The 70,785-nt window shown below is 34.3% G+C and overlaps 3 protein-coding genes and 2 non-coding genes across 5 annotated transcripts; 2 read left to right on the top strand and 3 right to left on the bottom strand.

Moving 5' to 3' along the window:
- Positions 1-9,072: 9,072 nt before the first annotated feature.
- Positions 9,073-9,952, bottom strand: LOC107639284 (Ca2+-binding protein 1). Its single transcript, XM_088502091.1, has one exon. The coding sequence runs from the start codon at positions 9,791-9,793 to the stop codon at positions 9,299-9,301; it is 495 nt and encodes a 164-aa protein (XP_088358217.1). The 5' UTR covers positions 9,794-9,952; the 3' UTR covers positions 9,073-9,298.
- Positions 9,953-14,472: 4,520 nt separating this feature from the next.
- LOC148578779 (small nucleolar RNA R66) lies at positions 14,473-14,546 on the top strand. Its single transcript, XR_015904373.1, has one exon. It is a non-coding gene; the product is annotated as a small nucleolar RNA R66 (small nucleolar RNA).
- Positions 14,547-14,653: 107 nt separating this feature from the next.
- On the top strand, positions 14,654-14,743 carry LOC148578778 (small nucleolar RNA snoR118). Its single transcript, XR_015904384.1, has one exon. It is a non-coding gene; the product is annotated as a small nucleolar RNA snoR118 (small nucleolar RNA).
- Positions 14,744-18,206: 3,463 nt separating this feature from the next.
- On the bottom strand, positions 18,207-24,144 carry LOC107639273 (uncharacterized). The gene is made up of 15 exons (XM_016342759.3): positions 23,696-24,144; positions 23,395-23,589; positions 23,237-23,311; positions 22,956-23,123; positions 22,560-22,723; positions 22,158-22,373; positions 21,627-21,753; positions 21,289-21,477; positions 20,738-20,979; positions 20,204-20,323; positions 19,496-19,721; positions 19,357-19,416; positions 19,075-19,248; positions 18,881-18,990; positions 18,207-18,750 (listed from the first exon to the last, which is right to left on the bottom strand). The coding sequence occupies exons 1-15, from the start codon at positions 23,876-23,878 to the stop codon at positions 18,585-18,587; spliced, it is 2,415 nt and encodes an 804-aa protein (XP_016198245.1). The 5' UTR covers positions 23,879-24,144; the 3' UTR covers positions 18,207-18,584.
- A 5,017-nt stretch (positions 24,145-29,161) lies between these two features.
- Positions 29,162-33,360, bottom strand: LOC107639264 (putative protein phosphatase 2C 42). The gene is made up of 4 exons (XM_088502090.1): positions 32,600-33,360; positions 31,480-31,850; positions 29,896-30,132; positions 29,162-29,609 (listed from the first exon to the last, which is right to left on the bottom strand). The coding sequence occupies exons 1-4, from the start codon at positions 32,952-32,954 to the stop codon at positions 29,397-29,399; spliced, it is 1,176 nt and encodes a 391-aa protein (XP_088358216.1). The 5' UTR covers positions 32,955-33,360; the 3' UTR covers positions 29,162-29,396.
- Between the last annotated feature and the right edge of the window lie 37,425 nt (positions 33,361-70,785).

The following is a 70,785-nucleotide window of genomic DNA, read 5'->3' as shown; positions in this document are numbered from 1 at the left end:
GTTCTATTTTCTCTAACGATAGTAATAACAATAATGAAACAATAAGAATAATAACAATACCAACAGGAATAATTGTACTAACAATAACGATAATAATAATACTAACAGCTCCCAATAATAATAATAATAATAATAATAATAATAATAATAATAATAATAATAATAATAGCAACTCAGAATAATAATAAAAACAGAAGTAATAATAATAATAATAATAATAATAATAATAATAATAATAATAATAATAATAATAATAATAATAATAATAATAATAATAATAATAATAATAATAATAATAATAATAATAATAATAATAATAATAATAACAACAAACCTCTTGGTCGATGTATCCAGCCACATGCGCAACGCCATTTAGCCGGTACATGCGAGCTTCGTCCTCCATGGCTCCACCACCCAAATGAAACCCTAAACCTTCAAACCTCTCTCTCAACCACCAAGCTAATACAATTTTGGTTTGGCACAAATGATATCCGTGAAGACTATCCACGGATTATGTATTTATAGTTCACTCAACGTAAACCGTGGTAGTCAGGAGGGGTTTATGTTCAGAGCTATTTCTTCATAAACCGTGGTGACCAAGCACGGTTTATGGCTAGCTGTTTTCTCTCATAATCCGTGGTGAGCAGCCACGGTTTATGCTCAACCTTTTCCAACTGAAATCCGTTGAAGCCTCCCACGGTTTATGAAGAAATGAGAAACCGTGGCTAGCTCCCACGGTTTACATAGTAATCAAAACAACACACTCACGTAAGGACTTTCCAAATGTTGTATATAGATAAAGGTTTCTCTCATTTTATTTATTTAAGTACATTGCCCTATTATCTTTTGGACTTTAGATACTATTTTATTTGGGCTTTAGAGTTTAATGGGTGCCATGCTCAAATATAAATAGGCATTCAAGGTTTCGGTCCCCAATATACCAAAATCGCCTTTGTTGCTATTTCTCCATCAAAAGAGTTGCAATTCAACTGCCTAGAAATACAGAAGGCTTTGGTTGAGAAAGATCGAAAGAACCACAAGATCCAAATCCTTCTATCAATTTCTAATTTTTATGAGTAAAGATACGCTTTCGTATTATGATATATTTTTTATGATTCAATATGAATGATCTGAGCTATTGAAATTAATTTATTTCAAAGAGCTATCCATTATTTAATCATAAAAAATATCAGATTTTTTTATTGTTATTTTGGATCGACATATATGTATATGTGCACATCATATATAATTGATATTGATGTACGAGCACAAGAATTAATTTTTTTTATGCCAATGGCCTGGATAATTGATTTACGTGGTATTGATGTACGAGCACATCATATATGTGTATGTGCACATCATATATAATCGCTTGTGCGTTTATAACAAGCATGTTATGGTTACTTTTTTTTATGATATGATGTTCATAATATTTATGTTCGTTGTGACTGCAAATGGACTTGGCACTTGGTTCTGAAATATATAGGTTGCTATATCTATTTTTTTTTATAATGATAATTAATTTATTCTAAAATAAAGTATAGAGTATTAATATGATTGTTTCATATTTAATTATATGTGCTATTAATTTAGTATACAATTGATAAATAATCCCTTTTGAGAGATAAGGATTATTATATATATGTCATTTATGCGAATATTGATCTACACAAAGGAAGATCTATATTTGGCAAAGTTATGTATATATATTAATAATATTTGAATAATAAAAATATTATTTAATTGTTACATAAGGACACTAGTAACAATTTGGATTATTATACCTACCTATTTTATAAAGATTTAGTTTTAGAATAAATTGATTGAACATTATGCTGTCAAAGCAACCTCTTTTGTGAAAATTGATTTATTTAAAACATTAGGAATATGTAATTCATGCGAATATTGGTCAGCCCAAAGGAAGGCCTATATTTGGCCGAATTGCATACACATATTGATGGTAAATAAATATTTGGGTAATTGATTAAGAATAAAGTAATACTTATTATTTATGCGAATAATAATCGGCTCAAAAGAAGTTTATTGTTTGGCCAAATAATAAGCATTGCACACTTTTGTTTATTTTCTATTAATTATGCGGTCAATAATCGGTCCAAAGGAAGGTTATTGTTTGGCCAATTAATAGAAAATATATGCGGTAATAAATAGGTTACGAAGTTTAAACTTCCATGTGCGCATTAAGTCGGTCCAAAGAAAGGCTTAATGTGTGACAAAAATTTTGACAATATTTGATTACTGCAATGAGAGTATCACTTACAGTTAATTTTTCTATCCAAAGATTAAAAATTAATGTTGTTCTAGATATCTCAATATGGATTTTTCCCATTATTTAACTAATGTTTACTGCATGTTCTATTTATTCTAATCCAGAAACTATGGCTTTAGCTACCAATGTTTCTGCACAAATTAGCAGTATTCCTATGCTGAATGGTTCAAACTTTAAAGTTTGGAAGGATACCGTGGAGATTGTCCTCGGTTGTATGGATCTAGATATAGTTCTTCGAGAGGAGAAACCCACTTCCACTCCGTAAAACCTCAATGAGGTTAAAATAGAAAAGTGGGAGAGATCCAATCGAATGAGCATTATTATAATGAAACGCTTAATTCTTGAGGTGTTTCGGGGGTTAATTATTGAGGATAAATATGCCAAACAGTTCCTAAAGGATGTTGAAAAATTCTTTACTAAGAATGAAAAGGCGGAGGCAAGTAGTCTTTTGAGCAAACTTGTCTCCATGAGGTATAAAGGTAAAGGGAACATTAGGGAGTACATTATGGAAATGTCTCATCTTGCTTCAAAATTGAAAGCACTAAAATTAGAGTTGTCTGAAGATTTACTCGTGCATTTCATTTTGATTTCCCTTCCTGTACACTTTGGACAATTCAAATTGAGTTATAACACTTTGAAGGATACTTGGTCCTTAAATGAGGTTATATCTCACTGTGTGCAAGAAGAAGAGAGGCTACAGTAAGATAAAACTGAAAGTGCTCACATGGCTTCATCTTATCAGTATAAAAGAAAGCGTGATACTATTGCGGATGTGCCTTCTCAGTAGAAAAAGGCTAAGAAACAGGATCAAATTTCAACTTGTTTCTTCTATAAGAAGGTGGGACACATGAAGAAGAATTGTACTAAATATGCCACCTGGCGTGTAAAGAATGGTATAATTCTTACTTTCGTTTTTTTTTTAGGCTAGTTTAAGTTATGCACCTATTGATACTTGGTGGGTAGATTCTGCTGCTACTACTCATGTAAGTGTTACTATGAAGGGTTGCCTGTGGAGCCGACCGTCAAGTGATGCTGAAAGATACATCTATGTGGCAGACGGCAATATAGTTGCAGTCGAAACTATAGGAACCTTTAGATTATGTTCCACGAGTGGATTTTACTTGGATTTATTAAAGACATTTTATGTACCGTCATTTAGACGGAATTTGGTTTCTGTTTCTCGTTTGGACAAATCAGGTTATTTTTTATCGTTCGGAGACAATAAAGTCAGTCTCTTCTATAATTCGAATAATATTTGCTCTGGTCATTTGGTGGATAATCTATATAGGCTTGACTTAAATTCCTATAATAATGAAATACTGCAAACGGGTACAAAAAAAAACTAAATGAGAATTCGCTATCATTATGGCACAAACGCCTAGGTCACATCTCTAAATAGAGAATTCAGAGGCTCGTGTTGGATGGAATTCTTGGACCCCTAAATTTGGCGGACTTTGAAGTCTGCATTGAGTGCATAAAGAGGAAAAGGACAAACGAAAGGAAATTAGGTTCCGAGAGAGCTAAAGATGTCTTAGAACTGATACATACCGATATATGTGGCCCATTCCCTACTGTCTCTTGGAATGGACAACGGTACTTTATTACGTTCATAGATGATTACTCTCGTTACGGATATCTATATTTAATTCATGAAAAGTCCCAAGCGTTGGATGTTTTCAAGTCTTTCAAAGCTGAAGTTGAACTTCAACTTGGAAAGAAAATTAAAATTGTCAAATCTGATCGTGGTGGTGAATACTATGAAAGATATGACGATTTAGGTGAGCAATGTCCCAGGCCTTTTGCTCTTTTCCTAGAGGAGTGTGGTATTGTTCCGCAATACACTATGCCAGGCAAACCTAGCATGAATGGTGTTGCAAAGCGAAGGAACCGAACTCTTAAAGACACGGTGAGAAGTATGATTAGTTATTCTTCTTTGCCTGAATCACTTTGGGGAGAAGCCTTAAAGACCGCAGTATACATCCTTAATAGGGTGCCAAGTAAAGCAGTTAACAAAACCTCATATGAAATTTAGATTGGGAAAAAGTCCAGTATAAATCATTTGCATATTTGGGGATGTCCAGCTGAGGCGCGACCTTATAGGCCGCATGGAAAAAAAATTGGACTCAAGAACAATTAGTTGCTACTTTGTTGGTTACGCTGAGCATTCACGAGGTACAAGTTTTAAAATCCTACATCAAGGTCTATTTTGAAACGGGAAATGCAAGATTTCTTGAGGATGTTGAGTTTGGGGGAAAGAAAATATTAGAAATGTAGCTTTTGATGAGGATTCTATAACTGACAATGATCAGGTCTTTGTACCTATTATTGTTCAAGATACAGTTATAGTACAAGAGCACAATGAGAATTCTACTGTAGATCCAGTTGTAGTACAAGAGAACAATGAGAATATTGTTGTTGTTCAAGATACTGCTACAGAAAAATAATAAGAATCTTTCTTAATCCCAACCCATACAGCAAGCTCAACAACCTCAAGAAGTACCATTAATGAGATCCAACAAAAAAAGAAAAAATCCATCTATGATCTCAAACAAGCTTCCCTTTAATGGTATCACAAGTTTCATCAAGTTATTACCTCATATGGTTTTGAGGTAAATATTATAGAGAAATGTGTATACCGCAAGTTCAGTGGGAGTAAATACTTTTTTTGGTCTTATATGTTGATGACATTCTACTTACCAGTAGTGATATAGGCTTGTTGCATGAAACTAAGAAATTTCTATCGAACAAATTCAAAATGAAAGATCTTGGTGATGCCTCTTTTGTATTAGAAATCGAGATACTAAGAGATCGCTCTCAAGGTATTCTTAGATTATCACAAAAGGACTATATCGAAAAGATTTTAAGTAGATATGGCATGGAAAGTTATAAACCAATAGACACACCCGTAACTAAAGGAGACAAGTTCAGTCTCAAGCTATACCCAAAAAAATGATCTTGAGAGGACATCGATGCATGATAAACCTTATGCATCAGCATTAGGGAGCTTAATGTATGCTCAAGTCTACATACGTCCCGATATATCATTTATAGTGGGAGTGTTGGGTAAATACTTGAGCAATCCGAGCATGAATCATTGGATAGCTACTAAACGTGTAATGCGTTATCTAAAGAGAACAAAGGATTACATGCTTACTTATCGGAGATCAGAAAATTTGGAGATCATTGGATACTCTGATTCCGATCTTATAGCATATGATTGCGAAACTTTGTCACTGAGCTCCGTATAGTAGATGACATTTGTCATTAAAGATATTTTGTGATAATAAGTCAGCAGTACTATACTTCAATAACAATAAGAGCTTGACAAAATCGAAGCATACAGACATCAAACTCTTAGTTGTCAAGGAGAAAGTTTAAGAAAAATAGATTTCCATAGGACATATAGGAACATAGTATATACTAGCAGACTCAATAACCAAGGAATTGATCCCTAAAGTCTTTCATGAGCACACTGCTTGGATGGGTGTCAATATTTGTGATGCCTTGGTTTAGTGGGAGTTTATTTTATACTATATGTCCTATGACAGATGTTGAGTTATTTTTCTGCAGAATTAAGTTGATGGTTTATTTCATGTTATGTGAAATGTTCATTTTGCAATATTTGTATTGTGTTTGATCTCAATAAAGTTTTAAAGTTGGACCAGCTGGAAATAGACATGCATGAGATCACTTGGTATGTAATTTTCATATTACTCATCCAAATTTGATCTATGTCGTTAAGTATATTAGGATGGTGATTGTCATGGTTTAGTCACGATATTAATGTGATAAAAGCTGTGGTAGTTCTATATTAATGTATGAGACGGACCAGATTATTAAAGTAATGAGAGAAATAGCATTCAGATGCACGCATAAAGTTTATAAGATGTGATTATGTCAAGAAATAATATATGTATAGCCCAAGTGGGAGATTGTTAGGAAACTATTTTTATTTCCTAATTTGTTTGTGGGCAATACATATATTAATTATAATCACAAATTATGCTATTTCAAATTAAATGACTTATATAATGGTGATCTTATTTATTGTTTTAAATGATAAATTGAATAAGTCATTATTACTTTTGATTTGGAATTAAATGAGAATAAAACCGGATATTATCTTTTGTTTTTTATATAATTATCTTTTGGATTTTAGATATATTATCTTTTGGACTTTAGATACTATTTTATTTGGGTTTTAAGGTTTAATAGATGCTATGCTCAAATATAAATAGGCCTTCAGGGTTTCGGTCCCCAATATACCAAAGCCCCTTTGTTGCTCTTTCCCCATCAAAAGAGTTGCAATTTAGCCACCTAGGAATATAAAAGGTTTTGGTTGAGGAAGGTCGAAAGAACCACAAGATCCAAATCCTTCTATCAATTTCTGATTTTTATGAGTAAAGGTATGCTTCCGTATTATGATCTATTTTTTTATAATTCAATATGGATGATTTAGGTTATTAAAATTAATTTATTTCAACAAGTGGTATCAGATCCATCCATAATTTAGTCATAAAAAATATGAATTTTTTTTATTGTTATTTTGGATCGACATATTTGTGCATGTGCACATCATATATAATTGGTATTGATGTACGAGCACAAGAATTAATTTTTTTGAGAAACTATAATTTATATTTTTTAAAAAAAATTTTGTTTTTTAAAAAAAGATATTTTTTATATAATAAATAAATAAAAAATATTTTTATATTATTATACTCAAACATAATTAATAAATAAAAAATATTTTTATATGAGAAATTTAAATATAAAATTATTTTTATTTTTATTTTTAAATTTTTAAAAAATAATTAAAAAAAAAGATTTTTTTTTTTTTTTGGGATAGAAGCTCACCAAGTCCTTTATAATGTTTAAATCACGAAGCATTCATATAAGTGAACGGAAATCAATTCATTTCAGGTTTAATTTTAGTTGTTTCGAGGACTGGAAGTGAACCGAGTTGAGTCGAGCTAAACCAAGCTCAAGTTCGGCTTATAAAAATTGAGCTTGACTCACGACTCAACTCATTAACAATCGAGTCTATTTCTTAAGCTCAAGCTCGACTTACGAACTACCTCGAGCTCACGAGCTTGCTCAAATAATAGGAACATAATCGATCATTTTATATCAATAAATTATAACTTATATATTTTAAAAAATATTTAAAAAGATCAATTTTATATATTATTTATCTATCAATTAATTATAAATTTTTTATTTATATCCTACATCAAAATTATATATAAAAAATAAATATAAAATTTTAAATAACTAAGATCATATATATATATATATATATATAATATTAAAAGTATTGATTAAATGCATATAGGATATGTGTATTAATATATATAATCGAGCTAGTTTATGAGCTAATGAGTTGAGTTTATCCAAGCTCAAGCTCGGCTCATTTAATTTATGAGCTCAATTCCAGGCTCAAACGTCGCTCACTAGCTTACAAGTTTAGCTTATCGAACTATTAACGAGTCGAGTTCAAGCTGGCTCATGGCTCCACACACTTCCCGTCCTAATTGTTTCACACATTTTAGAGAGAGGCCTGCTACACATACAAGTCTTTTTGGCTTACAAGTCTTACAAGTTGGCACAAGTCCAACAAAACACACGCATTACACTCCCACATTCAAGAGTAAATAAACGTACGTTATTCAACCACTTCCTGTTTCCAAAGCGCGCTACTCACCATGCATTATGAACGACTCTTCTTCTTCTTCCTCCATGAAAACGAGCTTCTTGCCAAATTTGAAGATAATGGAACTTCAGAAATACACCCAAAGGATTACAGAAATACACCCAAACGATTATAGAAATACACCCAAAGGATTACAAAACTACACCCAAAGGATTTAAGAAATACACCCAAAAATCGTTGAAGTACACCTTATGCATAATTCAGAACTCTTTCTCTTTCTCCTCCTCATCTTCTGCTGCTCCTTCTTCTTCAAAAACGATTTCAGAGTTTGATGTCAAAAAACAATGGAAATCGAGAATAATGAAAAAAGAAAATAGAGAGAAAAGCACGTAAATGAAGAAGGAGAAAGAGAAGGCAAGAAACGAAAGAAAAGAAGAAAAAGAAGAGAAAAAGGAAGAAGAATATGCAACAAAAAGAAGAAGAAGGTGCAATGAAAATATGCAGTAACGATTCGATGCGCGTTAATATAAATGACTTATAAAGACTTGTATAAAAAAATGTCTGTACGTGGAGAATTATTCTTTTAGAGAATCACATGGTAAAGCTTAAATGGATGTTTTAAAAGCTCGTGAAAAAAGTTGATGAACTTCTAGTTATAGGTGATGTTATATACTTTACTTATATATATCCAATTCGGACAATAGGTTTTCTTATAGCAAAATAATATCCTAAATAAATATGTCCTATTATAGTAAAATAATATTCTAAATAAATATGTCCAGATTATGACGCTAGTTTTTAGTGTACAAAATCTCTTAGCTTCTGGCACTGAAATAGTATGTTCTGCTCTTGATTTCATTATTGGAAGAAGCAAAATGTGTTATATGAATAATAGTTGAAATAAGATATTTATTATCATTATACGAAATTCAACAAGTTCAAAAACTTGTGTCTAAGAATCAAAAAATGCTTTCTGGATTCAGACGATGAGTTAATCAAAACAATAGAACGTGATATCATATCTGCAACTGCATTCTGCTGCAGACCCCAGTGTCTCATTACATCAAAACCACAACTTTAACGAATATGCTTCTTTCATTGTCGTATGCTAAAAGCCAAAAACGCTTGTCCATTTTCCATAGTTACGGAAACAATATTTTGCAAATTAATAATGAAAAATACAAACACCAAGACAGAAACTTAAGTTTAATTCGTCACGTTCCCACGATTATAACAACTCGTAGCTTTGTACGTATTCACGTATTGTATCTTCGATTTTTCATCATCATCTCAATTCTCAAAAAAAAAAAAAAAAAAAAAAAAAACGTGTTCATTCAAACTCGAACAATAACTACTGACTAATTATGCGGAGCACAATCAAGAGCTAATATACGAAGCAAGCCATCGAAGGTTACGCCGCCGTTCTGGTCTCCACCGCCGAACTGTATCATGGCGGCGATATCGTCGTCGGTGGCGGAGAATCCGGCGGATTCCATGTATACCTTGAGGTCACGGTGGCTGAGCTTGCCGTCGCCGTCTCTGTCCATGACCCTGAACACATCCTCGATGGCTCCACACCCCACCGGTCTCGAGGTGCCGCACCTCTCGGTGTTTCCCACGGCAGAGAGAACGCGCTCGAACTCCTCGTACTCCACAAAGCCGTCCTTGTTGGTGTCGGCAACCGTCATCATTGCACCGATGACGTCATCTTCTCCGCGGCCGTAGACGGAGGAGTAGAAGGCGCGGAGGTCCTCGCGGCTGATCTTTCCGTCGTGGTCAGCGTCGAGGATGTCGAAGGCTGGTCGGAAACCGGAGGAGGCAGTTGTGCGGAGGCTCCTGCCAGAAGGACACATTCTGTTTTTGTTTTTTGGTTTAAAAAAAGAGAGAGAAAAAGAAAGAGAGTTTATATGAGAATTAGGAATTGGTTTGTGTGGGTTTTGAGGGCGTATTTATAGAGCTATGAAAATTAGATGTTATAATAAGTTTGATTTCATTTGTGAATTGTCAAATACGCTTCATTCTTCAATTCGAGAGAGAGTGTGTGGCTCCGAAATTGTTGGTGGGTCCACAAAAATTGGGTATGACTGGCATCAGATTCTTTGGTCAGCCACAGCCACGCTTGGGCAACAAGGTTTAGGCCCTTTTTGTTTGGATACCCATTGCATTACGTATGTCGTGACTTCATTCCTTTTGTTTCTATTGGACACTCACGCTTCCCTAACTCACTCTCTCTTTCCCCACTAGTTCTCATAATCAAATCATTAATCCAACCGATTAAAGATTATTAAGTTATTAATTTAATTAATAAATTACAGATTGAACTAATTAATTTAGTTATAATTAAATAATTATTTATAATTTTATTTTTTATTTTTAAAATAAATATCTTTTTTTAGTTTTATTTAATATTAAATTAATTATTATTTTGATTTTAATAACTCATCAATTAATTTATATTTATTATATTCTTTAAATATTTATAATTTTTTATTTATTATACTCATTAAATATTTATAAAATAATAATTATAGAAATAGAAAATATACTATAATTAATAAAATATAATTTTTTACTTTAAATTTATAAATATAATTTAATTTTATTTATGTAATACAATTAATAAAAATATTATGTATAAAAAATAATATATTTTTTTAGTTTAACCGAGTTTTATTAGATTCGACCAAATTAATTTTAACCGATTTTGATTGGGTTTGATAAGTTTTTATCGAGTTTGACTAAATTTTATCAAGTTAATTATTTGACCAGTTTAAATAATAACCAAATTATCAGTCCGACTGACCAAATTTGACTCGAATTAATAACCAAAATCCAAATGACTATATTTTTAATTCATCCAATCGAATCGGATCGAATTTGACAACCATAGTTCTTGGTAACATCCTAAATTCCTAATCATAAGCCACAACTCACTATTCTTTTATTTTATATTAGTCTGAAATTAATAGTTAAACATCATTAAATAATTTGATATGATTTTTTATTTAAAAATTTTGTATTTAAAAAGTTAAAAATTATTAAATAAATTAATATTTATTTTTTTAAATTAGTGTATTTATATAGAATAATTATTTAAATATATTATTTTAATAAATTAAAAAAAACAATAATGAATTATGTTTGTGTTTTTCTTTGATATTTTGACAAATTAGGTATGACACTAAAGATTGGTATGCTACTAAACAAATAATAAAAATATTATTTTACTTATTATTAAATTAAAAACAACAAAATTCATACATCATATAAATTATAAAATTAATAATAATTATATTTTAACTTTTTAATTTATTAAATTTCTCACTTTGAAAAATGTATTTTTTCAAAAAATATAGGATTGAGATGGAGTGAATGCATCTATCATCCGTGACGTTAGTTGTTGTCAATGTTTGTTGACTTAACGGCGTGGACGCGGTCTCTATTGTATCACGCCGTAGTAGTTTCTCACCTTTTTCTGAATGGACTGACTCATTAATTCTCAATTTCCCACACGCATGGAAATCTCTTAACTCATTAATAACATATTTTTCTCTCTCTTTTTTTGTAACATGCACTATACAAAATTTCTTTTACTAGTAATCTCACTGCTATATTGATTCTCAGGAAGAGTCTAATACTCTAATACCATATGTTAAAAGTATCTAATGGTCTTTAAAGGACCAAAATATTTAAAGAAATTTAAAATAAATTTGGAGTGAAATTGTAAATATATTAATATAAATTTTTTGCATAGAATACTTACAAATTTGTCATATGTTCTTTTCGTTTTCCATTTTTACTGAATTTAAATTTTTCTATTTTAGACATTTTTTAAATAAATAATTTATTTATTGATATATATTTTTAAAAATATTTATTTTTTTATTATTTATATCAATATCATTGTTAATGAGATAAATAATAAAAAATAAAAAATATTATACGATCAAATTATTTTTATAACCAAATTCAATTAAGTATTTTTATTTTCTTTTTTTATGTCTTTTCTTTCTTCTTTATTAGACCAATTAATTTTATTTAAAATAATAAAATTTATATTACATCAATTTAAATTTATTTTTCCATCCATTCCAATTCAAATTATTGTAATAAATAAATAAATAAATAATTTATTGATATATAATTCTTAAAATATTTTAAATTTTTAAAAAATGTGTATTAATAAAAGAAAATATAAATATTTCAAAAAATATCTAAACAAATAATTACTTTAATTAATTTATTTAAAAAAATTCTTATTAACAAAAATTTGTCGACCTATATTTATCAAACTATATTAAACAATTGCAATTTCTTTTTTTTTTAAATAAACTTTTTTTGGAGTTTAAATATTTTAAAATAAACATCAAATTTTAATTTGTAATGTAATTAAATAATTTTAAAAATAAAATAGTATTTTTGTTTTTTAATACTAATACCGAAAATATTATTTTTCATAATATTAAGAAAAATCTTTAATCCTTCCAAAAAAATTAATTGAAAAGATGTAACATGTAAGTAGTCTTTAACTAATATTGCTTAAATTATCAAATTTTTACATAATTCAACAGACCATTTTATAATTAGCACAAACTTAAAGAATTAAAGTCAAACTTTGTAAATTTACAATTTTATATACAATACCAACAAAAAATACTAAATTAAAATATGCTCACTTGGTTCATTAGAGCACCTCCAATGGTGAGTTTCTCTTTGACTTTTTTCTGACGTATAGGAACTCTAACCATTGGAGGAAAGAAGGAGTGAGTTCCCGCACAAGAATCAAAGTAAGAGAGTCCCTCTAAACAGGGACTCAAATTAACCAATAATAACTTGTGATTTGGCAAGTTATTATAAAAAAATAATAATATAAAATCTGAAATAATTAAATAATTAAATAATAATTAAATTAGTAATAATTATAATAAAAATTATATTAAATAATTATATTTTTATTTAATTAATAATTTATATTAATTATTTAAATAATAATTAATTAAATAATTAATTAAATTAAATAATTAAGTTTTTATTTAATTAATAATTTATATTAATTATTTATATTATAATTAATATTGAATATTATTTATATTATTATATTAAATTATAATTAATTAAATTTACTTACATTAAAAAATAAATTTAATTTTTATACCTTATAAAATAATTTTTAGTTGAGTTGGTTATTTTTATTTTTAAAATTTAAAATGCTAATGATATTATTAAAATTAGCAGTTGTAAACACAAAACTATAAATTAGTATAATCTCGAATTATATATTGTGTATTATTATTATATATGAATTTATTTAATATTAATATCTTTTAATAATGAATTATTTTTAAATTTATAAATTTAAATAATATTATTGAAAAAAATTAATTATATTAATTTTAAGTATTTTAATTAATTAATTAAGTGGGACCACAATAGGGACTAAAGTTAGTTCCTCCTAATCGAGAAGAGATAGATGCTTTGAGTTCCTATTTATTGTTTATGATGCAAAAGCTGATGTGGAGTTACTTTTTATGACAGGTGGGCCATAAACAGAAACTGGGATGAGTTCCCTACTGGAGATGGTCTTAAGAACCAATTTCAAGTTTCCCTACCATAGACGATTCCTGATTCTCATTAAAAGCTACGTAACCAAAAAATTTGGTAAGAATAAGCACTTTCATTTATCCCTTAGATAAGTGAGTCTTGTTACTTTATGTCATAAATCATCTCCATCATTTTATTTATTATTATTTTGTCAGCCATGTAGCATTTTTTAAAATTTAAATACATGAAAGAAAATTCCCAAGAAGACAATGAATTACCAAGTAAATACTTTTTTTAGAAGTGAATATTATTATTCTCAAATTAATGATGTCATTTTTTATTAGACGTTATTTTTAAACTATTCTTAATGAAGAGTTTATCTTATCACCAAAAAAAGTGATTAAACAGATATATACAAGGCAGGCCTTAAATAAATGGGTTAGAGGTTAGTTACGGACTGAAACCCAATGGGCCTGTCAGTTTTGAAGGTAAGGGGCAAATGCGTAATAAGAGAACAAAAGTGTGGTTCCTTTTGTCTTTTTACAACGCAGAGCAAAAAACCCTAATTCATATTATTCCCATTATATAAATCAGAGCATGCCTTCACTTCACAGCGAATTGGAGAACAGTAGAGCACTCTTCGTTTGTTTACGCTGCTTTCGTCTTTGAAGTTCGAATCCCTTGAATCGTTTTCTTATCTTTGTTTCAAAATTTCTCTATATTTATTGGTATCATTTGCCTCTTGAGATGCCTATTATTCAAGGGCCATGGATTATGGGTTATTTCCTCATCAATGATAGAAAAGAGGCATAGATCTACCGCAGCGAAGTTGAGTCGCTTCGCCTTTGTTTTGGCCCCAGGCGCAGTGAATTATACAGCTGCAAAATCATTACACCTCAAAATTTCCTTTTTTCTTTTGTTTTTAAAATGATTTTCCTTTTCTGTTGCTTGGATTAATTGCTTGGGTTTTTTTTATTAAGAATTGTTCGGATCCTATGATGGCATGGAATCTTTGAGACCTGATTTTAAAATTTGATGACAGCTATAAGCATATTCGCTGAGGATCAAGTTCAACCCTTACTAGGGTTTTTTCCCCTTCCCATTTAATTTATTTTGTTCTTTCTTTCTTTTTGGTCAAATGTATTTTGCCGAAGAGAATAATACGAATGTATTTAAATGATGAAATAAGCACTGGGCTCTGAGCAGTAAATATACTGCTTAATTTGATGCACATTGCTAGCCTAGAAAGCTATGTCTGATTTCTTCATTCATTTTCCTAATTCCTACAATTGTTTTTATATCTTCATTAATTCACGAAGTTAAAGTCTTTGGATAGTGTTTGTTTGATTGTTGACCAAAAACAGAAATATGCAATTTAAGCTTTACATTCAAGCCTTCTAATTATAAAAATAATAGAACTTGAAATTGGACAGATTGAGAAATGAAAAGAGATTGGACATTTTTTTTTTCTTTTCACCAGAATTAATTCATAATAAACCTTCATGTACAAAATAAATGACACAAATTATGAAATTAAAAGAATCTAAAGAATTAATCATAACTAATTCAATCTTATTTTAAGTGTTAAGCCTCGTAAGAGTTTAAACTTATCAAAGGGTAATGTCTAACCAGAAAAGAGGAAGGAGATAAAAGTACTTTTAACCATATTAAGTGTATATTTTAAAGATTTATCGTCTGTATAGAATATATAATTATATGTTATAAATAATATATATTAAAATTGAGTTAAATAATATATGTATTTATATATAAATTTATAATAAGTAATTTAGTGATTGAATTTTTATGTGCATATAATAAGTTTATGTAAGTGTTGTTAAATTGTTAATAAAAGATTTTGTCAGTATAAAAAGATATGAGTTATACTAGGGAGCTAATAGAATATTTGTACAATGTGTATAATAAGTTATTGAGTTAAAAAATGAACATCATCTATACTATCCAATCTCAAAAGCATAAGCTGATTTTGGGATTCACCAAAGATCAAACTCTTGACCTTTCTTATACACATTGTACAAATATTCTATTGGCTCCTATACTTTCTCAAAAAATATTTTCTAAATTGTATTTAGTAAAATTTTAATAATAAAAATAAAAACATTAAAAAATTTTTTTGTAGGAGTTATAATTTATATATTTTTTAAATTTTTTGATATAAAAAAATATTTTTAATATAATAAATATAAAAAATATTTTTATATTATTATATTTAAATATAATTGTTAAATAAAAAAATATTTTTATATAAATATTTAAAAATTAAATTACTTTTATTAAGAAAAAATATTTTAGAAACAAGTTAGATTTAAAAGACTTAACTATTAAGGGTGTGTTTGGCAAACACGTTACAAGAGAAGAAGCATGTTTAACCTTTTTGAAAGTTTCAATTTTTGGTTTGGCAAATTTTTTATTCATGAAGGCAGAAGTGATTTTGCTTTCAAAACCATGGTTTTCAAGAAGTTACAATTTTAAGCTTTTGCGTTTCATCAACGGTCTTCTAGCCATCAATACTCCATCTTTATTTACTTTTTACCAACTTTATCCTTTATGCATGTTATTATATTATTTATGGAATTCTTATTATTTTTGTTTACATGAACTCTCTTTTTTTATTATTTATTATTTTTATTTTTTATTAATTATTTATTTGATATTATACACTTTTATAATTGTAATATTTTGTATTGTTTGTATTATTTTTTTATAATATGATTTATTGATTCTATTAGGTAAAGCAAATTAAACAAAAAATTAATTGTAAATAATAATAATAATAATAATAATAAATTATAACATACTAAAAAAGAGTACTAAGAGTACTAAAAATATACTATATAAAAAATATCATAAAATTTTTTTTGATTTATTTCAATTACTACCAAGATAAATATTTAATTTTTTTAATTATTCTTAGTACTCTCTAAAATTTATATTTTATTAGTTTTAATTAAAAATATATTTTGCCAATTTTTATATATTATTTTTATTTTAGTGCATAAATATTAATTTTATTATAGAATTAATTAATAAGATCTATCCAATTATCTAAATTAAAATGATAAGATAATATACAAAAATTATTTAAGTTGGTGTCTATTTTAGTAATTTTTTATCTAAAAGTGATTTTGAGTAGTATAATCCAAACAACATTTATTTTACTATAATTCATTTTGATGCAAAGATTGCCAAACATAAATCACTTTAACACAAACTTACTTTTCATCAAAATCAAGTTTGCAAAATCAATTTTATTCAAACTCTCGTTTGTAAACTATAATCCAAACACACACTAAGTGTATAATAGATTAATAGGGATGACAAATCTCCTGAGACGTGGGGATCCCTAGGGACTGTCTCGAATGGGATCTGACTGTGGAGAATTTTTTCGCAAAGATGGAATGGGAACAAAATTCTCCTGAGGCAGGCGCGGAGACCCGAGCGGGGATCTCTACTCCGTTTCCGCTGATCCCTGAAATTCATAAATTTACTGAATTGTTTTTAATAGTTTATTTCTCATATATGTTTTTTAGTCATTTCACACACACATATATATATATATATATATATAGAAGGTAAATGATATGGTGCCTATTACTTTGTACTTTAAGTTACTAAAAAAGATAAATAAATAATATTTAATAAATTGTACATGATTTACTTTTATTTTAAACATTTTTTTCACAAAAAAATATTTTATTTTTTACTTTAAAAGGGAAGTTAGGCAATTTAGGCACTACAGAACTCACCTATATAGAAACCTAAAACTCTTAATCCTCATTTGCATAATCCTTCTTCAATTCAGAGATCCCTAACGCTGTCCATACTCCATCCAACCTCTCTGCAGCATCATCACACCTCACGGTGCCATCACCTTCATCGCGTCGTGACCTAAAACTCCTGGTCCCCGTTTGCATAATCCTTCTTCAATTCAGAGATTCCTAACGCTGTCCATACTCCATCCAACCTCTCTGCAGCCACTCTGTGGTCACTCTCCCTTCTCACTGCATCGTCACACCTTACGGTGCAATCACCTTCATCCCGTCGTGCTCTCTATTTGCGGCGTCCCTTTCCGTAACTCTGTTGTCGTGCCCATTTTTCTCTCTGTTGCCGCGTCTCCCACCTCGTCCACTGCTCTCTCTTTTGGCTCGCTGTTGCGTCCCCTTACTGCATCATTTCGAAAGAAGTTACTATCTTGTTATTTAGACATTTTGTATAAAATCTTGCTGTTTTTATATAGGATGAATACTTGCAGTTTTATTCACATGAAAAATTAATAATTAGTTAGAATTATAAGATAGATGGAGAAAGTGGTCCTCACAAGGAATGGGGCCTTGTGGAGAATGGAAATGAAGAGCAATATTTCCCTACAATGAAAAACGGGGCGGAAACGAGGATGGGAAAATTCGGACGATGAATACATCCTAGCCTACTGTATTTTAAGGTTTTGCCGTTTACCAATCTCCTTTTCGTATAGTACAAGTTAGATATTAAGCTTTGGCTATGTTGTGTGCTTAAAAATTTCCCTGTGCTGTGTAAATTTTTCTTAATACTTAAATATACTTTACTTGTACACCCAAAAAAGTTAAGAGTGAAAAATGAAATTTAAAAAAAAAATCGTTAATACTAATATTTTGTGAATAACTTTGAATTCTGTGAAATGCCTTAAACTCAAGTATGGTCCTGAAGCGTTTAAGACAATGCATGTTGCCAAGAAACAAGCGACTTCAACAAATATTCTTCTAGACACAACAAAATTGTTATGGCCAAAGTCAATTTCACCCATTGAATTTGCAATTGTTATCCATTTAATCGCATCTACTGAAAGCATTCATCCCCGCCCCAAGAGACTACAAAGTGTACATGAGATTTTCTTCAGTTAATTAAGCAAATAGAAAGCTGAAGACCCTCCTGGCAACTTTTATGCCAAATACATAAAATCTAGTCAACGTTGCTGTAATTTGTGCTGCACTGACGCATTCAAAATTGTTGCATATATTCGATTTGGTATGGCAACCATAAGCTCTACCAAAATGTGATAAGGCCTGGTTATCGGTTCTTGTTGGGGTCAAAATCTAACATATGTCACCGCACTGGAGATGAGAAGAAAATTACAACAAAGTACACAAAGAACCCAGCAATAAGTATTCCCCCATAGATGTAAGTTTGAGAAGAGTGCACGGGATACTTGTACTCAATTTTGCAACATCTCATATTATCCTTCTCAGAGGCCAGAACATGGTCAACATATCTGCAATCACAATTATAAGTATTTATTACAATAGCACCATTTTATTTATAAAAAGGTAAACACTACGAAATAAAATTAAGCATCATATATGTCTTTTTTCTCAGCATAAAAGAAATACAGGTTAACTTACTGTTGGGTGAACATGGTACTCTGCAGAATATCTGAACTGTTCAAGAAGGCATCTTGTAGTCGATGATCATATAACAATGAAGACATATCAACAAGCTGTTCCTCAAGGCCCTGGTAGATGCATATAAACAAAAAACAATGTTCATAAAAACGACCATAAGTCAGGTCAAGAACTGCAATCAAAGTTTAGCTTACATCGAGATATTTTTCCAAGCGATCAACTAATTCATGAGGAAAGGGTTCTGGCAAATTTGTTGTTTTCTTGTAGAACTTCTCCAACCATAGTTCAGTGGTTGATTTCTCCTTCTTTCCCTTCACTGGTTCACCAAGGGGAGTTTTCAGATACTCTGCTGCAAAAGCTTGGACAGTCTGTACGGAATTGACATGGATTTATATAAATCAAGCACTTGTATTTATATAATTTAAATGAAGCATGAATAAATTTTGATTGATAAAATCAAATGAAAGCATGAATACCTCTGATGTCTCCCGAATTCTACGGAGTACAGAATCCACACGAGCATATATTGAGTTCCTCTGTTAAAGAATAAAAATCCAATTAGAGAATAGTTCTTAGCAAATAAAACTCAATATGGCACATGAAGAGAGCATTTACTAAGGCAACATCATGGAGCATTTGACTGATGCGAGATGTATTTGAGAATGGTCCAAAGGGATGACAACCAGCAGCCCAAAGCCAATTCACAACAGGTCTTTCATGTACATGAGAGGCCTTCTCATATGGGGCACTTAAACCACCCACAACTGAGGCAAGGCCAGCAAGTATATGCCGTTGTGCCTGAGATGGAAGAGCATGCCTTTTCTGGGTCTCCGAAACATAACTGTCAAACAAGACAATGAAAAGTGATGTGAAGTTTCGCAAGACAACCAATAATTGGAAGACCAGGGTAAATAAAACTGGAGATTGAAGTAGATTTTATGACTCTTAAGAGCAGTGCATACGCTGTTCCATTCTCAGAAACTTATTCAGTTAGATATTGTTTTAAAAATTAAATCACAATGGATGAGCAATATATCTTCGCAGAAGATAAACTTAAACATTAAATAACAAAGTTAAAATTGACAATTTATTTTAAGACAGCAGAAACCATCTTACATTATCACTGGTATTTAAATTGACACAAGGAAACCCAAGGGAAAAAGGGTTAGAAGTTGTACATAGAAACATCAGATGGTTTCACAAGATTACAAATAATATATTAAGGTGACAATTTATCCCTTTCTCCTATCTTCTAAAATGTCCAGATAGTTAGTATATATCTCCAACTTCAAGTACAGAAATCCACATATCATATTCACTCACCTTAAAGGGATCTTATCATTTTGATGCTCAAGCACAATTACAACATCATTGCTTGTCCATACCATACTTTCATCATCCATCATAAGGTCTCGATCCACGTCTGCCAATGATAGCACAAAGCTAACCAAAAGAAAGAAAGAAAGAAAGAAGAAAAGGCAGTCAATATATAACAACTGTGACTCGGTTAAGCAAATAAATAATAGAGCTCCTGAAACCCCATCCTTGACTATTTCCCTTTTTACTAGGCCAGTCATTCTTGACATTTTCAGGATATTCATATATTCCATTCAATTTGCAAACCAAAATGAAGTCTAGGAAAGCCAACTTCATAAAACCTATAGTTAATAACTGGCTGCCAATTTACCAACATTGTCTTGTTCATGAAAAATCCCAAGGATCAAAGTTTAATTAGTAATAAGAGAGCAGTTGGAAATAGATAAAGGTGATAATTTAAACTTGTGTTGTGTCTGTAGACCTATTAATAAATATAGACAATAACATGCATTTATGCAAGAAAGAATGGTGTACACGCACACAGGAATTACTCGGGTTCCATAAGTTGGTTGCAGATCCCCGAGTTTCTTTACTTTCTTCTTCCTTTTCTTGCTATATTTTGAGTCATAGGAAGCCCAGAGAGGTTTATGCTTAAGAATAGAATCCGTAGACACTTCAGATTCATCCATCCAATTTTGGCGAAGGAAATATTTACTTGATAGAGATGGGTCAGCCACTTCAAGCAATCCAGCAGCAAGCACATCAGCAGAGCGTTCCATCTCCTGCACATCAGCAGAAAGTTTCATTTAGCATCTTTCAAGATGGATACATATTTAATTATTTGAATAATGAATCCTGCAAGTTCCTCAGAAGATCATTTAGGCTACAAAATAACTGAGCAATAGTGCATCTCCTAAGCACTCAATGTTCTCTATTTAGTCAAAGAAGGTGCAACGCGTATTCATTGTTCAAAACCTAAACATATGTAGAGACCTCTCAAGTAATTACCCCACAAAAGGAAGTGACCATGTTGCCGATAAGATAATGAGTAAATTAACAATGACAGATTAAAAAAACTATTCAGGACCCACTTCTTTTAAAAGTGCACCATCCAGGTAAGTCTTTGTATGAACATGGAAACGACCATCATTCTTAGTTTCCTGCAGGGAATGGCCGCGCATAGCTTTTGAAACAGCAATTGCAAGCTTCTCATGGCGATGTAGTGAATGTACACCTCCAATAACTACTGCTTCTTGACCATCATGGAGCATTTTCTTCACCTGAAACCAAGGAAAAGTATAAAATAATCACATGCTGATCCTGCCTAGCTGAACTAAATCTCAGTTCTAGAGAACAGCAGCAGGCACTTCTCCAAAATCCATGATAACCAAAATTAGTAGTCCACTTGGAAGAAAATGAAATAACAAACCTCTGCCTCAATTGCATCAATGTTAATACTGTAATTATGGCCCCTTTCCATAATGTTGTACCGATTATGATTTTGCAAGACAATTATTGGTATAAGCAATCTTGAAGTAAGATCAACAGTTTCAAACCTGAATATATCAATAAGAACATGATGAGATTGTAGAATAATATACATAAGTCAATTAAATATTCATTTCAAGTGCTCTTAAAAGTATTCTGAAGGTAGTCAAAGAAAAGCTGAAACTGGTAACAATGTATCCCTAGGAGAAATGAAGGGAAAACTGAAATTACAGGTTTGGTCAAGTAACAAGACTTGGCTCAGGAAAATGTTAGTCAAATGGAAGATACTGCAATTAAAAGTAGTAGAGGAAAACATAAGAAAATTTTTAGATCATATAATTCTAGAAGGTCTTATTCTAAAGGGCTTTGCTGAAATTGGTTTGCTATAGGGTCCAATGGATGGCAGTAGCCAACTTGACTTATTAGGTGATTTCTTACTTCTTGTTATATGCTTACATGATACCACAAATACCTTACATCAGGTGCTATAACATGCTCCACTGTGGTTGATATCAAAGAAGCAAGCTGCCCGAGAAAGATATCATTGCTGGATTGATAAACTGTGGTCATACCACCTGGTCGAATCACATTTCGTAATCTTGGCAGAGTTCTAGAACTGACACTTCCCTCTTCAGCTTCAATCTTACCGTAAGTGCATGGGCCTGCTGAAAGGTCGATCACTACAAATCTGAACACACAAACACACACAAAAAAGGGTCATTCTAGCATACATACATCAGTTACCATGATTACTTTTAGGATATAAACATGCACTGCAACCAGTTTATGCCGGTAAAAACCTCCATGGCTAATAAAAACACACTTTGGGAGGGGAACCTGAAGTTCAACAGTAAACAAGGTTACTTGTACATACCTTCCAGACCCCAACCAAACTTGAGTTGCTCCCCCACCATCATAGCGATAACGATAAATATAATCACCTTCTTGTTTTTTCATATCTTCATCATTAAGCTCCGGAAGTTTGCCATACATTAAACTATCAAGATCCATTTCTTTATTCCTAGGATCCATTCTCACCTTCAATATATTTTAAATTAGCAATTGAATAAAATTAAATTTAACTTCCACAATGTAGTGGAACATAAATACTGAACAAGAAGGAAATATGAAGAACTTAAGCATTCATTTGTTCATAATTAGATCATTGGTAGTTAGCTAGGGAAAAATAAACTTTTCTATTACTTCACATGTTACAACCTACAAAGCTTGCATTCTTCTTTTTGCAAAAGGTAGTGAATATTGATTATACCTTATCAAAGTTCACAACAAATATGGCATTTGGCACCGGTCTGTCCATATCTATGACCGAAGATCCCCCACTATCCATGTCAAATATATAGGAGTACAGCTTTTGAAATATTGGCTCCACGGATGTTGCTTCAACTTCAAATAGAGGTACCTCCCTTCCAAATTCACTCTGGAAGTAGAAACAAATTTTAGAACCATCTCTATTGAAAAATAAATAGTACAGATAAAAATTTCATAAAACCATGCGAAACGGCAGAAAGTGGCAAGTAAAGGATCAGTTACCTCTCTAGCTTTTCCTGCAGGAATCATAGCCTCTTTCAGAGCTTTCTCAAGTGCTATCAATTCAGGCTGCCCAGCCTATAGTTAAAAGCTAGCATTAATAAGAGAGCACGCAAAAAAAAAAATAGTAAGAGTATGAGGCAGAGTGAAGGTTAGCTTACAGGAAATGCATTATAGACCAAATGATGCTCAATATCAAGAAGCTCCCCAGTCTCGAGACAAGAGGGTCTGTGAGAGGGGAAACTCGTTCTCAGAAATTGCTCCAAATTATGAATGTCGATAGTGTATCTATATCCTCCATCTCCACTCAAACCGATGAGAACCACATTCACTTCCAACGGAACCTGAAACGGAACCTACACGAACCACAACAACAGTATACAAACAAAATCAAACTTAGGTCTAGGAGTGGAAATCGAATTGGAATTGAAATTGGAAATGAGGAGAAGAGAAGGAGGTGACCTCGGCTCTGGAATGGAGCATGCGGCGAACATCGGATCGGACGGAATCGCGGACGTCGTGGAAGGCGCCGTGGTGCCACTGAGGGTGGCCGGTACCTCTCTTGAAGGCTTGTGGTGCCGAGTCGGACTGAGTCAGATGATGACTCAGCAGGGCGAATAGGAGGAGGATCCGAGGAAGCACCATGGGATAGTAAGCAAAGCTCAGATCAAATTATAATTCATACATGGAAATGGAAATTGGTGCTTACAGCAACAAACACTGGAGCTTGTTAAAGTTAGAGTGAGAGAACACAACAAAAAGAAGCTCACTCTGTGTGTGTGGTTTGGACGTTTGGTTAGGTCGTCGTTGAGACTTGAGGCAACAACTCAAGAAGCAAGTCCACCGCCGGTACCGTACAACATTCCCTCTCGGAGTCTTGAGTTCTATTTTTCTTTCTTTAGAATGACCCCATTCAACTATTATAATACCGATAATGTCCTAATGGTCTAGACCAAGCTAATGCGGCCCTTACCAAAGGTGACGAGAAGTCGAGAACCATGCGCATGGCCCATTGGATCATCAAAAGAAACATTTTTCTGTTTTTATTTTTGACTAACTTGCCAACCAAACAAATAATAAGGAAAGAAAACTGCATAAATTTAATTCAAGCAATGTGACGAATATATTACTGTATTTTAAGGGTAAATCACATCAACAAACCGAATAGTTTCAATTTTACATGAATATTCTAAATATAAATAAATTATATAAATATCTTGTTTGCATATTTATATAAATCGAATTTAATTGATACAATTTATACTCGTTCAATATAAATCAAATTAATTAGATTCAAATTAGTAGGTGCATGGTAAATCGAATTCAGTAGTTTCGATTTACTGTAAAAATCCGTTTTAGTGAAGTAGGCCATGGTAAATCGAATCAAGATGCTTCGATTTATAATCCATGATCATAGTTGTAAAAACCGGTGAACCGAACCCAATATCGGTCCGGTCCAAGTTGAAGACCGTTTAAGGTAAAGAACCGGAACGAACCGATTAAATCCGAAATAAACCGGTGAAAACCGGTCCGGTTCGAACTCAAACCGCTCGGGTCACAGTTGAGGGAAACCTATGACGCGTCGGCGCTCCTGCGTTCCACCGTGCTCCATATACTCCATGTCTTGCCAAGTGTCAAGGATTGGGAATTTTGGAAATTTTTCCAAAATGACAAACATAGGGTTCGAACCCCTGCGATTTTGAATATAACATGGAAGATTGTACCACTCAACTGCAGTGCTTTTTATTAAATTATACACAAATTATAATACATATAGCATTTTTTTATTTTATTTATATTCAATTTATTTTCATTATAAAATCACTTATTTTTAAATCAATTATATTTTATTTAACTATAAATTTTATTAAATATATACAAATTAAAAAGAAGATAAATAAATTTTTTTTATTAATCACTATTTATTTTTTCTTTTCATGATTATATGATATTTATTAATATCATTTTTTTAATAAATTATATAATAATAGGTAAAGACTCACATGCAGTTGTTTTCATATGAAGTTGATAGTTGAAAATCGTTAGATGATATTTAGTCAAACTTGTCAAATCATCTAACGATTCTTAAATATCAACTTCACATGAAAACAATTGTATGTGAGTTTTTACCTATAATAACATAATAATAAAATAAATATAAACTAATTAATAAAATATTAAAATTTAAAAACAAAATAAAAGTACTTATAAAGTTATAATAAAAAATAATTAAATTTTATATAATTATTTAATTATACCGGGTTGACCGGTTCGACCAGTGGCCCACCGGTTGAACCAGTAATCCAGTGACCCAGTAACCTGACCGGTTCGATCACCGGTTCGGTTCTGATAACTATGCCCATGATAAATCGAATTGAGTAGTTTCAATTTATAGAAAATGTGATGCTAAAGTAAATCGAATGTAATAGATTCGATTTACTAGTAGTTTCTCTATATATATAATTCGAATTCAATTATATTGAATTATATTTCACAACCTCCTCCACTCGCAAACCTTACCCAAGAGAGAAAAGTTACGCAACAAGTGAGTCCCATCAATGCTAACTAATGGCTTATAATACTTGAATGCCTTGATGCACGGTGGGAACGACAAAAAAGTCAATGTAAATACCCTGATGACTAGTTAACCTGGCCTCCAAGTCGCATAGGACGTTTTCAGTACTGCAATACTACCTGGCAGCATACTTAGTACCTATCTTGGCAACTTATTGTAGGCATCTTCCCAATTCCCATAAATCTGCGCAACGGCCTTTGCTTAGCCAACCAAACCCTCATGTAAGTCGATCTAAATCCAAAATGTGCCTTTGTCACATTCTGTAGTACCTTGATAGACACAGCCGCATCAGCTCTAATCATAGAAAGGATGAAAGCAGATATCACATGATAATCAAGCTTTCTGTGATCACTGGAGATCGACATGGCAAGATATGTATGAGGTCTGTTATACCGTCTGATCTTCTAAATACCCTTATGCTGGCAAAAAGTGATTCGAATCAACCGTCAGCAACTGTTTTCAAACTCCTTATACTTTATTTTCATAGTATTTGACATGTTCCGATTCTGGCACTTTGTACTCAATCTCATTGTGAATATAAATCTTCACACATAAAATGATTTTTGCTTTATTTTGAAACTACTGACCAAGTTAAAACTCAGCAAGATCTGCTGTATCCTATGAATTTCTGGCCCCAAATCTGAATTCTACATTCGGGAACCCCTGCAGTCTCATGGTCTCTAAGTCTAAAGTCGAAAAGTCTCATTCCGAGCTTGATGCTCTACCAGCTCCAACGGAAATACTCCTCCCTATATTATTATCGCTACCATCATCAATCATGGTGGGATCCACATCATCGTTAATCCACAGTACATCTTTCATGGCATCTAGTTCTCCAACTTCTCAGAAATCGAGATGACAACCTCTTCGGAAACTGGGATCATAATAAGAGTATTCATATTATCACCTATTTCTCCATTGTCATCGCGATTTAGATCAGTTGCAAAAGATGGAGATGCCACCAAAATTGTCGCAGATGCCATTACAGGCACAGATGAAGACACAACAACAGGGGTCAAACTAGAGGCTGCTGCCATTGCCACTAATTGATGATTCTGATTCGATTCTACTGAACTAGAGACCACATCTCCAAGGCCAATAGTTCATGGGTTCTCAATTCGAAAAATTGACGATGACAGTGAAATAAAATTTCTAAATCATCATCACTGTCTATTACAAAGGAGTTGTACTTCACCCATCTCAAACAACAGAAGTCGGAATTTTATAAAAAACTTTTCTACCTGTTTCATTCCATGCAGCCCTAATTTCTAGAGTATAGTATTTTAAAACTCAACAAAATTCGTAGAAGGTTTGATAAAGACACTCAACAAATTCTTATCAGTAAATTTTATTCTCTCGCATTTTTTTCAAAATCGTCTCTCTGTAGTGCAATAGAACTAAAAAACTATCTTCATTAGCCATTGTGAATTCCACTCTATTGAACACTCCACGTTCTGATCCTATTTATTTAGTACATACTCCCTAGTAAAGCGAATTAAATAAATTCAATTTAATCAAACTGCATGTCTGTACTAGTTTGATTCGATTTACTGTGGTCTATCAAATGTTGTAAATCGAAACAAGTTGTTTCGATTTAATATACGTAACGTTTTTCCTTAGTAAATCGAACTTAATGGATTCGATTTACATTGATTTGTTGTTACACTAGCTAATTCGAATCATATGGATTCGATTTATATGGAGTCAATGTAAATCGAATTAAATTGTTTCAATTTATATAATTTTATAGCCAAAACGAGACATGCATATAAGCTTATTGCATTTAGGATATTCATGTAAAATTGGAACCTATTCCGTTTGTTTATGTGATTTATCCATCTTTTATTGCTAGAAAGAGTTTAATTGTATATATTACTTAACATATACCAGAAGCTTATATTATAGGAAAATTTCAAGTGTATCGAAAATACCGGTATTTCAGTTGCTTTAATCGTTGATTTCAATTAATATATATTATATATATTTTTTATAATTCAGATCAACAGTTAAAACACTGGTGTTTTCGGTACACTTGAAACTCTTTCTATATTATATACGTATGTAAGTTAAAAAAATCTAATTAACATATATTTTAAGAGCACATGATAAAATTATCAATTAAAAATTATTTATAAAAAATATAAAATTTAAAATTTTAATACATTTATTGTATATTTATTAAAATAAGTTATTTAAAATTTTCTAATATTAGCAACCTTAACTTGCACTCATAGAATACATTATAGCTAAACCTAAGTTAAAATAATAAGGTGAATTAATTAAAATTTTCAAATCAAAATATCTAAGTGAGTGAATATTAAACTCTTCTTCATTTGTCTTTATTTCACATTTACATGGACATGCACGTCTGCAGCGTCATGCAAATATTCATTGATTGTTCATGGTGTCTAAGGGTGGAAATAGATATGGCAATCTATCAAGAACCTACAATTTAGTCAATATTTGATTTAGTCTTCATCTCTTATAAAATAGTTCTAAACTCACGCTATTATAAAAGTCTTAATATGTTAGTAGACGAGACCTAAATTCATTAATTAGTCTTGTTAATCTGTCAGAATTGTTTAAATTTATTAAAATATAAATAAATATATAAATAATTTTTTATCATTATCAAAGTTATTAGATAATTTAAAATTATTATATTTTATTATAAATACTTTTATATATTTTAAAATTTTTGTAGATATTAAATTTGACATATTACATATATATAATTTTAATTAAAAAAAATACCAAACCTTTTAACAAACTTTTAAACCAAGTCAGACTCAATAACAACTAACAAGTCAAGCCTATAACAAACTACTGACACTAAACAATTACATTACATGACATACGCCTATTTTTACTTTTTACCCCTAAATTGGTGTTAATGTGAATTGAAAAGGTGCGAATTTCACTTGACATTTTAGATTTAAAATTAAAAATTAAAAAATATTAAAAAACCATCAAAATTTATTGTTTTTAACCATCATTTAGTCATCATTGTTTAAAAATATAAGATAAAATATATTATTAAATTACTAATTAAAAAAAATTAAATTAATGATTGAGTGATAACCAAAAATAATAAATTCTAATAATCTCCTAACATCTTTCTTTAAAATTAGGTAGCATTTTCACCTAGCTGAAGTGATCTTGTCTTTTCCGTTGAGCCAAAGCAAAATGTTAAATTTCCACCCAAAGATGATTTATTACGCATGCAAAATTAACATAACTTGTCAAATAATTTGGAACTCAATTAACATACTGGTCGATTTACCTACATAGTCTAAATCGGTCATAAAAAGTCTAAATCCAGATTTTAAGACTACAAAGGTTAGAAAAGGGAGTGGCCACAATCAAATGCTTGTTACATTCTTTTTTACCTTTCTTTTCTTTTGTCATTTTCATGGACAAAATTCTAATAACATGTTATGACTTTTAACAATTTGGAGCCTGATGAATGATCTCAACCTTATAATGCAGGTAGCAATGGCACATGTATATATCGTGTTATGCTGCCAAAAACTGGTACAAGACAACATGGGTGTGTAATTTACATTACAATGATGACACCAGTTGGAGTCAGTGATCGAGTGCGCTTCGAAGTGAGAGTGGTGGGTCTAGCACTGTGCCTTTGGATATAAGATCGTGGTTCAAGAATAAAACAATAACAGATATATCATCATGAAAATGGCGTCGGACCTTCTTGTCTATCTTGCGCAGGTCTGAATATCGCATCTCTCGTTTTCTTGCTGCTTCGTGTAGGGCAGCCTTGACAAGTTTCTTGGCACTACCCTGCACTAGCACAATATATAATGAGTACCTCTTGGGAGTCTCAACCATGGCATAGACGACAACAACAAAATCAACAAGCACTTGAAAACTTATGTCCTGTGCATTATGGTCTCCGGATCACATGAACCACACACTACAGACTACAGTTTCAATAAGAAAAATACTTTGAATATATATATGTGTATAAATTTAACTTTAATGCACTGACAGTATGTAGATAACCAAGCAGTTAAGGTTCGGGCTTACAAATTCTCAGTAAAACTGCAGACAGGAATCTTAGCCTTACCGTGTGTGGATTGCTGCTAACAATTTCCACAGCCTTTTCATTGCTCAGGTGCTCCCATAAGCCATCTGATGCAAATATAATGAAAGAATCATTTGGTTGCAGTCGATGAGAAATAATAGCGGGTTCAGCACTCAAGATAGGCATGTGCATGGGTTCAGGAAGTCTGAATTTTGCAGGAAGTGGTTCCCGGTTAAATTGTGCATCTTTCATATATACGTCACCTATAGATCTAGAAATCTGCATCAAATACAAGCAGGTGTTGATATGGTACTAAAAATAATTTGGAGAGCTTTTGTTTAAAATGACAAACGAGACAATGACTGCAGAACCTAACCTGAACCATTATCTAACAAAAACATATTTGAGTTAAAAAATAAAATAAAGGAAGCAATAAATCTGAAACATATTGACCATCTTTTATATGATCAAGACGTTCATTTCGACATACAAAGGCATTATAATTTATAAATCATATGTCAAAACTGAATACTCCATTCAGATTAGCAGGTTTGCTGCATTTATATGGACTGGTTTTATACTCAAAATCACAAACCAAACGATACATTTCTCCTTTTTGTAAGCAAAACAGAAATTTAACTGCAATTTGGTTCAGCTTTGTTCTGATCTTTGCTACAGATGGAAAATGACACTCAGTAAGGTTAACCCAATTACATGCTCTGAATTGAGACATTACATGTAACTGTTCTGCTTGATATATGTGTCAAGCGTGACGCTAAGACCAAAAATGTCACTCCTTTGGTTCTGCATTTCACTTCAGCTACTTTCATCCAACGTATGTTAATTGAAGCCTTCACCTTGGTTGAACTTTAAAGGTGGATCAATCTGATGAGATTTTAGTAGCTACATGGGATTTTACAACACTAAGGATGAAAGGATTTATGGTGTCTTGCTAAGCGAAATGCTCATATTTCAACAATTCTTCTCAGGCCTTGGTGTTTGATATGTGACGAGAATTTTTTGTCATGGCAAAGGTCTCCTTATGATATAGCAACCATAAGGAGAGCTTTGTGTATTATTAATTTTTTATTGTCATTTCAATGTATCTTTCTAGCTCCTAGCTTTCTTTTCTTTCTCCTCTCTAATGATCTTCTACTAGGTTCTTAAATTAAAAATAACAATTATGCTTTAGTAGACAATTCAGCATTGACTTCAATACATGATATGGACTACTACCCAAAGCAGGCTACATGCCACAATGCCTCTGCCAGTTGAAAAGCTTAGTACTTGTCTAAGTGAGGAATTTTAACACACAAAAAGGAACAGGTCTTCTCCAAGCATCAATAACCTCACAGCAGAATTGGGACAATAATAGTGTCCTTATCGAGAATTTCCTTTTAGCCTGCATATGTTTATTGTTTAAGGATTTCTGGCAAAAGTATTGCCCAGGAAAAAGGCAATGAGATCGAGGAATAAGAAGCCTAGTATTTTCCACAAGTATCATCTAACTTTCTTCCGCATAGTATATCAAGAAGTTGCGGACAATGCAGCCCACAATGAATCCAACACTAGTTTTAATGTAAGCAAAATAAGGGTTTCCTAAAGCACACAGTAACATGAAATCACCTGAATAATGCCTTTGACTCTCCACACTCCATGTTTGAGGACAACAATCTGGGGATCATGTGGGTGTAACTCTTTAAGCTCCTGCCGCACAGCTTCAACATTTGCATTGTGTTCTGTAGAAAGCTGAATTGCAGCAACGCCTCCTGTGTTGCCAACTTTCTTACCCAATACAACGCGGGAGTCTCCAAGGTTTGCCACAAAGAGTGTCTGCTGAAATATCACTCCAACCAGACAACAAGTCCCGGCGCTTGCGACTTGAGGCCGAGTGCTCCACAAGTCTGACACAAGAGCAGCATACCCTTCTTCTGTTTGGCGGAATGCCCTCTCGATGGTCTCAGTGATCACGCCTCCATTTGTTTCAGCTGATATTGCTGCACAGCATTGAAATCTAAGACAGCTAACATAAGAAGCACTCCTTCAACAAAGAGAAAGAAGAAGGGGAAAAAAAAAGAAAGAAAAAAAAAAAAGGGACAAAGCACAACCAAATCCCAACACATATACCCCATGAAGGGGGCCAAAATTGAAAGCGGCAGAATGCTCTACAAAAAACAATGGGCCTTCAACACAGAAAGCGATGCAGAAAGCAAGGGTCCATTTCCAAAGCACTTTGTTGACATTATTATGTGGCAAGCCACCGCAAAATTCATCCACATTAGAGGGAAACAAAAAAGTTTGCACTCAAATAAATTCACCAATTAAAGTTTTAGGTTCTTCAAAAAAAAAAAAAAAAAAAAAAACAGAAAAAAGGAAATGGCTCCTACATACTGTCAGGAATAGTAGTTACCCATTGGCCTGCATGTTCATCAATAGTAGTTGAATTCCTGGGAAATCATCCGACTCAAAAGAGTAACCAATGAGAAAAAACACAAAAGAAAAAAGTTCACGGAAAAGCGAATTGATGAAAACCACGCATAACAGTTACTACCAAACCCGAGCGTAGTAATTAAGGAAATATACAATCAAAACTGAAAACGTGGCGACACGAATGCCACATCCACCTTCGCAAAATAAATAAACAGAAAAAATTAATCCATTTCAGGCAAGTATATAATTATATATACATACATTGACACATACAAATAAAACAGAGACGGGGAATTCAGAATTCAGAATGAAGAACCTTGAAAATGGCGAAAGAGGTGATCGCATACGAATCGCGCGGCGTCGGGTCCTCCGTGACCGTCGTAGATGCCAACAAAGGTGCCAAGGGGACCGGACTCTATCTGGCTCTGGTCTTCAAGGACCTGATTGGCCTGGACGACGGCCATGGAGAAATCGCCGGAGCCATATTTTCCGACGTCGCGAGACCAGAGGAGGCTGTCCTTGCCTTCTCTTGCGCCGCCGCCGCCTTTGAAGCTTCCGCTGCCTCTGAAGCTGCCGCCGTTGACTTCGACGGGGGAAGTGTCGACCTTGTCGTCAGCGAGCCCGAATGGCCTCAAACAGAGAGCGCGTAGATTCATGAATGCCTGAAGCATACCACATCTCTCGGAAACCCTAACCCTAAAACCACCACCGGCGGCACCTGAAGCAAGCTTGGTGTCGTTCCGATCCTCCGAATCTGGATGGGAATGAGAGAGAGAGCGAGAGAGAAAGGAGGTGGGGGTGAACGGTTAACGCGGAGGTTTATGAAAGTGAGAAGATAAAAACAAAATGTGTGAGAGAGAGAGAGAGAGAATAACGGAAATGGAAAGGAAAGAAAGGGGGTGCGTAGGGTAAGGAAGAGGGCGCACGTTAGCTGGAGGTAGTGGTGGGGTGTGTTGGGTGGTAGAGGAACACGAAGGGGGCTCATAAGCTCATTCTCTCTGTGGGGAAGAGAAGGAGAGGATGGTGTGGGGAATTCTCTGTTTTTTGTTATTTTTATATTAATGCCTCTTCCCCTTCTCTTTTTCAATATTATTATTGGATTTAACTAGTACTTGCTCTAAAAATATAAATTAAGATTAATATACAAAATTTTAAAACATTTTATTTAATAAATATATAATAATTATATTAAAAAATCAAATTTTGTACAATAATTAGGAAAAGAAAAAAGTTCTACATCCATGTAAAAATTGCATGGATGGTATCCAAGTAACTTTCACTCCACGCCCTACATTCCTGTTTGTTTTGCGCACGCCTCTTATAACCTATATAACGAATCATTATTTTGCGTTATCAACATTTTTCAATATAAACTTTTTCATACAACGTAAACCTCTTTCGCGTTCTTCATCATCATCATCATCATCTTCTTCTTCTTCTTCTTCTTCTTCAACCTAATTAAATTCGTTGTTCTCCTCTTTCGCGTTTTTCTTCTCTGCATTATGGATCTGGATTGATTCAACGCAATTATCTTCGTCGTTCATCTTCTTCTTCTTTTTTTCTTCGATCTGCACTTTTGAATTGAAACAATGAATGAATCAACTTCAAATAAGTTGAATGAGTGCGATTTTGATGATTCTTCTCAAACGCATCAATTTGATGATGTTTGGATTATTGAATTCTTAATCGAATTTAATGAAATGAAATTTTTTATTTTATTTGAAGTGAATTGAATGGACTGAGGTGATCTACATCTGAATTGAATTCAATTGAATTGATAATATGAAACAGTGAGTAATTATGAGTGTCAGTAATTGTGAGTAACTCTGAGTAAATGTGAGTAACTTTTCGGTTCGGTAAGTACTAAAGATGTGGTTCATCACTTTCATGTTTTCGGTTTGGTCCGCAGAAAGGAGTCTAACAAAGATTAGACCAATATGTTCTGTTTTCTTCCCTAAGCACTGTATAATTGTTTCACCGTAAGTAAGATTTCGGTTCACCATAACTAAGATTTTGGTTCACCATGAGTACTGTGTTCGGTTCATTCTGCGCTATTCAAAACTCTTCTTCCTCACCTTCTACTGCTTCTTCACCAGAGAGAGAAGGAGGAAAAGACAAAAAAAATATAGCAGCAACAACAATAAAAAAATAATGATAGGGTTTCAGGGTTTAGGATTTTTAGGTTTAGGGTTTATGGGTTCAGAGTGTTTCAGACTTTCGGTTCACCGTGTTCATGGTTGAGGGTTTAAGGTTTATGGGTCTAGGATTTAGGGGTCAGGGTTCAGGGCTTTAGGGGTTTAGGGTTTACAATAGGGTTTAGGGTTTAGAGTATATTGTTCAGGGTTCGGGTTCAGGGTTTAGGGTTTAGCATTCAGGGTTCATAGTTCAGAGTTCAGGGTTCTGGTTCAGGGTGTAGGATTTAGGGTTTAGGTTTTAGGGATTTAGGGTTTATAGGTTCAATGTTCAGAGTTCTGGTTTTAGTGTTTAGGGTTCAGTGTTTAGGGGTTCATAATTTTTTGGTAAACAGGAGAGCGATTTGGATTACTCTTCTGAAACGAATCAAATTCAGAATCAAACTGACAAAGTTTGGATTATTCAATTTTGAATCGAATTGAATGGAATGCAATTGCTAATTTGAATTGAATTAAATGGACGGAGGTGTACTGGATTGAATTGAATTGAATTGATAATATATAAATTGTAGGCAGAGTTATTTGAATTTGATTTTATATAATAGATTATGTTTCGTTCACTCGGTACTATACAATTGTATTGTTTTCGGTTCACCATGAGTACTGTGTTCGGTTCATTCTGCAGAAAGCTGTTTGAATTTGATTTTATATAATGGATTATGTTTCGTTCACTTAGTACTATACAATTGTATTATGTTTGGTTCACCATGAGTACTGTGTTCGGTTCATTCTGCACTATTCAAAACTCTTCTTCCTCGCCTTCTACTGCTTCTTCATCAAAGAGAGAAGGAGGAAAAGACAAAAAAATACAGCAGTAACAACAACAAAAGAATGACGATAAGGAGAAAACACGTGAAGAAGAAGAAACGCGAAAAATGAGGAGAAGGAGGAGAAGGAGGAACACGAAGAAGAAGGCGAAGAAGAAGACGCTCCGTGCGTAAACGAGCGTGAAAAGAAGAAGCGCGGGAGAAGAAGAAGAAGCATGGGGGAGAAGAAACATTGGGCGATTTCGTATGCATTGGGCGCGTGTATTTCACGTTTCATTTAATGGTATTGAATTTTTTTGGTGTTGGACCAATTTAGTTACATGGTTACATGGATGTGTAGCATCCCGTTAAGAAAATACACGTTAGCTAAACAACTATTATTATTGTTTTTATTATTTAACAATTATCAGATCCTATTTCCTCATTTAAGGTATACCTCACTTGAAATTAACTCTGTTAGATATTGCTAATACTACTCTTGGATTATGATGCTAATTTCTTTACATAAGGGATCTTTTTTAGTTAACTTCTAAATTATTGGGAAATTTTGGAATTTTACTAGAATATAAAGGCAAATTATAAAATTAAAAATTATTAGGTGAGATTTTTGTTTTTATTTTTTAATTAAAATAAAAAATTGATAAAATTTTTAATTAAATTAAAAATCGCTACGTGAAATTTCTGTACTATACAGAATACTTGTAAAAAAAAAAAAAAAACAAACACAACATTTTCTCGAATTAAGTATTAACAACACCATATCTATCATCATAAAAAAAAAGTTTGACTGATAGCATATTAAGTAAACAATATATTGAACCTTAGGATTCTTGGATTTCATCATACCATGAAAAATATTAGGTTGAAGACTTAAACAAAATACTATTTTTAGTTATCATATATTTGTATTTAATATTTTTTATATATACATAACATGATTATTAAATAAATGGACATAAATTTTGATCAATGTACATTGGCTTTTTATGAACAAAATGATGTTTCTGAAACCTATTTTAACTCATACATATTTATTATATTCTATACGCATGTTTAATGACTAGCTCTCATTTGTAACATAGATAAAAAATTTTTAAGATGAAAATAATGATAATTTATGAAATATGTTTTTTAATATTTGACTTGCATTTGAGTTAACACTAATCAACACTTGGTTTTGTTTATTAAATGTACAAAATTTTTCAAAAAAAAAAAAAAGTAAAGAAAAAAAATGATAAGATAATTATTTCACTAGGATAATATTATGTTACTATCACGACAAAGGAGATAGAGATATTAACATAAATCATGTTTATAAAAAGGGAATAAAAAATTAAATTATATTAATCATATCTCTTTTTTGGTTGGTGTCCTATTAATCATATAACTTAGGATGATTTTTATATTTTCATAATTAAAAAATAAAACACATAATTTGAAAAAAAAAAAAAAAAAACCGAGTGGAAAACGCGTACATATATGATCCCATTTTGTTAATGGAACTAGACAGTGTCTAATAAAAGCATGGCCGGCCTTGGTTTGTTCAAATTTTTAGGTCTCGCATATCCTGAGCCATTCATTCATTCTTTCCGTTATTAAATAATTAGGTTTTGTTTAGTGGAGGCAAGTTGTGACTTATTTGCTAATCCTAGTATAAGCTAATTGGCATATCATCTGATGAAGACATATTAAATCACACAATTGAAGAAAATTAGACAAAAACGCACCTGCCCTTGTCCCCTTTAGAGCACTAGTTTGATTTTTATGTAAACCGATAAACAAGGATTAGACATAAAATTGACTTGGGTTAGTGGTTATGTTAATGAGTTTAATAACATTAAGGGAGCTATTCAAATGAAGATGCAAAAAATATCTTTTTATGAAGATACTTTGTATAAAAGTGTGATTTATTAATTTGGCCACACTTCAAATAAAAACAACACTTTTATAACATATCAAAATCTAATCCTACAATCCATCATCTAAGGATCAAAAAGAAAAATCATCACATGAAGACAATTATAATATCTTCATGGGAGTACCCACCTAACATTAAACCCAAACATGAAAAGCCTTTGTCTTTTCTTTTGGGGGGACATGGAACATATATAATATAGCACTATGAAATTTTAACATGGGATTTCATTTTCCTGACATGTCATAGTTGTGTCAGAGCATATAAAGGACAAAGGAAAAATTGATAGAGGCTGAGCCCCATTAATTGCAATTTCATAGGCACTACCGAGTCCATGTCTAAAACTAGACTAAGCTCCACTTAGAGCTAAAATGCAAAGAGAAATACATGACCATATATGGGGGAGGTTTTGATTGCATGCTGTACTATAAATGTTACATCACAAGGCCAATTGCTTGTGAAAACGTAGGCCTAGTAACCCTGATTTTTTGGTTTCATACAAGCTGGTTTTGTGGGGTGGTTTAATTGGTTCCTATGGGCTATTATAATACCACTGTGGCAGAATGGATAGTATTGCTAATGAAAATTTTTAGGCCATGATGCCACTGCCACCAATGTCACAATACAATAAGAGGCATGAAGCAATGCATGCCAGGTCCCCACATGCTTGTACGCGTGCACTACTACTATACTTAGGTGGATTTGGATCCTCTACGATTCGTTTTTTTTTTTAATACTGTGTCTCTATTATTTTAACCTGGAAAAAACATAATATTACTTAATTAAGGTGAAATATTAATTAATTCAATGTTTAGAAATTGGAGGAGGTGTATTTTCTTTTTTCTGAATTGCAGACACGTATCCCACTCAATTGGTTTGGAAGGGTTGTCTGCTACTCATCATGTATGTAATCTGGGCTGTGGCTATAGAATAATATTACACACGTGCTCATCAAATATATAATGTGTGTCACATGTGATAGGAATCTATATGTATAAAATGTTTGATACCTCGACTATGATTACTCAGAGTAAAATATTAAAATTTGAATTCTCTAAATTTTAAATTTATATTTTAGAGAATAAAGTGTAATCTTTTATCTTTAAATAGTTTCTCTCTCATATTTATTTTTTGTCACACTTATAAAATAAAGATGTTTTCTTCCAAATCCATGGCAATTTTGTGGATAAGTTATCCTTGTATATGTGTCATCATTACAACTATTGATCAAAAAAATTTTCAACCTTTCATTAATGCATTTAATAAATGTGTTCACACTATATTGTATTTTATAGTATTTACATTATACCACATAACGTATTTTATACTGTGTGCAATGTGCAAATAGTTGATTTTACAAATCCCTCCCCAAATACCAAAGAAATCAAAATCTTTTCCAAATATCATTTGAATGTCTACAGCTTCTTCTTCTTCTATCTCTCAAAATGTACTTCGAAGGAACTGCTTCTTCTTCAACCTCACTGCTTCTTCTACCCTTCTGTCCACTGCTCCTTCTTATCTACCCTTCCTGTAGGTGATGGGTGTGATTTTTCCGACGACCCACTCGCAAAACCTTCCCCAAATACCCCTGTAATGTCCACTGCTTCTTCTTCTACTACCTCACTACTTCTTCTACCCTTCCTATAGGTGATGTGTTTGATTTTTCCGGCGACCCACTCGCAAAACCTTCCCCAAATACCCGTGTAATGTCCAAAGCTTCCTCTTCTACCTCGCTGCTCCTCGAACCGTTCCTGTAGGTGAAGCGTTTGATTGTTCCGGCGACCTACTCGCAAAACCTCCCCCAAATACTGCTTTAATGTCCACAGCCTCTTCTTCTACCTCATTCCTCTGATTTTTTCGGTGACTCATCGTTAGTGACAGATTTTTTCAAACCCCGTCGAAGACCCTGCCTACTGCTTCTTCGTCTAGGGTTACGCGGGTGTCCTTTTCTATGACTCACAGACAGAGTGAAGTATTTCCGAAACCGTCGAAGAACGTAACTCATCCCCTTGCCGGGAACAGTTCCGGCGACCCACGTGCAAAACCCTCTCGAAAAACCATTGTAAGGCCTACTGCTTCTTCTTCTAGGTAATTCGTTTGTTTTTGTTGTCGATTTTCACAACCAATTTTGCGTGATTTGTTCTGATATTCACTTTCTTTAATCACCGTTGATTGAAGCAGATTGTTTCAATTTTGAATGCAATAGTTGATAATAGTTGTTCATGGTGGTGTTTAATGTTAATCAGATTGATGGCCAGTGATGCATGCTCCTCAAACACGAGACGAGGCAGAGGCAAAGCCGGCGGGCAACAGGAACTAATAGCTGGATATGCAAGTTCAAGTTCGCTGCAACCTGGGGATGTAAAAGATGGTGTGGCCCCAAAATGCTTCTGCGAAAAATATGCCATCTGTTACATGTCAAAGACAGACACCAACCCAAATAGGCTATTTTTTGGATGCCCATTGTTAAAGGTGAGCACGCAATTCTTCATGTATGATCACTAAGTTTATGCTAAAATTGGGTAAATTTTAAATTTTTGGAATGGAGGTTTAGAATATAGATTTTGGTTATTTTTTCTAGTTCAAGTTGTTGTGGATGTGATTTTGAATTGTTTGGAATGGCATGCCTATTGGTTATGAAAATGATTTGATTTTGTAAGAGATTTGCTGTTAAATTTTGTTAATATTGTATATGATTTGATATTGATGCTGGTTAATTTTGAAGAATGATTGAGAACTGGAAAAAAGTTGATTTATTAAAAATAGATGTACCTAGATTAAAAATGTTGATTGTCACATGAATTGACATGGAACTTGATCTGATATAAAAAATGGCTTTAAAATTTGAAAAAAATTTTTAGATTTAGCCTTTAGGGATTAATTACAGTCACATATATGGATTAGATTGAGTTGGGTTATTTTGTACCACCATACATTCATTGTGTTCTATTTGATTTAGGTGACAGAAGCACATTGCAAATTCTTTCTCTAGGTTGATGACCACATTGTAAGGGTCAGAGCGGGGGAGGCTACAAGGGGATCAGGTGATGGAAAGCAGAATCATATTGAAGAACATTTGGGAATGGATAACTTGATAGCACATGTAGAGGAAAGAATAGTAAACCTAGAGAAGCTGCTGAACAAGAAAAGTAGAGAAGCAGAGTTGAGAAAGAAGACTAGAGAAGCAGCTGCAAGAGAGAATGAGGCTTCATCAACAAAGTCTAATGATTAGATGAAAACCAGAACCTGAAGCACCTCTATTAAGTTTAGAAACTTAAGAATAATTGCCTTCTATCTGAATTTTTCTACTAGAATGTAGACACACAATTGCTTGAAGCTTTTAAAGGAAAAATTGTCGATGACTTTTATTTGATATGGGCAAACATGGTTAGAAGTTGATTATGTTTCTAGTTACGTGTTCTTGTTTTACCTATACATACATATACATTTTATGTTATATATTTTTGTGAGTTAGTTATCGAAGTTCCCTACTAATTTTAATAGCATATGAAGGCTAATATGTTGTAGTAAGTCATACCGAATACCAGAAAGAAACAACCTTTTTTTTAGTGACATGAATGCTGAATATTGCAGTCATGTTATAACTCAATGTTCGACAATTCTGTAAGAGTAGGAAAGAGAATGGCATGACAATATAGACTGATGATTTAGTGACTTTCATGACAAATCATGCTGCCACCACAATAGATAATTGACACGATCTGTTTTTCTTCTAATATACTAGTGTGTAGCATAAATATGAACAAATGAGAGAATGAAGAAGCTGAAACTCAACCAGAATATTATGTTAGACTTGGGAAAATGGGTGAATTGCAACTTGTTAGTCAAGTTTAGTTACTTTCCTTTCAGAAATTTTCCTGCATGGGTTTTTAAATTCCCAATCCCTTGAACCTAAATAAATGTTAACACTGCTAGTTTAGCTGACCATGATTGTTATTTTTCCATTGTAGAAAAATTGTCCTAGCAACAAATTTTGCCCAGAGTAACATCACCATAGATGGTGTTGTGTATGTCATAGACTGTGGTAAAGCAAATGGGACCAGCTATGATGCTTTAAATAAGCTAGCCTGTCTGTTATCATTATGGATTTCAAAGGCTTCAGCTCATCAGGCATTGAAGTAGTAGATCATCATCTTTATCCCCTTGCAGATGATGTTTAATGCTCCAAATGAAACATCTAATTTTTTCTATAACCGGAGCTTGCCATTATTGCTGAATCCTTTATTTGCTAAATTTGTTTGACTTTACTGCCCCCTTTTTGCAGTTTATTTAATTCCTCTTACTTTGTAAGTTAAATTCAAAGAAAGAGTGCTAATGGATTTATCATTTCAGAGACATGGCCGTGCAGGTAGAGTGCAACCTGGAGTTTGTTATAGTTTGTTATAGGGTGCTAACGGCTTATTGTAGGTCTTACCATGTACTGGGCTAATATGTTTTTCTTCTTATATAGTAATATTGAATGAGTGTATGGCTTATTGCAGGTCTTACCATGTACTGGGTTAGGTTGTGCCATCATCCAAGACAGTAGTGGTGTCTACAATTGTGGTCCTGAAATGTGTGGCCATCATGTAAGTTTGTCTTCTAACTTATTTCAAGTAGTTTCATAAATGCCCGTTTATATGTCGTCCTTTTTGGTGGAATCGTCTTACATAGGGAAAAAGATGTCGAATTATAGTTCGATTTTTGTATGCATGTGTGGATTCATGATCATCCTCGCTGAGTTGTTGTTAGGAATTAAGGTGTTTTATAGTAGATGATTAAAGGCGATCGATATTTTTTTTCCCAGTGTTAGTTACTTTAATTAAGTGAATATTTAGTCTTTCTGACATACTTGGGATTGGGCTCGGTGAACTAACCTGAAAAAATATTTATTTTTTGGTAGTTCAAGTCTCTCTAAAAGTAAAGTGGGCTGGCTGTCAAATTGGGCCAGCAACAAAAACAATTAGTAGATAATTCAGCTGAGGACTAATGCATCATGTGGCTTGAAACCGGTTAAGCCCAACTTTTACCGGAATTTTAAGCCAAACCAAGTTTCTCCAGGTAACTATTTATTCTATTTATGTGTCTGTCTACACCTACCTTGCTCATTATTTGTTTGAACAGCAGTTTTTTGTTTGAATAGCATTTTTTGGTTGAATATCCGCGTAAAATATTTGTTGGTTAACTGATATCTGTCACATAATCTATATACTACCATGGTTACAAATAGAATAACACCATATAAATCTCCTATACATGAGGAACACTACATGACACATCGAATTAGCTAGAATGAAATTGTTATAGAACCATTTGTCTTAATTTTGGGCCTTTCAAACCAATGTAAAACATACACAAGATAAATTGAAATAAAAAAACTTAGAATTAACCAATGTTATAACAATTAACAGTGGATTTCATAAACCTAAATGTAAAAACATAAAGAACAGCAACCACAATACTAAACATAGACGTTCAACAAAGTTCCACAATACATTTAGTCGGAGTAGATTTAAATGTCAATTATTTCTAAACCGGAAAGATCCCTTCAAAATACTTAAGTGTAGACCTTACTATGATCGGGTGTGGCATTCCTGGGTCTCGCCATGCTCTCTTCACCAATAGATTTCTAGTGCCATGTTGATTGTCATATTCTGTCAATACAAACTCTCGATACCTGTAATTGACGAGTAACTCGCTTTCCTTTGAATTGTTCACCAACAAAATTATGTTATCATCCACAAATAGTATTGGATTTTCCCTGATGCTTCGACTCGCAAACCTGTAATATTGCTCTAATATTTTGTTTCCACTGGCGTCCTCATTCAAGTGCCAAATTGATGCGACATAACCAAATTCATTGTGTGTATGAGCGAGGAGTGCAACTTTCTCTTTGTGGGTTAGTAAATTGTGAACCGTATATGTTGCACCTACTGGAATAGACACCTCGCTAAAAGATTCATCTTCGACACTGTAACATAAAACAGACTTGGATGTAGCATAACTATCTCATGTACCAGTAATCCAACATGCATGACCATTATGAAAAACAGAGTTAAGGCCAATTTTTTCTACACCAGGAAGACAATTAACACACTGAAACCATGTAGAACGCCTTGAACAATATCTAGAGAAAAAAACATAGGCATCAGCTATGTCCCTTTTGCACATATGAATGATGTTGAAAGCATCTGTGCTTGGGACATGACCGAAATCATATACTGGGAAATATGATCTACCGTGGTCCCTATGGGGTCCGAAATTTCTCTAGATCATTTTGTTGTTGGATTCCATACCAAAAGTCTTGTGTCGTCTTGTCCACGAGAGAACTTGAAACATATGATCCCGTTTGACACTCCCATAATACGAAACCACCCATCGATGTCAACTTCGAAAGGTTGCTGAACAGGAACTTCTTCTCCGGAAGCAGCATCCACTACAAATACTGAATCTGAACCCATTAACAGTAGTGAGTATCCAACATGAAATAATAGATGTTGATCTAACACCTTCTGCCTTCGCATGTGTTGTATGCATGTTTCTGGTTGGCTTAGGCGTCGGAGCCAGAATTTATTCAAGCACATACATCTCCCTACAACTTTGGCATTACTTCGCAAGAAGATTTCCTGCAACAGTTCATCCAGAATAACTGGCAATGGAAGATAATTTTGTTGGAATTTAGTCATTTTTCTTGAGGCACGTTTGGTAGTCTTGGTTTTCGGTAGGTTTATGTTTGCTGTAGTTTTTGTTTGGTTGAAGTCTCTGGTTTGCTTATAAGTAATGAACTTAAATTTCTCTAACTTATTAATTGTGTGAGCTGTTTCATCCAATGAGAATTTGATATAGAAGAATATTGTGTTTACCGGTGTTATTGTAACCAGTTTGAACTAGGTGTTGTGTACCATTAAAATTGTCTCGTCTACTAAAGCTTTGGCTATGCTTGCAAATAAATTATGTGGGAGTTCCAACATTCTACTTGTTCATACCCTGGGTCGAGCTATCCGACCCGGGATGATTAGCGACAAGGTGACCGACCTCTTCAGGTCAGACTATCCGACCTCTTCTCAAAGAGCTCGGCCAAACCGATAGGAAAGCCCAAAGAAGGGCCCAAAATCAAGGGACACGACCCAAATCCTAAGGTAGCCCAAGCCTACAGAGAAAAGGAGCGATTCCCTTGAAGATAAGCTTACCTCACCTAAGGATAAGATAAGATAAGATAACTAACTTATCTTATCTAAAAAGGTCACTTCACACTACTATAAATACACTGAAGCATCCAGGTATAACTCATACTCTGATTCTACTAAAAACATACTCAATACTCTTGCTAACTTAAGCATTGGAGTCCCTTGCAGGTACCCCCTACCATCCGGTGACGAAGGATCAGCAGTGCAGCCAGTCCCACAAGTCGGACAAAGCAGCTCCGGCCGTCACCCACCAGTCGGACACGTCACCTCCGACCAGTACAGGAGATCTCGTTCCGAGATCGACCTCCAGTTTCAGGTAACCCCCGGAACATTGGCGACGTTGCCGGGGACCTGGAAGTCATCCCCTCACCATGGCGGAAAACCTTGACAACGACCACGACTTTGATCTAGAAGATAGAACGCCGCACAAAAATGCGGACACTACACCAAAAGATACCCCTCAACCTAACAAAAACAATGATTCACCAAATAAGGGAGCAGTGGAGGCACTTCAAGATTTCTTGAAGCAACTTGAAAAGGAGGTGGAGCATCAACGGGAAGCTGAGAAAGATCTACGAAGGGAAGTTAGACGACACCGTGAGTTAGAGGACAAGCTTTTAAAACTCGAAGCCGGTCTCAAAACCAAGACTACTCGATCTGGTCATGAAAACGACCCCCGCAAGGACCAGGATCCATTCACTAAAGAAATCATGAAGGCTAAAATCCCAAAGGACTTCAAACTTCCCGACATGACTCTGTATGACGGCACTACAGATCCCGACCATCATCTCAGCAATTTCAGAAGCAGAATGTACCTCACCGACGCCTCAGACGCAGTTCGCTGCAAAGCTTTTCCAACTACTTTAACAAAAACAGCAATTAGATGGTTCGACAATCTACCTCCTAGGTCCATCTCAAGCTTCGATGACTTAGCCAAGAAGTTCCTAGCCAGATTCTCCATCCAAAAAGATAAGGCTAAACACGCCCCAAGTCTATTAGGAATCAAGCAAGGAGAGCGGGAAAGTCTTCGCAACTACATGAAAAGATTCAACAAAACATGCCTCGACATACAAAGCCTACCAACAGAGGCCGCCCTCATGGGCCTCATCAATGGCTTGCGAGAGGGACCTTTTAGCCAATCTATATCGAAGAAACACCCCACATCTCTGAACGAGGTTCAAGAACGAGCAAAGAAATACATCAACATGGAGGAGAACTCTTGACTAGGAGAGACCTCAAAATCCGGATTCACCTACTCCTCCCGAGATAAGGATAAAGAGCCCAAAAAGAAAGAAGATCGACATGGGGAAAAAATAAAAAAATACCACAATTACACTCCCCTTCGGGTGTTCCTTATGGATGTTTACAGAGAAGTCTGCCATACTGAAAAAATACCCTTAGCTCGACCACTCAAAGGCAAAAAGGGGGGAGGAAATCGATATGAATATTGCGAATACCATAGACTCCGCGGACATTCCACCAACGAATGCTTTGATTTGAAGAATGTCATAGAAAAACTAGTAAGAGAAGGAAAATTAGATCGATACCTAGCCACCCGAGATGATGAGCAAAGAAAAAGAAGAAGGGATGAAGATGTCGGACGAACTGAACGATCACCTCGTACACCAGAAAGACACGTCCACATGATACACGGAGAATTTGCTGGAGGAGGAATCTCCAAATCATCTCGTAAAAGATATCTCAAAGAAGTATATCATGTCGAGGGAAAGGAAGAAGCACCTGACATCCCCGTAATTACTTTCACCAAAGAAGACGCATCTGGTATCATCTCAGGACACAACGACCCCATGGTCATCACCATCATATTGGTAAACGCAAATCTCCACAGAACACTGATAGATCAAGGGAGCTCCGCCGACATCTTATTCAAAGCTGCCTTTGACAAGCTCGGCCTAGAAGAAAAAGAACTCAGAGCATATCTGAACAGCCTGTTTGGACTGGGAGACACCCCAGTTCAACCACTTGGATATGTCTCACTACACACAACCTTCGAAAAAGGAAGCCAATCAAGAACACTCAAGATAGACTACATCGTGGTCGATGTAAGTTCAGCCTATAACGCCTTAATAGATCGGACAATTTTGAATCAGCTCGGCACAATAGTCTCGACCCCACATCTATGCATGAAATTCCCAACTGTAGAAGGGATAACCATGATAACAGCAGACCAAAAGACGGCACGCCGCTGCTACAATGAAAGTATAAACCTCAGAGGCAGAGGAGATGATTCCCACACAATCGAACTCGAGGGAGTTCAGACACGGGAAGAACTCCGCCCACAGCCCAAAGGTGAAGTAGATAAAGTCCAGATCGGAGACATCCCGAACAAAACAACCAATATTGGAACAATCCTAAAGGGAAACATAAAAGAATCACTCATACAGTTCTTACGAGATAACGTCGACCTCTTTGCATGGAAGGCTGCATACATGCCAGGCATAGACCCCGATTTAATGTGCCACAAGCAGGCAGTCTATCCAGGATCTCGGCCAATACAACAGAGATGTAGGAAGCTCGGACCCGAACGATCTCAAGCTGTGGAAGAGCAGGTACAAGCTCTACTAGAGGCATGATTCATAAGAGAAGTCAAGTACCCACTATGGTTAGCTAACGTTGTCTTGGTGAAAAAATCAAATGGGAAGTGGCGAATGTGAACCGACTACACTGATCTCAACAAAGCCTACCCAAAAGATCCTTATCCACTCCCAAGTATCGACGCTCTGGTAGATGCCTCCTACGGATATAAATACCTCTCGTTTATGGACGCATATTCGGGATACAATTAAATCCCAATGTATCCACCCGACCAAGAAAAAACTTCATTCTTAACCCCAAAAGTAAACTATTGCTATATCGTCATGCCTTTCGATCTTAAAAACGCGGGAGCCACTTACCAGAGATTAATGAATAAAGTCTTCACGGATCACATCGGAAAAACCATGGAAGTCTATGTGGACGACATGTTAATAAAGACACAAAGTGAAGAGACGTTGTTGTCCGACCTTGCCCAGGTATTCGACACCATAAGAAGGCATGACATGCGACTTAATCCTGCAAAATGCACCTTCGCAGTAGAAGCTGGCAAATTCCTGGGCTTTATGCTCACACAAAGAGGAATCGAGGCAAATCCGGATAAATGCCGGGCCATACTCGACATGAAAAGCCCGACTTGTGTCAAAGAAGTACAACAACTCAACGGAAGGTTAGCAGCCTTGTCCAGGTTTATAGCCGGATCGGTAATAAGATCCCTCCCATTCTACGCCACTCTAAGGAAAGGAAAGAAATTTGAATGGACCACCGAGTGCGAGCAAGCCTTCCAAGATTTCAAAAAGTTCCTGGGATAACCACCTATCCTATCTCGTCCGCGAGAAGGAGAATCACTCATGTTATACCTCGCGGTAGGAAGTCGAGCAGTAGCCTCAGCATTGGTTCGAGAAGACGACAGTGGGCAACAACCCGTATACTTCATCAGTAAAGCACTACAAGGATCCGAGCTGAACTACCAAAAAATAGAGAAATTTTCCTATGCTCTCATACTAACATCTCGACGACTTCACCCATACTTCCAAGCTCACACCATTAAGGTTCGGACCAACCAGCCCATAAAGGGGATATTGCAGAAAACAGATCTAGCAGGAAGAATCTTACAATGGGCAGTCAAGTTGTCCGAATTCGACCTTCAATACGAAGCTCGGATAGCCATCAAATCACAATACTTAGCCAACTTCATTGCAGAATTTACAGACACCCCGAAGACCCCCATAGAGTGGAATTTCTACGTAGACGGCTCCTCAAATAAGACTGGAAGTGGCGCGGGTGTGATAATTGAAAGCAACCAAGGAACCCTAATCGAGCTTTCTCTCAAATTCGGGTTCCCTGCCTCGAACAACCAAGCTGAATATGAGGCACTACTAGCTGGTTTGAAGCTGGCTAAAGAGGTTGGAGCTCAAAAACTCATCATCTTCAGCGATTCGCAGGTGGTCACTTCACAAATAACAGGGAGCTACCAAGCCAAGGATCCCACTATGAAAAAGTACTTGGATAAAACCAGGGAATAGTTCGGACAACTCAGGGAATATAAGATCCGCCACATACCCTGCGAACAGAATGCTCGAGCTGACGCACTCTCAAAGCTAGCCAGCACCAAACCAGGGGGCAACAATAGAAGCCTCATCCAGGAAATGCTGCAGAACCCGTCAATCTTGGAAGAGGAAAAAGTTCTAGCCATAACAGGTCTGGATCAAGGATGGATGACTCCCATAATTAACTACCTCAAAACAGAAACACTCCCTACAGATGAAAAGGAGGCAAAGAGGTTAAAATAGGAGGCACAATACTACACTATCATAAACAATATTCTAAACAAAAGAGAGATTTCAATACCATTGCTAAAATGTGTTTCGACTTCTAATACAAAAGAAATCCTAGAAGAAGTACACAGTGGCACCTGTGGCAATCATCTCAGAGCGAGAGCACTTGCCAAAAAAGTACTCCGGGTAGGGTTCTATTGGCTAACTCTACAAAAAGAGGCCACGGAGTTGTAAAAACATGTCCACCATGTCAGAAACATGCCAACTTCCACATCGCCCCGCCAGAAGAACTCATCAGTGTAACCTCACCTTGGCCATTCGCAAAATGGGGACTCGACCTTCTCGGACCCTTCCCTCAGGGATCGGGACAAGTTAAATTCCTCATAGTAGGGGTAGACTATTTCACAAAATGGATCGAGGCAGAACCCCTAGCTAATGCCACTGCTCAAAGAAGTCAAAAATTCCTATATAGGAACATTGTCACAAGGTACGGGGTTCCATACTCCATCACCACAGACAATGGCACTCAACTCACAGATGTAGGCTTCAGACAGTTAGTGGCTGACCTGAACATAAAACACCACTTCACTTCTGTAGAACATCCCCAAACCAATGGACAAGTCGAAGCTACCAACAAAGTCATATTGGCTGGGCTCAAGCAGAGATTACAGGATGCAAAGGGAGCCTGGGCTGAAGAACTCCCACAAGTCCTGTGGGCGTATCGAACGACGCTGCATTCCACCACAAAGAAATCACCCTTCCGATTAGCGTACGAAATGGAGGCAATGATCCCAGTGGAGATTGAAGAAGGGTCACCTAGAGTGATCCACTATAATGAAGAAGCCAACTCCTAACTTCAAAGGGAAGAACTCGACCTACTCCCAGAAGTCCAAGAAAGAGCTCGGATCAGGGAGGAGGCATTAAAACGACGAATGGCTTCGAGATACAATCAAAGGGTGGTGCCGGAAGGATTTGCTGAGAACGACCTCATCCTAATCCGAAATGATATCGGAACAACTCGACCTAGAGAAGGAAAGCTTGCAGTAAACTGGAAAGGACCATACCGAGTCATAGAAGTACTTGGAAAGGGCTACTACAGACTGTCCGAACTCGATGGGCGAGAGCTTCCTAGGACATGGCACACCTGCAATTTAAGAAGGTACTATAGTTAGGGATGATAAAGGATCTTAGGATGAGGTGCACTCTTTTTCCTGAAAAGATTTTTTAATGAGGCGCCAAGCCAAGACCTATAAATCACTTGACTTAGAGGGATAAAGCTCCCATATGTATATATTTGCATTTTTCTTTTGAATAAAATCTGTTTATATCTTCTACAAATTCTCAAGACACATTTATCTGAAACATTCATCGTCCGATTACAAAGCTACAGATCGGCAGAAAGTGAAAATCAAATTCACTGCACGATCACGATAAAAACCAACAAAGATGAAAACCAAATTCATTAAAAGGTCGACTAAATGGGGATTAAACCCAATTTCTACAAAATTGGCAAAGATGAAAATAGAATAATGCAAAAAGTTATCGAAAGTGATCCATAGAAAGGACCTGACGAGGTCTTAATAAAAATGGGTTGCTAAATAATAACTTAAAGACTGGCCGACGTAAAGAAATCGGACCAGTCGCAATAACCCAAGTTATGAGTAAATCCCTGGAAAGAGGTCTGACCAACCCTATAAAAGAGGATTGCTATAACTAGGAAGAGATTGACATGACGAAGTCGGTCTCCTACAAACAAGTTATAAAAGTAATCCCTGAAAGAGACCTGAACAAGGTCCAAAAAAGAGGATTACAAAAATAACTTAGAAGGGTCCGACATGATGAAGTCGACCCAAGATGTGAAAGTTATAAAAGTAATCCTTGAAAGAGACCTGAATAAGGTCCAAGAAAGAAGATTACAAAAATAACTCAGAAGGGCCCGACATGATGAAGTCGGCCCAAAACGTAAAAGTTATAAAAGTAATCCTTGAAAGAGACCTGAATAAGGTCCAAGAAAGAGGATTACAAAAATAACTCAGAAGGGCCCGACATGATGAAGTCAGCCCAAAACGTAAAAGTTATAAAAGTAATCCCTGAAAGAGACCTGAATAAGGTCCAAGAAAGAGGACTACAAAAATAACTTAGAAGGGCCCGACATGATGAAGTCGGCCCAAAATGTAAAAGTTATAAAAGTAATCCCTGAAAGAGACCTGAACAAGGTCCAAGAAAGAGGATTACGAAAATAACTTAGAAAGGCCCGACATGATGAAGTCGGCTCACGACGTGAAAGTTATAAAAGTAATCCCTGAAATAGACCTGAACAAGATCCAAGAAAGAGGATTACAAAAATAACTTAGAAGGGCTCGGCATGAGGAAGTCGGCCCAAAACATAAAATCCCAGACAAAAACCTCACAAAGGTCCAAACAAAACGGATTACTAGAAACAACTTCAGGAGGCCGACATCCACAACCTCAAAGGAACCAAGCCACAAGTATGAAACACAAAGGCAATCCAAAGAGGTCGAGCAACAGGGCTCCAACACTTCCAAAAAACCTAGAAAGGTACCCAGGCAGAAACAGACGTGATACAAAAACATAAAGTTATAATAATAACAAGCTCAAGAGGCCACCAAAATTAGCCCCAAAAGCTGGGAAACTACTTTGTTTTTCAAAATAAAGTTGCTAAACAAACAACTAAAAGAGTGTCAGCAAACATCATTTACAAAAAAGAGTTTAAAAGCCCACAAGCCGGGCTATCTACATAAACATTTAGAAACATCATTCAAGGCTTCTTGGCAGCATCGACACCGGGTGAAGGAGGGCGAGTCTGAAGAGGCACTGCATCCACCGTCCCGTCATCCCAATTTAAGACTTGGCAATCAGGTTCTGATTCGGGGTGACTAACCTCAGCTGAAGGAGCTGAAGAAGTCGGCACAACAGTGGCTTTGGAGACCGGCACAGGAAGAGGTTCAACATCGTCGTCATCAGGGTCATCGGGGACAATCTTGCCATCCTTCACAACATTATCCAAACTGAACAAAGCAAGGTCAATCCCAGGGGCAAGAACCTAAACTTGCTCCTTCAGATTCTCATAAGCAGCATTTACACTGCCTACAAGGTGACCTTGGAGCTCGGCATAATCAACCCGGGCCGATTCCAACTCCTCCCTAAGACGCATTACCTCGCGGTAGGTTGTGACGTAGCTTTCCTTGTGCCTCAATGCCGTGTCTTCAGCCAACCTCACAGAAGCCGCCAAAGCAACAGAACTAGCCTTTTCACCCTCCAACTCCTTCTCAAGCTTGGCCATCTTCACTTGGAGCTCCTCCTTCAAACCCTTCATTCTGTCAAACTCCCGCTTAGCCTCCTCCATAAAGGCCTTGGTAGCATGAAGGGGAAGATCTTGGGCAGTTCGGTACATAGCAGCTCCCATATGTGCCATCTTAATGCTGCTCCGAGTAATGAAGTCTAAATGGTGAAGGAGAGAGACATCATTAGTGGGAATGGTACCATAAGGACCAATCTGCTTATCAAAAAACTCAACCGCGTCAAAGTCAGGGGCGTCAAGGTTAAAAGACTCAGCTGTCTTCTATTTTTTGTTTAGAGGAGCACCAGAAGTAGTAATAGAAGCTTGCGGAGGATCGACCAAACGAACCCAGGGAGTAGGGATTACCTTCCTCGCCCCCGGTGAACTCGGTACGGCCGGCTTCGACTGAACCTGAGACGACCCCTCCCCGGCCGCCTTGGCCGAGACGTTTTGAGCTGCAGTAGCCTTCCTTGCCCTTTTAAAGGCCTTCATAGATTCATTATTTTTAATCATCTCTGCAAACAAAACATAACAGCGGGAAACCAAGTTACGAATTAGAAAAGAGCTTGCAAGAGATAACTCGATAAAACAAGAAAAACCAAAAATTGACCACTACCCAGCTCAGCTCGGAGGAGAGAGGAGTTGGCTAAAAATTTCTTTGTGTCGAGATGGGGAGGCTGCCCCCAGTGTTCTTCCAGCACAGTCACAAAAGCTTGCTCAGCCTCATCTAACATTTTTCACGTATATCTAGATACCCTCACATTCTTTTGCCATTCCAAGAGAAAGGCAGGCTCATCATTCTCATCCAGAAAAAAGGGCTGAGCTCCTTCAACAGCTCGGACCCTAAAAAAGTAATTTTTTAAGTCACGGAAAGATTCATCAAACATGGAGAAAACTTTTTTCCCTGGGAAGCTCGGAAAGAAACCCAAGCAGCTTTCTTCTTAACCACCCCAGGCTTTGTCAAAACAAAGAGATAAAAGAAGAGGGATTGTGAAGCAGGGATACCAAACTCATGACACAACAACTGAAAGATTTTTATAAAACCCCAGGAATTGGGGTGAAGTTGGGATGGAGCTACGTTATAGGACCATAATAGATTGGTCTCAAAAGGGGTAAAAGGAAGAGTAATATTCATTTGACTAAAAAAGAAGTCGTAGGCGTAAAAAAAGGGGTGCTCTCCAACAATTCGGGTAGAAAAATAGACCCTCTCCTCAGAATTTAGAGACACAAGCTCATAGTTCTTTTCATCACTACCATTACCACAAATCCTATGGAATTGCCTAAGTTATTGACAAAACTCAGAATCAACCAATGAAACACACAGAAGAACCATGGAATCCACCCAATCAGCCATGCCCTCAGGAACTTGGGAAGACGTCTCAACAATATTTTTGCGAGAAGACATGAGGTCAACTAGTCCTACAAACAAGAAAAGAAGATCGGATTACTAAAAAACATCTCGGATGAAAGACAAAACAACTCGACCAACATAAATCAGCGCAGTACAGACAACAAAAGGAAACCCCAGGACCCACACCAAAGATCCAGGGGCATCCTTTGGAGGCAGGCACAGAACAAGGACTCAGGAAAACCTACAAGCTCACATCTCGATACATCCTAATGGGAAAACGATAAACTCCTCTCTATTCTGCAAACTAAAGTGACACTTTGAGAAGAAGGCTACGAACCACAAATCAAATAAAGCCATCAAAATAAACTATCTCCCAGGCTCACCGTCCGAGTTCGATTAACAAACGAAGCTACCAAGCAATAAAATCATCGAAAACGCACCCCTTTTTTTTCAGAGAAATAAAGTCCCCCCAAACAAACAAAGAAAAAATGGTTATCTTCTACAAAAGTTCAGCGGCAAGGAAAGCTATCGACAGGGGCAATCTTTTCAGAAGACAACAAGTGCAGTTCACAAAACTCAAAGCATTAAAGAACTAACCAGAAGCAGCAGCAAAACATGCGAAGACAAGAAAGAAGCCAGAAAAAATACACCACAGTAACAAACAAACACAAGACCACAAAAAGGTTCAAGCTTTCCAATATACATTAAGCCAGAATCAAAGCTTTACCAGAAAAATGGAGAGAATAATGAAAAGAAGAACCTACCTGAACAAAGGAAGAAACTTCGAAGAAGATTAAAGACGGAGAGACGGAATCACCTTTCGAGCAAAGAAAAACACCCAGAAATCGCCAAATGACGTTGCAATGCAAAAAACGCAGAATTCAGGTGAAAACAGAAAGTGAGAGAGAAAAGGGGGAAGTTAAAAGTAAAACAAAGAAGAGAAACCGTTTTTGTGTGTAAAGTTCAAAATAAAAGAGCCAAAGGAAACGGGGCATTAAAAATCAATTAATGAGGGTATTAAACCCTCGCACGTTCCCAAGAACAGAGCGCTAATACAAAAGCGCGCGCTTTTAGAAGAAAACGTTCCACATTCAAAAAACGAAGGCTCTACAAAGAAAGAAGTCGACAAATGCTCGAGTTCGGTTTCACCAGAGAAGGATCGAAGTCCTAAAACTAAGACTCGACCTAAAAAAAAAAGACCGAGCTCGAGCAGAGGCACTATTCATACCCTGGGTCAAGCTATCCGACCCGGGATGATTAGTGACAAGGCGACCGACCTCTTCAGGTTAGACTATCCTACCTCTTCTCAAAGAGCTCGGCCAAACCGAAAGGAAAGCCCAAAGAAGGGCCCAAAATCAAGGGACACGACCCAAATCCTAAGGTAGCCCAAGCCTACAGAGAAAAGGGGCGATTCCCTTGAAGATAAGCTGACCTCACCTAAGGATAAGATAAGATAAGATAAGATAACTAACTTATCTTATCTAAAAAGGTCACTTCACACTACTATAAATACACTGGAGCACCCAAGTATAACTCATACTCTGATTCTACTAAAAACCTGCTCAATACCCTTGCTAACTTAAGCATCGGAGTCCCTTGCAGGTACCCCCCACCCACCGGTGACGAAGGATCAGCAGTGCATCCAGTCCCACAAGTCGGACAAAGCAGCTCCGGCCGCCACCCACCAGCCGGACACGTCACCTCCGACCAGTAAAGGAGATCTCATTCCGAGATTGACCTCCAGTTTCAGGTAACCCTCGGAACACTACTTTTCTATGATTCTTTGTTTATCTAATTTGAAATTAGAAGCAGACTCCAATTTTTTGTTGTATGGTGGAAAGACGTGTGAACCAAATCCATGTGTCCTGAAAGTGTTTTTACCTTATCTTGCTAACTTAGTCTCTATGTGTATGTACATTATCTAGCTAACTTAGTGAGTCATCGTTTACGTATCAACTTGATTTTCAATATTTATCCCCTTATCACACCATTAGAACCCCTCATCCTAAAGAACACCATGTCAGTCCCAATTTAATCATCTCACTCCCGATTTAATCATTTCTGCAGTTTCTGCATAAAGTATTAAACAATTTCCCAATTCTTAAATAGGATGTTAACACTTCCATGCTATCACCCATGTGGCCATACAAATACCAGAATCAAATCTTGCAAATGAAAAATCTTTTGTGGTTTAATTTTTAAACAAATAATGACTGGAAGTTTAAAATTCTTCTGATGGTAGAATTGTGTGACTGTTAATAAAACCAATATCACTAGAATGCGATATATATAACCAATATATACATTCACAAAACCACAATTCGAAAGACATAATTTACATTAAATTAACCAAATTTATGAAACAGAATACTAACATGTCCAACCAAAACTAAATATGTACACATAACATGGCTACCGAAACATTATTACAAAACATAACTGCACCCAAATACCAAAAAACAAATAACTTTGTGTTGTTCTGTCCTATGATGATGGTGTTCTCTGGTTCACAGACGACTCAGAAGAGTCAGACGAGAAAGTTCTTCGGTATCTCCTACTAGGTCCTGCCACTGCCCCTCCCCCCTGTTGATGGAGGTTGATCCTGTAATAATTTTGGCAAAATTATTCTTCATGAATGAATAATAAAAGACTGTAAATTTAATTCACTAAGTACACGAATTATTGTTACCTTGACTCCTGAGAACGCGGTGGTGAACCTTGTTGCCTCCGATGCTGCAGGCGTAATAACCGTTCGGTCTCGAACGCAGCCAGCTGTGCTTCCTTGTTGAAGTGTGCCTTGCATCGGTCCGCTAGCCACTATTTTATTTGGTCAAGAAACATGTTGGAGGCATATATCTCGTCAACAGCTATGGGCTTTTCTTCCGTATGAGTACTGTCCCATGCAAGCATGTAGAAGATACCCCAACCAACGTAACTCAGTTCCACAATAAGCAACGGAGTTGGTCGATAGAGAGATCTTATCCTCCCTATGTCCGATGCTTTGATTAAATACTTATCACCCTCTCTCTTTGGGTGGATATGGAGACAGTTGTCCTGTCTGTCTATGAAGTAGAGATCACTGGTTGTGAAGAAGGAGAAGTTCCATACAATGTGCTGTGGAAACTGTACATCTTTCTACAGTAACAAAAACAAAATTACATGTTACACAGATGTTGAAAACATTAGATACATAAGTGCAAAAGAAGAAACGTCTGTGGCGTAGGCCATAAACTTACATTTGTTGCGTATAGGGATAACATGAAAGTCTAGTCGGGGCATCTTCTTACGTTCCTAAATGCAATCACGTAACTAGCCAACCAGATCCAAAAATTAAAAGGTCATCAATGTTAAAAAGAACAAACCATGCAAAGACAGAACCAAAAATTGAAAAGACATCAATGTTAAAGAGAACAAACCATGCAAAGACAGATGGTCATGTGAGTGGAAAAATAGTTGATCAAAAAGAAGATAACATTCAGATGCGTATCGAAATCCTGGCTCCATTGTTGTTTGCTGAAAGTAGTGACTAGTTGCTGCAGTTGATAGGTGCGGTGAGTGAAGATGGTTTAAATTGTTGGTATGAAGCGATGTTGGGAGGAAGTCATATATAACTTTTAAAGAGGGTTTAGCCAAACGTCGCATTGGTTGCATAGGAAGTTGAATGGATATCTCGAGCCATCCATTAGGATTCAAACCCCCTTAGTAATCAAACCTTTTCGAAAATGTAAACTGAATAATAAATACGTAGAATAAAATCTCTCCCAATGGTAATTAAAATTTGTTTGGAAAAGGTAAATGAAGTTTAATAACCCTTCGTTGGTATGCGTATCACTAAATGAATAAAACATAAACATAACGAAGGTTTGATTAAAGTTAAATAAACATTATTTATAATAAGTATAATCTTGTGTTTGTCATTAGCTAACTTATTCGAATAATTATTAGTTATTTGCTTTACAAAATATGGGAAATAATTCAAACGATTTTATCATTAACAAAACAAAACGAGGTGTTCCATTTTATAAATGCATAAGAAATCCAATTAATTAAATATAATTATCAGCATCTCAGCTAAAAAAATTTGGGTTTTTTTTTAGGGATTTGGGCCAACTAGTTCGATTTTGTTATGACCCAATAATTTTTTTCTCAATCAATAAGCGCAATACAAAACCCAAATAGAAAAGTAACGTCAAGGACTTTGGGCCTGGTTGGGTTGGGGTGGGGAACTAACTGCTTTTGTTGCTTTGGGCCGGGTTGGTTGCTTGGCCCAGAGACAAGTCCAAAAAAAAAAACGTAAAGAACTGCAAATAACATAATCCTGATAAATTGTTGCAAGCATTAAAGTATTAAAAGTCTAACTGAGCTTAACACAATTATTTGAAACTCTTAGGTATAATTAACTCAAAACATATTTCCTTTCCCGTTAACCAATCGCTCTTCCTTTTTAGATATTTCATTATAGTATGTCTTTGCTGCCTCAAGGACTTTCTGGGATTTTAAATTGAACGGATTCATCACCAGATCAATAGCCAGCCGCAATCTTGTGCTATCATTTACCTAAGTGCCAAAAACTCAGATGTTAGCTTATAACACTTGAGTAAGATTTTAAGAGAGTATACGGAACCATGAATGAAATATTATTTTTATAATTACCTTTATATTGTAGTTTCCCTTCCATTGACACTCCCTCATCCAGGTTGTCACCCAAACTCCACAATCATTCCTTGCATATTAAAAAACCGTTTGTTATAATCTATAACCGCGTTAATTTCTTAGGGTACATAATCATAGCATATGGAATGAGACTGTAAAAAATAATATCATCCTTCAATCAATGCTGGAAGGAAAAGCAGTGTATAGCACGATAACAACATCACAAATTAGCAAAATCATTGATGTCTCTCAGTAATTTAGAAATCAACCAACAACAAAAATTTTTACTGTTTCTTACGAGTCATCCTTTTGTTCACCAATCTCTGCAGGGTGTATTATAGGATAATCCAAAATTATTGGTCTGTGTGTTGTCTGGTTAGCATAGAAGGTCGAGTCATCAAGCATCTCCTCAATAAATAGTGCCTATAATCATAGTAAATTTTAGAGAAAATGACACTCCCCTCCCCTGCGAGATGCTAAATTGACACTCCCCTCCCCTCTATTTATAAAATGTACACTCTCCTCCCTTATAACTTTTAGAAAACTTCCTCTTTAATCCATTTTAATTTTTGTGTGTTAACTAATGTTAACTTTATCTATTTTTCAAGAAAAATAAATTATTTTTAACAAAATACTCTTTAGCAAAAGATTATTTTTTTGTCATTAAATTTTACTTACCAAAATACCCTTTAATAAATTATTTTTTATTGATTAAATTATATTTTTACCAAAATATTTTTTAAAAAATTTAATAATTAAATTATTTTTTTCTAAGATATCCTTTCATAATTTTTTAATTATTAAATTATAATTTTACCAAACTTTTTGTTAATATTTTTTTATATTTTACTATTAATTTTTTAATATTAATATATATTATTTTAACATTAAATAAAAAATCATACCATTGTTAATATGTATAACAATTAATATATATTGATATTAATATTGAAAAATAATCTTACTAAGATTTTTTTAATATTAAAATAATATATATTGATATCAAAAAATTAATAGTAAAATATTAAAAAAATGTTAACAAAAATTTTGATAAAATCATAATTTAATAATTAAAAAATTATTAAAAGGTATCTTAGAAAAAAATTATTTAATTATTAATTTTTTTAAAAATATTTTGAGAAAAATACAATTTAATCAATAAAAAAAATTTATTAAAGGGTATTTTGGTAAACAAAATTTAATGACAAAAAAATAAAATTTTTGTTAAAAGGTATTTTTGTAAAAAGCAATTTATTTTTTCTTAAAAAATGGATAAAATTAACATTAGTTAACACAAAAAAAATTTTGTGTTAAAAAATTTTTTTAATATTAAAAAAATCTTAGTAAGATTATTTTTCAATATTAATATCAATATATATTAATTGTTATACATATTAACAATGGTATGATTTTTTATTTAATGTTAAAATAATATATATTGATATTAAAAAATTAATAGTAAAATATAAAAAAATATTAACAAAAAGTTTGGTAAAATTATAATTTAATAATTAAAAAATTATGAAAGGATATCTTAGAAAAAAATAATTTAATTATTAATTTTTTTTAAAAATATTTTGATAAAAATATAATTTAATCAATAAAAAATAATTTATTAAAGGGTATTTTGGTAAGTAAAATTTAATGACAAAAAAATAATTTTTTTGCTAAAGAGTATTTTGTTAAAAATAATTTATTTTTCTTGAAAAATAGATAAAGTTAACATTAGTTAACACAAAAAAATTAAAATGGATTAAAGAGGAGGTTTTCTAAAAGTTATAAGGGAGGAGAGTGTACATTTTATAAATAGATGGGAGGGGAGTGCCATTTTCTCTAAATTTTATTTCATGTGTCAAGTCTACTGCCATTTCAAGTAATTTAGAATCATTATTTCTGCTTGTTAGAAATTTTAAAACAATACCATTAGCTTGGCACAACGACGGCGCCTGGTTCTGCTCGAGACGGATGGCTTAGAATCTAGTAATATCAGGTGTCTTTTTTCAATATCAATTACAAGCAGGTACCAGTGCATGTTATCCTCATTCATTGGAACGAAAATCTAACATAGATACACACATAAGTTATATTGGACTAAGCATTTTGTTTTGACCGTAACATATACTATGAACCGTAAATTAGAAAGTTACCTTGCAGAATGTTTCAAACTCTCCCATGTATTCGTCAGCGTGTTTCAAAGTCTTTGGCGAGTGAGTCTAGTTAAGGGCAAATTGCTGAAATTTGAGTTTACAGGATTTAAAATAAGATCACTGGAGACCATGCCATGGAAAATGTGTATGGTTTACACTTACAAAAAATGTTGTGGGTAAAAACCACATGCAGGGAAACCTGGTGTCTTGGCGTGCATCAGACATGAGCATGCTTGATGTCAGGTTAATTATCTGGTAAATTGTTCGTTGTTTGATGGCCAAAAAGAACAAATATAAACAGTTATGCCTTAATATAACTACTTTATACAGTCGCAATTTCATTTATGAAATTAACAAACGCTAATGACAAAAAATTCATACCTCATCCACCAATAGTTTGTTTGGTAGTAGAGTATACATGACTCTCCTATTAGCGTGCCACAAGTTTGTCTGTGAGATTATCTCGGAATTCAATTCTTCATCTTCCAGATCTGAACCAAAGACGTATGTGACGACTGAAAGTTCATCCTTGCACAATTCCATATCAGCTGGGGGACGGAACAGAACAAGCGTCCACTGATAAAATGATCACTCACCCATTAGTTATTAATACATAATAAGAACAACAAAACTTTAAAGATTCCTAAAGAGGATATAACCCACCGCAGGTATCTTTGCGGACTCCTTCCTTAGTGGCAACTTACGGTCAGCCGGTTTGAAGTAGCTAACATATACAGCTTTGTCTAAGCTATTCGGTATAACTGGTTCTGTATCGGCATTCCTTCCAGTTCCATCATCACAGAACAAATTACGGCGAATAACATAATCAGCTGGCGTTGTTTGTTCACACTTCGGAGACATTGAACAACACTTTGTATCTTTATGCGGAATTGAATCGGCGGCTTGATGAATGCTAGACATGTTGAATCGAATCTTTTTGGATGAATCTAGATTTCTCTCAGCAGTACCTGATGGCATACTGAATTCGCTCATTATCACAGGCATCACTGTAGGGCTGAAGTTATCGGCTGGAGGATTCCGAAGATTAATCATTTGTGGCATTGTTCCGAACAAAGGATAACACGTCTTGGTCTGGGAAGCAATCAGGTTTGAAAGTGTATTCATCATTGTCGACATTTGCGATACCACATCTTCTAGGGACCCTTCTAGGATGGTACTTTTACCGAAGTCCTCGCCAATTTCTTTACTGGAACCACCATTAAAATTTACATCTAGTCGCTGGTCATGCATGGTGCTTCTGCGGAGACTGTGAGAAACAAAACATAAAATATTTACATGTATTCGCAATCGATTTAAAATGACACTTACAATTTCTGGAAATACATTTTATTTCTCACCTTGATGACAGTTCTATCACTTCTTAATCGATAACCTTTCTTGAGATTTTTCTACTTTGTTCCTTTTTGGCTTCATCGTCTCCCTTTTCTATTTTTTGTGTTGAGCGTCGCTTCCCTCTGGCAGCCATTGGGTGTTTTAGTTGTTTAAATTAAAAAATAATAAAACAAGAAAAATATTACAACATGTATAGTTAATGAGTTGCCCTCCACTACCAACCAGAATTTCTAAAAAGAATAACAAACATGGTAGGTTGTCCCTACTATTCAAAGGAGTTCTGACAGCTGGTTGATATTTGGTAGTAGACCTAAGACCTCTAATATATGAAGCAGCTTATGTATCCAATTTATATTCCTAACGTTTTGCCATAATTTAATTTATTTAAAACTCCATTCTCTGATTGGTAAAAGAGAAGGCTCCATCTTTTGGAACTAATTGTTGTTATTCAGCTCAATACATTGTTGTAGTCAAAGCTAATATAAATTTTCCAGTAACTGACTATTATTTTCACAAACCAATAGGTTACTTAAAGATTTATTTTAATTTTCGTAATGAATGCATCTCTCCATGAATTTTAATCAATTAATTATCATTATGTATGATACTCGTATAACAGAATTATATTTGTTGCTATCTCTCATTATCACACACCCGGTCAAAGATTTAGTCCACAACAAAGTTTAATGAGACGGCTAAACACTCAAAAAGATTAGTTTGAAAATCATACACGTATTAGGTCAATAACTCGAGAAAAGGGTATATATTTTTTCCATTTCCTATGAGTTATATTCCTTTTCATTAATTATGTGTATTACATTACCTGTCTCCCACACAGTTCTTTAATTTCTCCTTTGTCATGGACACTCATAATCTAATTTATTGCCTAATGACTTTTTTGCTTTCCACCTTTTGGTCGTCGCCTATAACTTATAGGAGACTGAACTTTCCATACCTCATCGCAAAGCACTTCCTTCCCCCAAAGAAAACAATGAAACTTAAAAGAAAAAATACTTTTATCTACGTTAAGTGGTTGATAAAGCTTTTAGGTTGTGTGTGAGTATAATATGTGTAAGTGTGTAATGTTTAAAATTAGAGGTTATTCAATCCATTGAATAATAAAAAAAAGAATTCAATGATCTTTTGACCAATAAATTATTAAACGACAGTTTTGACCACCGTTTTTAGAAAAATTTTCATAGAGAAGAGAGATTTTCTTCTTCAAAATTGATATACATTTTAGTCGTGTGTGTGGAATTTTTTTATGAATTAAGAAAATTTTGTGCAAAATTGATTTTACAGATTTAACTGTGAAAAGAAAAAAAATAAATAAAAATACATGAAAAAAAACATGAAGGAGGAAAACTATATAAATTCTACTTTAAAAATACATTAACATACATAAGTAAACATATAAAAACTATAAACAAAAAATGTCTACACTGTTAATAATTAATATGAATAAATAGTTGATAAATATTAATAATTATAGAATTTTTAAACACTTTTATTTTTTGTCTTTTTCTTCTTTTACTTATTAACTTTATTTATTTTATTTTGCCCAATTTTGTAAATATGCTCAAATGTGACTTATTTTTTAAAATTACGATAGTTTTATTGACGAATATTATTTTGAACCCATCTTAGTTGGCGGGACGGGCTGGTCCGCTCCGTTTATAGGAAGACGAGGAGCGTCCTTAAACACTGACCATCTGAACCTAAACCGTAGGTTGTGAACCATGAACCGTAGATCGTGAACCCTAAACTGGAAGGAACTAACCCTAAACCACGCAGCCGTAAAACCTAAACCCTGAACCGTAAATCGTAAACTATACGCACTGGACCCTTAAGTACTAGACCGTATAGCCTAAACCGTAAACCCTAAACTGGGAACCGTGAACCGTAGAAGCTAAACCGTAAACAGAAAATCGTGAACTCTACGCATTGAACTGAAAATCGCATACCTTAAACCGCTGAACTTGAACCGTATATCGTGAACCCTAAACTGGTAGGAACTAACGATAAATCACGCAGCCGTAAAACCTAAACCCTGAACCGTAAATCGTAAACTATACGCACTGGACCCTTAAGTACTAGACCATACAGCCTAAACGGTAAACCTAAACCAGTATACCATAAAGAGTAAACTGGGAACTATGAACCGTAGAAGCTAAACCATAAACAGAAAATCGTGAACTCTACGCATTGAACCGAAAATCGCATACCTTAAACCGCTGAACATGAACCGTAGATCGTGAACCCTAAACCGGAAGGAACTAACCCTAAACCACGCAGCCGTAAAACCTAAACCTTGAACCGTAAATCATAAACTATACGCACTGGACCCTTAAGTACTAGACTGTACAGCCTAAACCGTAAACCCTAAACCAGTATACCATAAAAAGTAAACTGAGAACTGTTAACTGTAGAAGCTAAACCGTAAATAGAAAACCGTGAACTCTACACATTGAACCGGAAACCGCATACCTTAAACCGCTGAACATGAACCGTAGATCGTGAACCCTAAATCGGAAGGAACTAACCCTAAACCACGCAGCTGTAACACCTAAACCCTGAACCGTAAATCGTAAACTATACGCACTGGACCCTTAAGTACTAGACCGTACAGCCTAAACCGTAAACCCTAAACCAGTATACCATAAAAAGTAAACTGGGAATCATGAACCGTAGAAGCTAAACTGTAAACAGAAAACCGTGAACTCTACGCATTGAACCGGAAACCGCATACCTTAAATCGCTGAACATGAACCGTAGATCATGAACCCTAAACCGGAAGGAACTAACCCTAAACCACGCAGTCGTAAAACATAAACCCTGAACCGTAAATCGTAAACTATACGCACTGGACCCTTAAGTACTTTTTTTTATATTTTGACTTTTTTTTTTAAATTTGTTATTATAATTCCATTATAATATGAATTATTTATCTTATTAAAAATGATAAAGTAAATAAAAAAATGAATCATACATAACAATGGAATCATAAGTAATAAAATTATTAATCATACATAGAAAGTGTGTGTTTGGGAAATCCGTTGAAAGAGAAGAAGCACGTTTAAATTTCTTGAAAGGGAAGAAGCACGTTTAAATTAATCTTATTTTTATTTTTTTTTACTTTTTGTCTGACATTATATACTTTTATAATTGTGATTTTTGTGTATTATGTTTGTTATTATCTTTTTATAATATGATTTATTGATTCTATTAGATAAAGTAAATTAAATAAAAAATTAACTGTAAATAATAATAATAGTAAAAAATTATAACATACTAAAAAAAGAGTACTAAAAATACTAAAAATATATTATATAAAAAGATCATCAAGATCTTTTAGATTTGTATCAATCACTATAAAGTAAATATTTAATTTTTTTATTATTTTCAGTACTCTCTTTTATAATTGTAATTCCCGTATACTATGTTTTAGTGTAATTTTTATAATATAGATTATGATTCCATTAAAAAAGATAAATTAAATAAAAAATTAATCATAGATAATAATAAAATTATAAACGTTGGATTCCAAATTAATATTAAGAATAAGATTATTGAGAGTACTAAAATAAGAGTACGATGTAAAAAAATACTAAAGTAATATTTAATACTTAAAAAATGTAACATATTTGATTAAATATTCTTTTATATATATATATAAAATTTATATTTTTTATTTTTATTTAAAAATATATTTTATCTATTTTTATATGTTATTTTTATTTTAGTAAGTAAATATTAATTTTATTATAAAATTAACTAATAAGATCTATTTAAATATCTAAATTAAAATAATAGGATAATATAAAAAAAATTTAAGTTGATATCCATTTTAGTAATTTTTTATCTAAAAGTGATTTTGAATGGTATAAGCCAAACAACATTTATTTTATTATAATCTATTTTGATACAAAAATTACCAAACATAAATCACTTTAACACAAACTTACTTTTTATCAAAATCAAGTTTACAAAATCAATTTTATGCAGACTCGCGTTTGTAAACTGTAATCCAAACACACACAAAATCAGTTTCATTCAAACTCCAGTTTGATAAACTCTAATTCAAAACACACACTAAACCGTAAATCGTAAACTATACGCACTGGACCCTTAAATACTAGACCGTATAGCCTAAACCGTAAACTGAACTATATGCACTGATAAACCCTTAGGTAATAAAGCATACACTCTAAAAGAATTATTCAAGAACCTTATAATTGTTTTTTGTTTTTCTTGGTATAAACCATGAATCGTAAACGTTTTATACTCAATTAAACTTCAATTTCTCCATATTAGGTAAAGGTTAGTGAGGTTTTATTAGAAGAAAAAACTCTTAATTGCACCAAGTGGTATCCATATACCACAATTAAGGCTATTCATTAATTAATATTCCAAGGTAGGTGATGGTTAGTCTAGGACAACGAGCAAGATGGTGCAATAAAGTAGAGACCATGCTGCATGCGTACAAGAGGGAGGCTTCGAGTTCGTGGATTATGCACAAAATACTACTACAAAACTATATCGAACCATATTCTGCCTCATAGAAAATGCATACTAGAAGTAAGCCCGCAAGCATGGCAGTAGAATGTTTGGATATGTTCCATGAAACCGACCGAACTGCATTCAAGACCTGACACAAGTCCTTCACCGTGACGTTACTCAGTCCTTGATGGTCATGGCCTTTCTACTGTCATTGGAGACCATGGGACTGAGTGGTCTTCTGCAAAATTCCACGGTAAAAGAGAGCTGGTTTATGAATAATCTTGCTGAGGATTGGGTCATCTGTCTGCAATGCCTGTTATCTCCCGTGTTGGCAGGTGTTGTGGGAAAAAAAACAAAACTCGAAACACTCTCAACTACGTTGAAAACTGAGGTTACCGTATCTCAGGTTCATAGGATGACATCCGTGCTGCTACCCCTAATTCCCGAATCCCTTTCAAATTTTTGCTCCAGAATTCTAGGCGACCTCACCATGGATGCCGTGTGGTTAGAGTATCAGAGGAATCCCGCAAGATTATTGGGTTTCAAGACACAGGACGAGGGTACCTCTGTTGCACCAGAGAAATTGAGTAGACATTATAATGCCCGACGAATCCACATGCAACAAGGAGGAAGACAAACTAAGCAAGAAAGGGGAAAGCAAAAGTACATCTGCAAGGAGCTGGACGACGAGGAGTGTCCAAAGACACTGACCGTGTGCTTCGGTCGAGAGTCTATGCCCACAGCGGAAGCCATTGCTGAATTTTTCTCCAACTTGTATGGTCAAGTGGTTCATAAGGTTACAGTCATACCTCGTAGGGACAAAGACTCTGGTGACCTTGCTTTCGTTCTTTTCAACGACGCCTCGATTACGCGTATTATCATGGGGACAAAAATTTTGTTCATCATATAATACAAGGGATGAATAGTTGGATCAGATGGTGGACAGGAACACATGTTCGCTGTCTCGAGTAGTATACTGTCCACGAAGAAAGGTTAGTGTTGTTTTTTTGTTCATTTACAGCAGAATTTGTTACTGTAATTAGAGCTGATAAGCAACTTACTTGGATTAAAAACCATTGCTATATAAAGGAACAAAATCACGGATGGTTAGTTATTTAACCAATTTAAATTTTCCGGCTATCATTTCTTCCTGGTTTTTGTCATCAATTCTGAAGAATCTGTTTCTTTCTTTGGTTGCGGTCATGAGTGCTTAAATTCGAATAGAAGGAACGAGTTACCTGTCATTAAGTTCATGTTATTTTTATTCTTTTACAATGATATTATGATGTAGTTGAATTTGTAGGGAGAAACTTACGGGAGATACCAGCTTTTTCTTTGGAACCATACTCCTTGAACAGCACCCTTTTAATCTGACATATTTGGAAGGAACTTGGAGAAACTTAGGGAATATATCAGATTTTTTTTTGCTAACCATACACCTTGAATACCACCCTTCTAGTTTAACATTTTATGCATGGTGTCTGAGGTTGTTTATGATTTTTGTTTTAGCCCTAAAGCTTTTGTTAAACCTTTCAGATTGACATTTTGTGAATTTGTTTGGAGAAACTTACTGGAGAAACCAGGTTACTTTTTTTGTTACAATACAACTTGAATAGCACCCTTTGAATTTGACATATTCTGCATTGGGGCCTGTGGTTGTTTATCATTTTCGTATTAGCTCTAAAGCTTTTATTAAACCTTTTAGATTGACATTTTTTGAAAATCTTGGGAGAAACTTACTGGAGATACCATGTTTCTTTTATTGTTACCATACAACTTGAATAGCACCCTTTTAGTTTGATATTTTCTGCATCGTCTCTGTGGTTGTTTATCATTGCTGTTTTAATTTTGTTTAAAGGGCTCTAAAGCTTTTGTAAAAGAAAAAAAATTAAGACATGTGTAACTTTGCACAGTATGCCCAAAAAATCCAATTTAAAGGTAAACGGGCCAATGACAATGGACCTGTTCGGATTTTAATAATTTATCAACATGCTACTTTAAAAAAAAATTTTTAAGACCCTAAACCTATAAGGCATCCAAATTAACCCAAAAGTGCATGGGCTGAGGCATGAGATGTTGTGGCAAAAGTATTTGCCTCAAAGTAAAGGCAGAGTGGTTCGATTACTAGTAGTGGTAGCCAGAAATTTGGGTTTCTAAGTGACTGTGTAGGTGTGTATGTATGACCCAAAAAAAGAAAACACATAAGTACATGCAGAATTGGATTAAACCTAGCATTCATGTGGGTTACTATATACTTGATCCGTTGATGATGTTCAGGTATTTACAAACATATACAAACATTCACATAATGTTTCTAAAAGAACATTATAGATTAAATAACACAATCCCAAAAACATTTAACCATAATACATAACATTTGAAATTTTAAAGATATCCAGGTGCCAGCTATGATGATCCCTGGTTGACGAACGCGTCAGGGGAGGTTGTGGGTCGCTGCCGCTTACTAGGACCTGCCTCAGCCCCCCCACCCCCACCTTGTTGTCTCTTGTTTACACTGTAGTAAAGTACCAAAAATTAGGCATAACAATTGGATACATAACAATTTAGTGCAAATAACAGTGAATTAGTTTTTGCTTACTTTGATTGTTGAGTATCAACATGATGGTATTCTTGGCTCTGTTGGTGCACCCTAAGGAACATTTCTGTTTCGAAGACTCTTAGTTGGGCCTCTTTGTTGAAGTAAGCTCCGCACCTCGACTCTAGGCTGTGTGTAATATGTTCAGGCAACACCTTCGACGCATACTGTTCGTCAACGACAAAGGGAGGTTCCTCTTTCCGATTAATGTCCCTGATGATCATGTAGAAGACACCCCAAGAAACATACCTCAGCTCAACACTAAGCAAAGGAGATCGTCTATACATGCGTCGTATCCTCCCTATGTCAGCTGCCTTAATCCAGAACCTGTCACCGTCTCTCTTGGGTGTCAGGTGGAGGCATTTGTCTTGAGTGTCTATGAAATAAAGATCCGTCGTGGTGTACCACTTGAATAGATGCACGATATGAGGTGGGAATTCGATATCATATTGTAGTTAAACAATAAACAACCATGGCACGTTAATGTTCGAAAGGTATTTGAGCATATGCATATCAATGAACCAAGTAACAATTTTGCATGAACGTACATCTTTTGCGAAGAGGCCGAAGACATAAAACTGGTTGTATGACTGTTGTATGTTCCTTAGTGCGTTAACATACCTAACCATCATGAACAGAAAAAAACTAATGAACAACCCATGAATGAAAGTTAAATAACAGTTGATTTATAGCTAATGTGTGACTCGTTATTTGCTGTAGCAACAAAACATTGAACACATTCTGCATGCAAATTTGAAAATGTGATATTTTTAATGCTTGACAGATACAGAATGGAGGTGAGTTGTGATCGAAGGTGATTGAGGATGGAGAAGCTTACCGGAACGCAGGTTCCATGGTGGTTCGATCACTGGGAAGCTGGATGAGGTTTTCGTCTCAAGGGATAGCACACGGGAGAGTGCAGCAAAGGAAGGAAATATGGCTTTTTTGTCTTTGATATGTCAGTTGGGAATTTAAGGATGTTGTTAATGAGAATTAAAACCTTTAAATTTGACTCGGTGGTTTTCTATAATGGAGGAGTTATTATAATGAAATTACTATGCTTATCCTAATGTTTGGAAAACTTAAATTGATATTCCCCTTAAATTGATTACCCAAAATGGGTTGGGAATGTCTCCTGTAGAATAAGAAAAATTTGCATAGATCCCCTTTAATTGAATCACATTTGATCTGAAAACAAATTCTTTTTGAAAATTATTATCGCAGGCTCTGAATTTTTGTTAAATAAATTTTGAAAATTATTTATTTTTAAAACTAAATTCTTTGGAAATTAATTTATTTGTTATATAGTGTTAGTTATCAAGAAACCCAGTACTCAAGCGAATTGAAATTTTAAATTTTAGTAATAAGGTTTGTTAAACCATTCATATTGTTATCATGCATTTATTTGGGTATTAACAAACAATAAAGAATTTAATTTTCCAAGTATAATCTTAGTGTGTGTTTGGATTAGAGTTGGTCAAACTGGAGCGTGAATGAAAGTGATTTTGTAAAATTGATTTCGGATAGAAGTGAGTTTGTGTCAACATAATTTATTTTTGGCAATTCTATACTAAAATTGATTTTGATAAAATAAAATTGTATGGATAATATTAGTTAAAATCACTTTTAGATAGATAATTAGTTAATTACCAAAAAAATATAATAATAAATAATAATATTATTTTTTAGTATATTTAATCATTTTTTATGCTTCGTATAGTATATTTTTTATATAATATTTTTTATAAAATTCTATTTTAGTTTGTTATAATTTTTTTAATAAAAATTAATATTTATTTATTAAATTAAAAATAACATATAAAATAATATATTTTAGTACTTTTTATGAATGCTCTCAATAATCTTATTTTGTTTACTGTTTTGGATTCTAACTTTTTACTAATTATGTTTTTAGTATTATTTATAATTAGTTTTTTATTTAATTTATCATTTTAAATAGAAACAATAATACATATTATAACAAATTTGAATAATAAACAATGAACAAGAATTATAATAATAAATTTTACAATGTCAACCAAAAAAATATTCTATAATTTTGTTACTAATATCAGTATTCTTTTATTTAGTATTATTTTAGACCGTAAAATTTTATTACTTATAATTCTATTATTTTATTTAATTTTTTATTTACTTTACCATTTTTAATAAGATCAATAATTTATATTATAATAGAATTACAATAACA

The sequence above is a fragment of the Arachis ipaensis genome, chromosome B1 (assembly GCF_059453495.1).
Source record: "Arachis ipaensis isolate K30076 ecotype BB chromosome B1, ASM5945349v1, whole genome shotgun sequence".
In the NCBI taxonomy this organism is placed as follows: Eukaryota; Viridiplantae; Streptophyta; class Magnoliopsida; order Fabales; family Fabaceae; genus Arachis; species Arachis ipaensis.
The sequence above is the reverse complement of the archived record's forward strand: the minus strand, read 5'-3'. Positions and strand labels throughout refer to the sequence as shown.

Bases quoted from the DNA above. Each gene is read 5' to 3' on its own strand.
- LOC107639264 (XM_088502090.1), bottom strand. From the start codon at position 32,954: ATGCTTCAGGCATTCATGAATCTACGCGCTCTCTGTTTGAGGCCATTC. The intron at 31,851-32,599 runs GTTCTTCATTCT...AATGCTGTGCAG, and splicing joins CCTCTTTCGCCATTTTCAAG to CAATATCAGCTGAAACAAAT. The intron at 29,610-29,895 runs GTAAGGCTAAGA...GTGCTAGTGCAG, and splicing joins TTAGCAGCAATCCACACACG to GGTAGTGCCAAGAAACTTGT.
- LOC107639284 (XM_088502091.1), bottom strand. From the start codon at position 9,793: ATGTGTCCTTCTGGCAGGAGCCTCCGCACAACTGCCTCCTCCGGTTTC.
- LOC107639273 (XM_016342759.3), bottom strand. From the start codon at position 23,878: ATGGTGCTTCCTCGGATCCTCCTCCTATTCGCCCTGCTGAGTCATCAT. The intron at 21,478-21,626 runs GTTTGTTATTTC...CCTTGGTTTCAG, and splicing joins TTGATGCAATTGAGGCAGAG to GTGAAGAAAATGCTCCATGA. The intron at 20,980-21,288 runs GTGGGTCCTGAA...GCTGATGTGCAG, and splicing joins ATGGTGCACTTTTAAAAGAA to GAGATGGAACGCTCTGCTGA.